At 54.5% G+C, this 60468-nt stretch overlaps 2 protein-coding genes and 1 pseudogene across 2 annotated transcripts in view; all 3 read right to left on the reverse strand.

Annotated features, from left to right (window-relative positions):
- The window catches only part of GHRHR (growth hormone releasing hormone receptor), a 14593-nt gene extending 13369 nt beyond the window's left edge, over positions 1–1224 (reverse strand). Inside the window, exon 1 of the mRNA XM_007175246.2 lies at positions 1168–1224. Coding sequence (XP_007175308.2) covers positions 1168–1224 — 57 coding nt within the window. The remainder of the gene's footprint in view (positions 1–1167) is intronic.
- Positions 1225–19919: 18695 nt separating this feature from the next.
- Positions 19920–33289, reverse strand: AQP1 (aquaporin 1 (Colton blood group)). Its single transcript, XM_007175247.3, has 4 exons — positions 32756–33289; positions 23028–23192; positions 22656–22736; positions 19920–21979 (listed from the first exon to the last, which is right to left on the reverse strand). The coding sequence occupies exons 1-4, from the start codon at positions 33143–33145 to the stop codon at positions 21800–21802; spliced, it is 816 nt and encodes a 271-aa protein (XP_007175309.2). The 5' UTR covers positions 33146–33289; the 3' UTR covers positions 19920–21799.
- A 20742-nt stretch (positions 33290–54031) lies between these two features.
- On the reverse strand, positions 54032–58792 carry LOC103001277 (oxysterol-binding protein-related protein 9-like; annotated as a pseudogene).
- Between the last annotated feature and the right edge of the window lie 1676 nt (positions 58793–60468).

A 60468-nucleotide genomic window follows, 5' to 3' on the forward strand; every position in this document is an offset into this window, starting at 1 on the left:
CTTGGTGCTGGCCCTGACCCTGCCCACCAGCAGCTGAATGACCCCCACGGGATCTCAGTCTCCCCTCCTAAAAAGAGAGCATTCACTGTGGGGTGCACACAGATGAGAGGGAGGAGGCGCCCCTCACTGAAGAGGGGAGGGCGCAGAAGTCTCCCATACTGCACCCCATGCCCAGCCTTTGACAAGTCAGATCTGACTTCATGCACAGCAGCCCTGGGGGGCAGATACTGTGTTCTTCTTTTACAAGACAGACAAGTGAGGCTCAGGAAGGGACTTGCACAGATCACACAGCTAGTTTCACGGCTCCAGGATTCAAGCCTAAAGGCCATGCACGAGGGGCAGGTGCAGCAAAGTGCCTGGGAGGCGCGGCACGGGCCCCCGCCCACATACACACACTCCCATACAAGCCAGTGGAGGAAGAGGGAGTCCTCAGTCCCTGCGGGCTCTCAGGAGTCCCTGGGAGCTGCAGCTTCCTCCCCGGGACCTGTGTCTCCCATCCTGGTCCCCACGTCACTGTCACTTGCATGCACTCCGGGAAAGCATGCTGGGGAACTGCGGCACATTCGGAGAGGGCCCCCTCCTGGCAGCCCGCTCTCCAGCATCCTAGGCCTCCGAGCAACAGCTTCTCAGGGCCCCAGGCCGTATCATGCGAGGAAGTGTCCCCCAAATGCCGGAGGGGAGCAGCTGCTCACTTACTACCCAGGGCCTCTCAGTCCCTGGCCAGCCGCTCTTCAAAGGAAGCAACCAAATGGAGTGGATCCAGGGGTCGTGGGTTTAGGGAGGGCTCTGGGGAGCTTGTCGGAGGAGGGGGTGTGGATAAGACTTGGGGTGTGAAGGGGAGGCAGAAGTACTGTCTTGGGACAGAGTCTTGTGGCCCCCAGAGGGTGCAGACAGGCCCTGGGGGGAGCAACGCGCAAGCAAATTCCGTTCAGCCCCAGGAAGGACGGTTTCATTGTCAGAGCTCCCCAGGGGTGAGCAGGGTGCCTGGGAAGGGAGGGGGAGGAGAGGAGGGGGCCGCGGAGGAGATGAGGAGTTCTCCAAGTCAAGCCACCCCTTGCTTGGTAGAGAGACTCCTGTGCTGGTGAAGGGTGGACCCCGGTATGGCCCTGTGGCTCCCAGATCTCGAGCCCAGTGGGAGGGGCAGGAGGGTCTGAGCTGGCTACTCACGATGGGTAAGGGGCGCAGCAAGCAGAGGAGGCAGGCACCCCACACCTTGCTGTCCATGGTAGGGGCGTGGCAGCGGCTCCTCGGTCAGCCTCGGTGAGCCCCGCTCTCCTGCCCACGGTCCCCTGCTCCTGCCGCCGCTGCCAGCACACCGTCTGCCTCCCCTTCCCAGGTGGCTGTTTGCATAGGCAGGAGCCAGCGAAGGGGACGGAACGGTTGAATATTCACCAGGATTACAGGACACCGTGCCCATCTCAGCCCCGGCCTTGGGGTGGGACTCCACGTTCCCAGGAGGAACGGGTTGGGCCCCTGCAACCCCCTTCCACTCTGTCTGTAAGTCGGCCTGTGTCTGTCCTAATACCAAGGTCACAGAGAAATGACAGCCACAGGACACCTCTTACCCCAGTAGGTCAGTATTCTTTATCGTTTTCTTCTCTGAGCCCAGCCCTCTGCGGGCCCACCCTGGAGAGATTCAGAGAAGAAGAAGAAGGCCTGGGCCCACCCTCAGGGAGTCCCCAGTTTTGCTGTGATCCCAGCCTCATCCACAGTGCTGGAGGGTGAACTCAGAGCCCTGGGGACCCAGCAGAGGTGGATAGGGTGTCAGTGGGCGCTGGAAAGTAGGAATGAGCTTAGAAAAGGGCTGCACAATCACGAAGCACCCATATGGGCTGGTCGAGAAGGTGACATATCAGCAGAACCTCATTTCTGTTCCCGGCAAGGATGCCAGCCTGGATGGCGAGGTGAAGTCTGCAGGTGTCCAGGCTCTGGACTTTACATGGGGGCCTTGTCAAGTCTCTCCAGAAGTCCTCATGGCAACAGAGAAAAACAGGAAACGTGCAAGAAGATTCATGGAGCTAAGCCATCCTGAATGGGGCAAAACCACTGTTATCAGGGGCAGAAACAAGAGGACCTACACAACAGCTCGGATTATTTTGCATATTCATTGCCTGGTTATTTTTATTATAGTTTTAGACTTTAAAATGAGGAATCCCAATTGGCTAGGCTACAGACAGTGTTCTAAATTGCCCTGGGTCCTCCACGGCACCGGGGGGATTGGAAAGCACATTTGATCTTCAAGGGCCCTGAATGTGCCAGTACCTGGCAGGTCCCAACATCTATGTGCAGGTCTGCATTCCCAGAGCTTGACGGGCCAGACGCTGTGACACAGACATGTTTACAGCCTAACTCGAATCATGAATGATGAAGCTCCTTGCCCCTGCCACGTCTGGATTGAGGAATCGTTTTACATCAGCAGGGCTTTATTTTTCCATTTGTGTTCATCACCAACAAAGAAAAATATTTTGAAAAGAAAACATGAAGCATCCCCAGCCCAGACGTTCCTGCCCTTGCACAAGCATTTTCATGTGCTTGGCCGTGACCTGGGGCAGGTCTCACACCACAACTAGCTCGCACATTTGCAGGACGAAGCAGAGCCCCTCTGTTGACAGGCTGAGTGAGGATGTAGTGCCGGAAGCAGAGCACTGAACAGGTGTATCTTTAAGGGAGAGCCAGAGCCTCTGTCCCCTAGCTGCAGAGAGACAACAGCCCAAGGACAAATACCGCAGTAATCACTGTTGGTAATTAGTGTCAATTAGTATTACTGAGGGTTAATAATTGATATTAATACTACTAGTAATTATTATCTAAATTAGTGATTCTTTTTTTTAAAGAATTTAATTTTTTTAACATCTTTATTGGTGTATAATCGCTTAACAATGTTGTGTTAGTTTCTGCTATATAACAAAGTGAATTATCTATACGTATACCTATATCCCCATATCCCCTCCCTCTTGCGTCTCCCTCCCACTCTCCCTATCCCACCCCTCTAGGTGGACACAAAGCACCAAGCTGATCTCCCTGTGCTATGCGGCTTCTTCCTACTAGCTATCTATTTTACATTTGGTAGTGTATATATGTCCATGCCACTCTCTCACTTCGTCCCAGCTTACCCTTCCCCCTCCCCATGTCCTCAAGTCCATTCTCTACATCTGTGTCTTTATTCCTGCCCTGCCCCTAGGTTCATCAGAACCATTATTTTTTAGATTCCTTATATATGCATTAGCATACTGTATTTGTTTTTCTCTTTCTGACTTACTTCACTCTGTATGATAGTCTCTAGGTCCATCCACCTCACTACAAATAACTCAATTTTGTTTCTTTTTATGGCTGAGTAATATTCCATTGTATATAAACTAGCGATTCTTAACAAGGAGCAATTCTGTGGCCTGGGGAATATTTGGCAATGCCTAGAGTCAGTTTTCAGTGTCATAGCCAGGGCCCAGGGATAGGGAGGAGGTGTGACACGGTGTTATTTTTACATAAGGGATAAAAATCATAAAAACTGGAAGTGCTCTTAAACATCCTACCACGCACAGGATGGCCCTCACAACCATCTAAAAAATGATCCAGGCTTCCCTGGTGGCGCAGTGATTAAGAATCCGCCTGCCAATACAGGGAACACGGGTTTGAGCCCTGGTCCGGGAAGATCCCACATGCCACGGAGCAACTAAGCCCGTGCACCACAACTGCTCAGCCTGCGCTCTAGAGCCCGCATGCCACAACTACTGAGCCTGTCTGATGCAACTACTGAAGCCCGCACGCCTAGAGCCCGTGCTCTGCAACAAAAGAAGCCACCGCAATGAGAAGCCCGCGCACGGCAAAGAAGAGTAGCCCCCACTCGCCGCAACTAGAGAAAGCCTGCGCGCAGCAATGAAGACCCAAAACGCAGCCAAAAATAAATAAAATTAAAAAGAAAAAAGAAAGAAAGAAAGAAAAAGATAATAATAATAAATGATCCACTCCAAAGGTCAATAGGATTAAGGTTGAGAGACCCTGATCTAATTGTTTGTGTTCCCCAAGGTTCCCCCAGGCCCATTGTGCCTTCTGAATGGGCCAGGGTCATTGAACTCCCATCTCTATCTCTGTATCTACTCAGGGTTCAAAATTTGACTCCACCACTTGCCAGCTGTGTGGCCTTGGGCAAGCTATTTAACCTTTCTGAACCTCAGTTTTTCCATCTGAAAAATGAGGATGATACCTTGCTTGTAGGGTTGATGGGATAAGCAGATAAGTAAAGGCATATAAAGTACCTCATACAGAGCCTAATTCATAGACGACAACATGTTACAAGATGGATCATCAGCAAAGAAAGTTAGAACAATCAATTCTTTGTACAGAAAAAATAAGATTAGCTCTCTAGCTCACATTTACAAAATATAAATTCTAGAAGGCTTAAAGTCCCAACTGTAAAACAACAAAATAATATTTTTTTCCAAAAATGGAAATTTGTTTTTATAACCCCAGAAGAAAGGAAACTTTCTTATATACAAAATTAAAACCATAAAGAAAAGATTAATAAGTTTGACCACATCAGTATTAAAGAAAAAGTATATTCAAGAAAGGACCCCATAAATAAAACTACAAGCAAACTACAGGCTGAAAGAAATATTTGCGACCAACAATGACAAAGATATAGCATCAAAAATGTATTTTAAAATACCACAAATTAATAATAAGGAGAAAAATAACCCAATAGAAAAGTGAGCAAAGGATATAAACAGGCAATTCAGAAAATAAGTAAAATAGGACCAATGAACAGATGAAGAAATGCTCAACATCACTAATACTCAAGAAAATGAAAATTAAAATAATAATGAGTTACTCTTTTTCACTTATCACATTGCCTAAAATTTTATGCCTGATAATATGATGTTTGGAATTATGTGGGGAAATGGTACTTTTATATTGTGCAGATGGGAGTGGACACTGGTATATCCGCTTTGAAAAGCAATATAATATAATCTTTTAAATCTATAAATGAACATACCCTATAAACCAGAAGTTCCACTTCTGGATATTTGTTCCAGAGGGCAGTATTATTTATAATGTGTAGTAAAACCCAGAAAACAACACAAATGTCCAATGATAATGGAATAGCTAAATAGAATGTGATATATTCATACAACAGAATACTGTAAAGCATTGAAAAGATAAACTAATTCTATTAGTATCAACATGGAGAGATTTCAAAAATATATACTTGAGGAACTTCTGTTTCCCTACAAGACAGAGTAACAGAGAATGATTTACTCTCCTTCTACCTTAACAGCAAGAAATTTAAACAAAACATACAAAATATTAGATTTTAATGGGTGAAGGAGAAAAGCACTCATGCTCATCTCCCCGGGTACAGAAAAATCATTTGACAAAATCTAATACCCTTTCAAGATAAAAACACTCAATATGCTAAAAACAGAAGGGAGCTTCCCTGGCATGATAAAGGCCACATATGAAAACCCACAGTGAACATCATACTCAATAATGAAAGACGGAAAGCTTTTTCCTTAAGGTTAGGAACAAGACAAGGTGTCTGCTTTTGTCACTTCTGGTCAACATAGTACTAGAAGTTCTAGCCAGAATACTTAGGCAAGAAAAAGAAATAAAGGGTACCTAAATTGGAAAGGAAAACATAAAATTATCTGTGTTCACAGATGACACAATTATATGTAGAAAAATCTTACATATTTGTATATATAAATTTTTTTTTTAATGTCTGGAAGCTCCCACATCAAAATCCTAAAAATGGAGAAAAGAGGAAAGGGACAGGTTATGGAATGTGAGGAATGGTCAGATGGAACCGTCGCTTTAACTCCGATATTCTGGTGTTTAAGAAAAATGTATTTGTGCACTACTTGGAAAATCAAAATTAAATGTAAAAGATCACAGTAGCTAGTGTTTAATTTTTCCTTGTCACCAGTGGGTATTGTAGATGTCAGGGTGGAGTATGTCTGCGCCACAAGCAGTTGGACGTCTTTAAACAAACCATCAAGGTCTTCCCTGAGAGCCCATCCAACCCACAGCAAAACTCCCAGGGAACCCAGCCACAGTGGCTTTTCAGTCCTGCCTCTGTCCGATGCCCCCTGGTGGTAATGCTGAGCAACTGCTGCCTCTTCCTGATCCCCGCCGGAAGGGCCAAGCTGGAAAGCGACCCCTGTCTCAGAGGGCTCCAGGCATGTCCATAACTGGGGCTGGGGTCTTGTAGCTGGTGGACAAGCCTCAGAGTGCAGCTATTTCTGGATATTTGGCCGGGATCTCCCTTGCCGGGGTGGGCTTCAGACAGAAGGTATTCAGAGCAAGGCCAGAGTGAGTGCTATACCTGGCTGAGTTTTAGCCCCTCTTCCGGTTCCCTGACTCTGTCCTTTCCTCAGGGGCAGGAACAGGCTAGCACAGGATCTGGGGTCCTGGGGCCTCAGAATGGATCCCTACAGACAGAAGCCCCATCCTTGGCCGTCTGAGGGGGCACCCCACTTAGCTGAGGCTCTGCAGGTGCTCTGGCTGCCAGAAGCCATACCATTCTCACATGTACTCATGACCCAGCTCTGCCTGAGGCCCGGGTCAGGGCTCAGTCTCTGTCCAGAGTCACAGGTCAGCCTGCCATCTATTTGGGGTCTGAGTTGGATTGGACCAGGTTTGGGGCTCAGACTGGGGTCAAGGTCAGGGCTCAGTTTGGGGTTGGGTCAGGGCTCAGTCTCCAGCCAGGGTCAGGATCAGGATGAGGACCAGGGCCGAGGATGCTTATATTCTCTGGGCTCTGAGGGTGAATCAGTTTCTAAGTTTTTTAGGTCAATCTCAGAGTCCCAAAGGGATTTTTCCCTGAGCAGAAATTATGGCCCCGCAGGAACACCTGCTAAATGGGGGCGGGGCAGGGCGGGACAAGGTGTGGACAGGGCGGGACAAGGTGTGGACAGGGCGGTGGGGTGCGGGAGGAGCACTGGCCTTCAGTGAGGCAACATGAGGACAATGTGACACTTTGTTTTCCTCTAACTGCAGAAGGCACTTTGATCTGTGCATGGATAACTCCTTTCTTATAAACTTTAAACTTCTCCAAGACTTTCCCCTCCTCCTGGAGCAGGCTATCTCCAGCCAGGCCTGACGAGAGGTGCTATGTGTGAGGGATAACTGTCCCTGGCACATGCCCAGCATGGATAATTATCCCTATGTTGCAGAAGGAGAAACTGAGGTGCCCGAGGTCACACAGGAAGTAAGTTCTCTGAGTTGGGACTGGGACCCAGGTCTCCAGGTTCCCAGCCTCGGGTGCTGTCTGTGGGCCAAGGTCCATGCTATCATTCACTGCCAGGTTCTGATTCAAAATTTCAATGGCTTATTTTGGTGTTAAAGAGGTTATTACACAGTAACTGAGGGTGCTGGGAGCAGAGTCCCCAGAGCTCTGTGGGATTCTCACCAAGGAAAGGTGCCCATGCAGGCCCCAGTGAGAGGAGAGAATGAGGTTGCACCCCACACACACTGTCCTTACTTTCTGGATGGGGCAAGGTGCCCCCTGCAGGCAGAGGAAGGACTCTGTAGCCGAGGAAGGATGGGCTCCTTCACCCACTCTCCTCACATGTAGCCGAGGAAGGATGGGCTCCTTCACCCACTCTCCTCACAGGTGGGGAGACAGAGGCCCAAAGAGGGCAGAAGACCTACCCAGGGTCACACAGATGGTCAGAAGCAAAGCTAGCGTGCTACCCGGCCAGCCACTCCTCCCAGAGCAATGGGAGAAGGGGAAGTGGCCCTGCATCCAGGGACCGGGCTGGGATGCCAGGGCTAAGGGCTGAGGAGGGCCAGCAGAGGGCTGCAGGGGTGGAGGTTGAAAGACTCCAAGGCTGTAGCAGCACCGGTAGTGGGATTTGTTCTGCGCAAGACCCTCCCTGGCTACAGTGTGGCCAGCGGTCAGGAGAGGGCAAGAGCAGCTGGGAGAAACCAAGCGTGACAAATTCTCCACCATAAATGAATTCCTGCCACAGGTGACGGATGGATGAATCTCAGAAACTGAAGATGGAGGGAACACCCCAGAAAACTATCTACAATATGCTACCATTTCCATAAAGCTCAAAAAGAGGAGCATTAAACAATAGATTGATTAGGCACATATGTGTGCGTGATAAAAAAAAAAATAAAACCTTTTTTTAAGCAAAGGAATGATAAACACAAAATTCAAGATAGTAGATACCTCTAAGGGGTCTTCAGGGAGCAGGAGACACATAGGTGGATGCAAATTACTGGAAATGTTCTACTTTGGGGGATGAGTGATGGACTCATGGGTGTTTACTATATTATTAAACTTAATATTTTAGCTCTACAATAATTACTACTTATATCAAGTTTACTATGTGCCAGGATCTTTAATGAGCACATTATATACATGAGCTCATTTAATCCTCTGTGAGGTGGATCCCCATTTTACAGATGAGGAAACTGAGGCCCAGTGATTGTTTGGAGATCACATAGCTGATATGAGACCCTGGATTCTAATCCAGGCAGTCTGATTCCAGAGGCCATGGTCTAAACGACTCTACTGGGCTACATATATTATTGTATAAGTATGTTATTTTTTAATGTAATTTTAAAAAGTTAAAATGTACAGGGAGAGATAAGAAAGGCCACCACTGTGTTCCACCTGAGGAACAGATGTCCCCCACCTGCCCTCCCCTGCCCCGGGTAAAATCCCTCCCTCCTCTTCACCTCTTCTCCCTTCCACCTCCTCTCTCCCTACCTAACTGCCCACACCCATCTTCCCTGGGCATCGAGTTCTCATTTGCACAGCAGGGTGGCTGGTGCAGTCAAGGCAGCTGGGTTCAGCCTGGAAGATTCGTGGAGAAAGTAGCCCTGGTCCCCCCTTTGAGGACCTGGGGGCTGGGCAAGAGCTCCCTGCCCCTGGGGTGGGCGAGGTGGCCCGTGAAGGAGGGGCCGGCTGTCCCCTGACGCCTTCTCCTGGCTTCTCCCTGCAGCTTGATCCTCAACCCCCCACCCCAGCCAGCCCCCTTATTTATAAGCCATATGTCCCTGGGTCCCTGCCTGTCCCTACTGTTTGTCCAAAGCTTCAGCTGTTTCCCCTGATAACTCGACGACCAGAGGTCTTGGGGAACTAGGAGGGGCCCCGGGGCAAGCAGAGTTCAGGGATGCTCTGCTGTGCCCCTCCTCCTGCTCAGAAAACCTTCAGGGGCTCCCTATGGATGTTGCAGGACCTGATGCATAGAACATGCTCAAAAACTGGTAGTTGTCCCCATTTAAATTTTTAATTTCTGTTGTTGTCTCCCAGGAGCAGTTCCAGACTGCTTGGTCAAGTTCCTCAAAGTCGGGAGGGGAAGTGACTTGCCTTCACTCACACAGCAAGGCAGTCTGAGGTTCTCTCCTCTTCACCACACTGCCTTTCTACTCCACCAGTATGAAGAAATGGAGAGAACTTGGGCCCAGACCATGGCTCTGAATCCTGGCTCTGCCTTTTCTAGCTGTGCAACTTTGAATTGGTTGCCTAACCTCTCTGATTTATACTTTCTTCATCTTTAAAATGTAAGCATTGCCTGTTTTGTTCAATACTCAGTACCCAGAACAATGCTTGACACATAATAGGAGCTCCAGAAATATTTCTCCATTGAATGAACAAGTGAATCCCTAACTCTCAGCTCATTTATGAGTATCAAGCAAAGCGATATATATGAGAATCCCGCACAGTGCAAAGGCACAGCAGGACATTGCAAATGGGCTTCCCCTTGCCCCTTCACTGACCACTCTGAGGGCTCCAGGCTCCCTTCTGATCCCAGGCCAGGATCCCCCATCTCCAAAGCCCAGATCCATCCTGAAATTCCCAGGCACCAAGAGCCTGGAGCCTAAGGAGTCGGCTCAGAGCGCCCGGGCCAGCCTCCTCCCCAGCGGCTCCTCTGGCCTGTGCTCCCCTCTTCTCTGCCTACCCTGTGGTCCCTTCACTTGGTGCCTGGAGAAACAGCGCCTCTGGCTTCCTGTTGAGGTCTAGCCTGCAAGGCCTGCATCCCCTGGACACCCCTTTCCTTTCTTCTCTTTTGTTCAGCAAACATGCCCTCACCCCATGACCAGTGGAGGTGCACAGGTGGGCAAGCTGAGAGGGCTGAAATCAGAACGGGGAGCCAGGTGAGTCTGGCAGCCATGCCTGGGCACCCACTCTGTGCTCAGAGTAGTTCTGGGGGCTGAAAAGGCCTTTGCAGAGATGGATGAGGGCTGCCCCGCAGGGATAGGGAAAGGCAAAGACGAGAAATGATCTCAGTGAAAGACAGCCAGGGATGAGGGCCAGAGCAAGCTCGGGCAGCAGGAAGAGCTCTAGTCCTAGCAGGGACAGAGCCCCCAGGTGAATGAGTGAAGGGCCCTTCTCTCTGGCCTCAGATTTCCCAGCTCTTTCATGGTGGCAGGGATGTAGGTGTGGAGGATTTGGGCAACTCTTGATCACCCCCAGACCTTCTCAGCTTCCTGGCATCATCATAGCCGATCCCCGCAGTCTCCACATGCAGACACGGCTGTCCCAGGATACCCAGGCAAACAGGTAGCTTCTACTCCCAGCCTGACCTGCTAAGGAGCCCTACCCACCCCCTTCCCGACTCCCTCCTCAATCCATTAAGGCCCAGAACTTGCCTTGTAGGGCCCACAAGGTATTAGCGGCCAAAAAGAGGAGTGTAGGGGCCATGTGAGTGTGCAAGAAAGGCTTTGGAAATAGTCCCCCTGGGCGTGCTCAGGCCTGGGAAGGGGCCTCTCTGGCTTCCCCAAGAGTTTCGCTGAGGTACAGGGTGGCGTTTCCACCCTGGGAAGCCCCAGAGTATGTGGAATGAGGGCCAGCCTCTAGGTTCTGCCCAGGCGCCCTCCTCCCTTGGCAGGGGCCTTGGCCTGGGTCTCCAGCACCAGCAGCCGGGGCAGAGAGGGCTGGGAATGATGGTGTGTGGGCCCAGCCTCCATGAGAGCCCAGAGTGACCCACCTTCCTCCCAGCGCCGTGTTATGGGGAAACTAAGTTGGGGGATGGGTGCTCCAGGTCCCCCAGCCCAGCAGAGGCACAGACGACGGGGGAGGACAGGTGTAGCACAGTCCTGCGCCTTTCGGAGCTGGACGGACCCAATCCTGGCCATGGGGGATGTCGGGTCTCCCAAAGCATCCTGGAGCTTCCAAGGGCGGGCCCAAGGCCTCCATCCCTCTGTGCATTCCCCAAAGCAAGCGCAGAGCCCAGTGGGCCTTAGGAAGAACTGCAGAGGTATGAGCTGGGGTGTGAATGCCAAGACCCCCGGGCCCACACAGGGGGAGAGGCCTCCAGGCATGAGGTTTTGAAAGGACTTTGAGCAAAATCCTAGATCTGAGAGGGGCTTTTTGGACTCTCAAATTCAAACCTCATCGTACAGCTGGGGAAACCGAGGCCCAGAGAGGAGAAGGAACGCATCCAAGGTTCCATGGTAAGAGGGTAGCAGAGGTAGGCCTAGTACTCTGGGCCCCGGACTCCTAGCCCACTTCCAACGGCTGCAGCCGACTCTGGCGGCCGGGAGCCCTGGTGTGCCGAGCACATCCTGACGGCCCTGGATCGGCCTGTTTCCAAGGCTCTGGATGAGATCTGGCTCAGCGTGGGCTCCCCCCAGCCTGCGCCACCTTTACCCACAGCTCCGGGAGCTTGGCACGCACACCAGCCCCAGCTGGTTCCAGCACAATGAAAGGCCAGTCAATGATTCATGGAGGCTCCTTTCCTGGAGGCCTTCACTGGGTACACCAGGCACCTGCCATTGGCCCCTGTACAAGCTCCCCCGGACCGAGCAGGATGGGGATTAATCAGTGATGGGCCCAGAGGAAGAGTCATTGCAGGGAGGAAGGTCCTCCCCACCCACCAGCCGGACTGTACGCAGCCCAGCCCTGACCCCCAGGCCTCTCTCTCTCTCTCTCTCTCTCTCTCTCTCTCACCCTCTTCCCTTGCACCTGCCCTCAGGCGAGTTTCCGATAAACTAAGGTTTTCAACATGGGAATCTGAAAGCTGAGGGGCCCTCAGAGACAATGCCCAGGCCAACAGTGACAGTATGTGCTCTGCAGAAAACCAGTTCTCCAAAACGGTCATCGAATTGCTTCCATAAGAGAGGTCTATGGACAAATTAGTTTGGTGAACGCTGGCTTAAACAAGTGAGTTTCTTATTGCGAGACTTGTCAGAGCCTCTACTGTGAGTCTCCCAGAGGGTGATGTGGTTTTCAAAAATGGCTCAGCACCTGGGAAAACCAGTCAAGAGCCGGGGCTCTCACTCCGCGAGGACCACGTAGGGCAGGTGGTCCACCTACGCCAGTTCACTCAGGCTCTGTCTGGGCACGGGGGTGGCACCTGCCAGTAAAATCCCCATGGCTGCTGAGCTTCGTTTCAAATCTAACTCTCCAGGATTTTCCCTGCAGCCTGAGGCGGCTTCACGGGGAGAAAGAGGGAAATGGGCAGGCAGCTGGGAGCTCTCAGAATTTTCTGGGCCCCATGGAGGCATTCCTGGGCTTGGTGTCTCTATAGGCCCCACATTCCTGGAGGCAGATGCAGTGGCTCCTCCCAGGCCAGGAGGTCAGTGCCGGCAGCGGAAATTCTTGGAGTTCGTCTCGGATGGAAGGTGCCACCGGCTCATCAGTCACAATCCGGGCGCATCAGTGAATCCCGGAACTTTACAAACACTTTAACAGAGTCATTCTCTCCCTAGAGCCCAGGAATCCTCTCACAGGGTGTGGAGCAGAGACAGAGCAGAGAGGCAGAGAGAGGGGGTAAAGGGAAGCAGGGGACAAAGGGATACAGGGATACGGAGGACCAGGAAATTCCCGTGTCCCTGTCTTTGCTGGTGAGACCCAGAAATATGGATGAACACACAGAACGCTAGAACAGGAGGTCACGAATGCTTGTTGCAGAGTTGTTGGTATATGCTTGCCAGCTGGTACATGCCAGACGGCCTGTGGACATTGACGGCTGTGCGCCCTGTGACTTTGGGAGAGATTGCCTCCGAAACCAGCCTCGGTCAACGATTTGACCAAGACATGAAACTAGCTCCATCCTTCCTGAACATGGAACTCAGCTCCCAGTGCCTGATTCACAAGGAATCAGGAGAAAGCATGTACGTGAAAACAGAGGTTGCCAGCATTTTTATCAAGTGGATTATTTATTATGTATTTCTCACTGAAAAAAAAAAATTCTCACTGGCCAAAAAAACAAAAACACCACCAACTTATGTGTAATCTACCCAAGCAAGAAGACCTGATTTGGCGAGGGAAAGGAGGGAGCCTGGTCTCTATCAGACTCCGAGGAACTTGCTTTTCCCAGGGGGCAGATCGACATGGGCTGCCTGGAACTCAGCAGATGCCTGTCTGCTCTGTGGTCTGGGTCACGTGTCTTCACTGCGTTCAAAAACCCAAGTTTGATTTAAAGAAGGTTTCCTTGGAGTTCAAACAAATAACCAAAAATTTGTGAGTTGTTCACATCATCCAGTGGCAAGCAGGAGACTTCACGATCCAGAAGATGCTGTAGGAGGGTCCACGGTCACCTCTGACATCACTGATTCCTACTTTATGGGCTTGATATCACTCTCCCCACACCCACAACAATATATTGACACCTAGCATGACATGGGCACCAACCACAGATGCCAACGTCTGCGTGATTATAACTAATTTTATTAGTTTTTTGGGTTTAGGTTGTTTGGGTTTTCTATTTGAGCTCCTTAAAGGCATAGGTTTTTTATATCTATTTAAGTTGCATTATGAAAAATATAAGCTAAGTTAAAAAAAAATGAAGCTCAGGTTAAGTAATGTGTCAAGGATATATTAGTCACTTTTCAGAATGTTCAAGAGTGCTATCAATGGTGGGCTCCCATCCTTGAGAACATTTTCATCTTTTATTAATTCCTTGGGTTTGCTTCTTTTGGATTGGACTCATTGAATTCACTGAGTCTCTCTCTCTCTCTCTTCCTCCCTCCCTCTCTTTCATTTTTCTCCCCAAAGACAATATTTTTCTCCCTCCAAATTGTAGTTCCATTGGCTTCCGTAGTAGCTTGTTGAAAGTGTATGCTAGGTCCCCCTTCATAAGCACAGCCAGACCAGCCTTCCCAGGCTCATATTCTCCATGGAGGGTAGGCTGGCTTCAGACAAACTGAGCATAGCACCTAGTGGGGACATCTCTTAAGAAACATACCCTGGGCAGAGGACATTTCTTCAGCCTTTGACTATGTGGTAGGGATTGGTCCTGGGTGAGGCTGCAAGAGCTGGCAGAGCACTGGGTCTGTGTACCTACACAAAGCTGTGCCGTGGCTCTCCCATGAGTGAGAATCACCGGTAGGTTCTTAGGACAGATCAGAGGAAGACTCCAAATATAGTATTGCAGGAATAAGTTCTCCCCCGACACACACATACACATACAGAGTTTCTAATTTGGACCTTACTGGATAGACACGTCATATATATATATATATATATATATATATATATATATATATATATATATATATATATACATACATACATACATAGAGAGAGAGAGAGAGAGAATGCATTCTTTCCCACCTAGAGGTGATATGCAAAATATATGTCTTGCGTGGCAAGGGTACCAATCCACCAGAACTATCCCACAACTGTTGAGGTGGACAGGGTCCTGGAGGTCCCCTGTTGATGACATGTTAACCCTTTAAGTGCTGGATTGTGGAGAGGTCCAGGGGAGGCTAGAGACTAGAGAAGGACCAGGGTAGCCCAAGACCAGACAGCTATGGGCGAGGGGTGGGGGGAGGTACTTGAAGAGCTCAGAATAAATGGAGGTATTTTAATATTAACATATACACAGTACTATATATGAAATAGATAACCAACAAGGGCCTACTGTAGAGCACAGAGAACTATACTCAGTATTTTGTATTAACCTGTAAGGGAAAAGAATCTGAAAAAGAATATATATATGTATATATACTGAATATATAAACTGAATCACTTTGCTGTGCACCTGAAACTAACACAACATTGTAAATCAACTATACTTCAATAAAAAAATAAAAATTAGAAAAAGTCAATGGGGAAGAAATTCAAAGGAAATAAATATTTCTATATTCATTAAACTTAAGTTCATTTTTAATGTATTTAGTAACATGTTTGACTTATACTCAACTTGGTGCCATTTACTATTTAATTTAAATATAATTTGTTACTTAAAATATTTTAAAAACAAAACAAACAAACAAAGAATTGGTGAGGCCGTACTACCCCACACGGCCAAGATCAGTTCTGCCCTCGCGCCATTCCCCATCAATACACTGGAAAGAACAGAAAAATAAGCACAACCCTATATACTGAGAATATGATTTATTAGAATGAAGTAGAGTCATCTAAGCAGGACAAGCTTGTTAAAATTTCTGGGCTCCTTTCACCAGTGGCCTCTCTGCCCACCAGGGCCCGAGGTATTGGTAGGAACTGTCTCTTGAGTGCCGGGGATGATGGCCCTGCTGGCGAGGACCTCACCTGCCTTCCCCACCTCCAGAATTTCCCCTTGAGGGGCACCAAGGACAGTAAACATCATCACCTGTGTGTCCCAGCCCCCAAAAACGGCCCCTCCCTGGCCCCCAGCTCACAGCAAATTCCACTCATCATCCTCATTGTATTCTAAACCTAAAGAAAACAAGGCATCGTGCCCAGCAGCTCATCCATAAAACATTAATCACTATCTCCTTCCTTGAGAGGCTCCTGACCAGTGAAGGTGTGACCTCCAGGAGTGATGGAAAAATCCTAATCAGTCAGCACGTGGCCAGGCCGTGCCGCGGGTGGGGGCCCCTGGCACCAGTCCCTCCAGTGCTTTTCCAGACCAGCTCCTGGCTTTGGTTCCAAGGACACTGAGGACCAGCCTGGGAACCCCCGAAGGAAGTGAGCCCGCCTTGCTTCTACCAAATCCCCAAAAGGCACCATGTCCCTGAGGCCAAGTGGCAAATGGCTGCCCTAAGCCACCCACACCCTTTCATTTGGGTCTTCTTGGAGCCTACATGAGCTTTTGAGATGGACAAGGATGCTGGGGTCAGGGCCAGATTTATGGGTCGCTAGCCCCATTGAGGCCTCGTGGCATCTATGTCTCACCAGTTGACTCACCCCAGTCCCGGATAGCTTCAAAGATCAATTCTCTCATAGAACTCTCGAGGGCCTGGAAAGAGGAATCCCCTTGATCCTGCAGGAAAAGGATATATCGAAAGGGAAATATAGGTCTATAAGGATCTTACATTCCTGGATGTTTAGAAACCCAGGACTGATTGACTGGAGGCAGGAGGTCATATACAATCATATACTCATATCAACTGTTAATAATAGTTTTTCTTATATTACAATATTTATACTGATTATTTTCTTGTATTGTGACATTTGCTTGAACCTTCAGAATGTTTAAAAAATAATGACGGGGCTTCCCTGGTGGCACAGCGGTTAAGAACCTGCCTGCCAATGCAGGGGACACGGGTTCGATCCCTGGTCCAGGAAGATCCCACATGCCACGGAGCAACTAAGCCCGTGCACCACAACTGCTGAACCTGCGCTCTAGAGCCCGCGAGCCACAACTACTGAGCCCACGCACCTAGAGCCCATGCTCCGCAGCAAGAGAAGCCACCACAATGAGAAGCCTGTGCACCACAACAAAGAGTAGCCCCCACTCACCGCAACTAGAGAAAGCCCGCGCACAGCAATGAAGACCCAATGAATCCAAAAATAAATAAATAAAATTAATTAATTAATTAATTATTAAAGGCCCGTAAATCTGGCCTTGTCCATCTCTTAATTTTAATTAATTAATTAATTATTTTTAAAAAGCGTTTAATGGAGAGATAAGTATTCTAGGATTCAGTAACTGCTGAATTACATCCTGCTTCCTTCTGGGCCAAGCACAGAGAGCACAGCCTTCCAGGCCAGCTGAGCCACTTCCATGTGCAGGTCTCCATTGGACCATGGGGGAATCCAGTGGAGGAAGTGGCGTGGTAGCTGGTCAGCATGGACCCAGATGGAGGAGGGTGATAGATGACCCTCCCATCAAAGCACCTCATGTGTGTAGTTGCTTGAATGCTTGGCAGCTGGGGAACCAAGGTTGAGTCATGGAATCTTCCAGGAAATATACTCTCTCCATTAAATTTTGATGAACAAAACAGACAAGCATTCTGGTTGCTCCAGAAGCTCTACTTCAGTTCAGTTATTCTCCTAAAACCTCTCCTCTGTGCTGGGCTGGACAGAACATGAGCAGAGCAGAGCAGAGCTGGAGATGACCCTTGGGAGATAGGATACCTGAAGCCCTGAACCCATGGTCTGGAAGATGAGAGGGAGTCTGGGACAGCCTGGTCCTACAGATTTTGCCCTCAGGCCTGAATGGTGCATTATTAGCCCTCAGGGTATAGCATTGTCCTACCCCTTCTCATATACTCTGGTGGGAGAGGACAACCTCTGGATGAGCAAGTTTATCAGACATATTCCTCCCAAATAGAGAGAGGGACAGTCAGGCCTGGAGGGCATTGGGTGAGGCCAGTGCCAGGGAGCAGTCTTGGACCAGGTGGTGCCAATATGTCTCAAGCAGAAACAATGGCCAGTTGGCCCCAGAATGAATGGCACTTCTCCTGGTGCTAGATAGAGTTCCCTTCAGCCAGGTATTCTCTTCCCTTCCTTTTTCCTCTCAACACCCTCCAGGCAGAGGAAGCCTAGCTGGCCCAGAGCTAAACTCGGTGGGAGTCTTGACAAAATGGGCCTGCACCACATAGTGGAAAGAGCCCGGTCTTTGAAGCCAGACAGAGAAAGTTCAAAATCTCAGTTTTGGGGCTTCCCTGGTGGCGCAGTGGTTGAGAATCTGCCTGCCAATGCAGGGGACACGGGTTCGAGCCCTGGTCTGGGAAGATCCCACATGCCGCGGAGCAACTAGGCCCGTGAGCCACAACTACTGAGCCTGCGCGTCTGGAGCCTGTGCTCCGCAACAAGAGAGGCCGCGACAGTGAGAGGCCCGCGCACCGCGATGAAGAGTGGTCCCCGCTCGCCGCAACTAGAGAAAGCCCTCGCACAGAAACGAAGACCCAACACACCCAAAAAATAAATAAATAAATAAATAAATAAATTTATTAAAAAAAAAAAAAATCTCAGTTTTGCCACCAGCGTATTGTGTGGCTTTGGGCAAATCATTTCATCTTCAGGGGCCTCGGTGTCCTCTACAATAGAGGTTGTCATCTCTACCTTCCAAGGGTGTTATAAAGATTAGAAAGGTTGTATGTGAAGTCCCAGGGAAGTTCCTCGACCTCTTCTTCAGGCTGTGTATCTTGGCACTAGGATTCTAGAAGTTAAAACGAAACAATCGCTAAGAAAGGCTCTGCCCTGGAATGGCCAAGGGATACCAAAGGAAGAGCAAGGGTTGAGGTGGGGGTGGCCAGGGCGCCTTATGGGTTCTGAGAGGGCTTCACGCCAGGGAGGATGGGACAAGGTAAGGAGACAAGCCAAGAAGGGCTGTGGGAGAAAGCCTTGGCACACCTGCACAGGTGGGCTGCCGCAGGCTAGACTGGACCCTGTTTCCATAGCTTGGCCAGCACCCTCCCATTCATAGCAGCCTGTCCTCAGCCTGGGAGATGCAGAGGCAGTTTGCATGGACTGAGGGCCCAGGTGCCACTCGCAGTGGCCCAGTTCACGCTGGAATAAGAAAGCCTGCTCCGACAGCACTGAACCTCCACAGGCCAAGCCGCCCTTGTATCACCATCAGCAAACCCCCCACCAGAGGGAGGCAGGAACTGTGCATCTCTTAGGAGCAGAGTTGTGATGCCAGGACCTTCCCAGTCACCCCTGACCTGCTCAGCCCACACTCATGGCAACACCTGTCCTTGTGGCCCAGTGAGATATCCAGGTTGATGGTTCTCGGAACCTCCCAGACTCTGGGCCTCCTGTTATTGGGCACTAGGTTTCCCAGTATAGTTGTCTCTGTTTTGAGAAACTAGCCCAAGGTGTGTGTGCATGTCAGGGGGAGTGTCAGGGGCCTGGGTCCAAATGTCAGCTTGGCAAAGATTTGTCCTATTACTGGGGCATGTGCCTGAGTATCCACTCCCCTCTGTCAAGTGAGGGTGTCCATGCCTGCTGAGCCTCCAGCACTGGGGGTGGCCATGGGTGGGAAGGGGTTTTGTAAGCTGAACAGGCCTAGATGGAACCTTTCAGCCCACACTGGCCTTGGGCTACATGGGGGACAGGTGGCAAGGCAGGAACAGACAGAGGGGTCCTTTCCAGGCTTCCTGTCATCCTGGGGGCAGAGGTCAGCCCACTCTGACCTTTCTTCCCTTCTGCCCTGGGGAGACCCCTTAGGAGTCTGACAAAAGCCACAGATCCTCCATGGGAAAATGCACAACCTCACTGAATGTGGCTCATGATTTCAGAGAGAAGGAGCCCTTAGCCCCCCAAGGCCTCAAGGGACTAAGTGGCTTTTCCCCTCTTAGCTACTGCAGGTCATCCTTCCCCAGCCAGCTAAGCCTCCCCTGCGCCTGGCACTAACCTCACTCTGGTGGGCAAGTCTCTCTCCATACCCACCCCTGGGGCTGAGCTCCCCGGGCAAGCCTGTGGGCCCCAGTGCCTAGCCCAGGTGTAGGTGGGTCACAAGTGTGAGGAGGGTCAGAGGGAGGGTCACCTGGGAAGTCCCTGGTGCTCCCTGGGCTCTGTTCTTAGGGGTCAGAGGGGAGCCATGGGCTGTCACACTTCATTCCTGCTTTCCCCCATCCATTTCACAGGTCAGAATCAAAAATTAGGGGCAAGACCCTGTGTCTCTCAGATGGAGTTCTGGGTGGGGCTGTGTCTGCTCCCTGAGACCAGGGATCCTGGAGGCAGGAGGGCAGGCAGTGGTTCCCCCCCAGACTGGGTCCCTAGGAGTGGGCCCAGGCTCTCAGACCCAGAGATCCCTTGTGGGAACATGGTGGCCAAAGAAAGAAAACTTCATTCCAGAGAGCTTGGATGACTTATATTACTGTTTATTTTCTTAACATATAATGAAATTCCAAATCCAAAGAGATATATATGCAGAGCAGACAGATGCAGGGTTCTGGTGTGCAGCAGCCAGAACAGGACAGGATGGGTCTGTGCCCTTCTCCCCTCCAGCACAACCCTCACCCCTCCTGGCCCCTGGCCATTGCCCAGGCAGAAATGCAGAAGCTGGGACTGAGAGGGACCAGTCTCACAGTCCAGGGAGCAGCCAGAGACATGGTCCTGGCTGCTAGGCCTGGCCAAATCATTATCTAGCTGTGGGTCCTTGGGCCTCAGTTTATCTATTAAATGGGCTAGAGGTTTTTGCTAGGAAATGGAGAAGGGAGTGTGTGGATATCATGATGGGTCATGACCCTTAAGGGCCTCCTGGTTGTCCTGCTGCTTCTAGATACCTGTGTATTGTGTCTCTCAGTTTTTGTCACCATCATGGCCACAGGCACATAGGGAGACCTGCTCTGACCCTGGTGGAATTGAATAGACTGTGTAGATAGCTGCCCCCAAACAGACTGTGCTCTGAATTGTCCTTGGGCTGCAGCCATAGCTACTTCCTCAGGTCAAGACCAACTCTCCCCTCCAGATAAAAGAGGAAGGAAGACTATGACCTGGGCAGCCTGTACAGGTCACCCAGCTGCCCCCAATGCCTCCAAACAGGAGCTCAGGAATAAGGGGGGAATCTGCTCTTCCTCCTCCCTTGGGATCAGCTGGGGGTTTAGAAGCACCCCTAAGTGTCCAACAAGGGCATCTGCCGCCGAGGGCTGATCCAAATCACGGTCATGTGTCCTCAGGCTTGATAACCTTCAGATGACCAAGTGCCCTTTAATAAACGCACCTGCATAATGGTGACCTGTGTCTGCACTGGCAGGAGATAGTGAAGAACCAAATAATGAAGGAGGTGATGCAGTGATAGGTGGAAAAGATCAACTACAACTCAGTGAAGGAATATGGGCATTCCTCCCTCGCCCTCTAAATGACCTTCATTCTACAAGAGCAGCCTCTGTCCAGTGGAACCACTATCAGACCTGCTCCCCCCAGGAACAGGAACTTCCAATGGCTGGATGGTCTGCTGCTCTTTGCTTTGAAACATGTATGCCTATGTACACGTGTTCACATAGCTGTGTAGGTACAACTATATACTTGGCAAGTGGAAGAAGCAGCACTGGTCCAGACTACATCTTCCAGAACCTGCAGTGTGTCTACACTTATAGAATCCTAGAGAGGGGCCTCAGGCCCATATAGCTTTCCCTGTCCCTGCAACTTTACAGACGGGATCACTGGGGCCCCAAGATTGAGACCTTCGCAAGGTCATGCAGCACATCTAGGGGGGCCCTGGAAGTGAGCCAGGTGGCAAGGACGAGGCTTGTCTGCCACCTGCCCCTACCACTGCACCTGCTGGGATCTTTTCCCCATCAGAGCATCCCTGGGGGCAAGTGCACTTTACAGGAAAGAGGGCCATGCCCAAAGGCACAAAGCAGTCACAGTGGAGCCCCAGGCACCTGCAGCAGGTGAGTTGTGAGCAACTTTGGGATGAGGGGGGACTATCTGGCACACCTCCCGTCACACTCTGAGGGGACAACTTAGCAAGGTGGGTCCCTCTCTTTCACCTCCTCTGTGACTTCAAGGGAGTGGGTAATTGGAAAATCTTGGTCCCCAGGAAGTCCTGAGGCCACGAAACAGAGAAAGAGAAAGAAGGTGATAGAAACAGCCCCAAATCAGGCTTGACTATGCAGGTCCTGCGGATCTTTGGGGAGTGACTGAGCCAGCTTGTCAGAGTGTCTACAATACGGATTTCATCCCTCCCCTCCCTCCACCCGCCCCTGCCTCCCCCGACATGGATGCCTGGGCCAGGCCCCCTTATTTGGGCTTCATCTCCACCCTGGAATTGATGTCGTCGGCATCCAAGTCGTACTCCTCCACCTGACCGCTGGTCCACACCTTCACGCGGTCTGTGAGGTCGCTGCTCCGCGGGGCCAGGATGAAGTCGTAGATGAGCACGGCCAGGGCTCCTCCGATGAACGGCCCCACCCAGAAAATCTAGGAACAGAGCAGACGTGCTCAGAGGGCGTCTGATGGGACCTGCTTACCCTGAGGCCCCTGCTGCACCACGCCACCGCCTGGCTTCCCTCCCACCCGTGCCTGAACCCCAGCATCCCCATTCCTGTGCCCCCCATGACTGGCCCAAGGCAGGACTCTGGTAGTGGGCGTCCCCCTGCCTCGGCGCCTGGCGTGGTCAGACCAGCCCCTTCTTGAGGGTGGCCACTGCCCCACCCTCCCCAGCTTTGAAAAGGCCCCAGAGACAGTCTGGTTTGATCAAAAGCGGCCTGGAAAAGAAACAGCAACAGTGGGAACAGCTAAATCCCTCGGGCACTGACTCCGTGTTGTGCTCAGCTTACAGGTGCCAAGACCTTTGAACTGGGCGGGAAGCAGGCACTCCCACACCCGCACCTCCCAGCTCGGGGAAACACAGGCACCAAGAGGCACTGGGTCGACATGGGGCAGGTCTGAGCTGGGACGGGAGGCTGGCCTACGTCACCCGAGGCGTGAGCCCACCGGCCCTTTCATCTCAGGTCTCAGCTGCCCTATTTCCTCCACCCTGGCCATCTCCCAGAGCCTCTGTGATGGGACGTAATGTCACAGTATGGGGGCGGGTCTTCCATAAGGCACCAAAACCTCCCGCCCACCTCCACGGGGCAGCCCTGCGACCCCTTACCCAGTGGTCCTGGAAGTTGCGCGTGATCACCGCAGAGCCGAAGGACCGGGCGGGGTTAATACTGCAGCCTGTGTAGTCGATCTGTGAGGGGGAAGGGGCAGGGGCAACAGGGGAGGAGACACAGAAACAGAGACAGAGGGAGAGGGAGAGAGAGGGTGACACGGAGAGAGAGGACCAGAGAGGAAACAGACAAGTGACAGACCCAGAAAGATGGTCAGGAGGTCCCTGCGCTTTCCTCTCCCAGGTAGGCGGTCCCCCCACCCCACGACATGAGCCCTGTTGGGGTCCCACCCACTGTCCTGACAGGACACCACAACAGCCTGGCTCTGCCCTCCCCACCTCCACCGCCACTGGGGAAGGTCCCCCACTCACGGCCAACAGGTGCCCCAGGGCCACAGAGAGGCCGATGGCGAGCGGGGCCGAGCCCCCGAGGTCCCGGCGCCTCCGGTCCGTGGTGGCCAGCACGCACAGCACCAGCTGCAGGGTGCCGATGATCTCGATGCCCAGGCCCTGGCCCGAGTTCACACCAGGGGCCAGCTGTAAGGGAGAGGGGCAGTAAGAACTGCGTCCCAGGTCCCCCAGGCCCGGGCACCCAGGGCCAGACCCTCAGTGCCTTCAGAGCCCATCGCATCAGCCCCTGGCAAGGCCACACTCAAGCACATACAGCCATTAGTGGACCTTGTCCCCTCCCACACCTGTTGAGGAAGCGCCAGCTTGGCCTAAACACTGTGGCACTCTCTCTGGAGGCCGGAGAGGCCTGGGGTTGCTGGGGGGCGGGGCTTCTGCATCCAGCTACATCCAGGCCGGGGTACCCTGGGGGTACCAAGGCCATAGGCGACAGGTGAGCCCTAGACATGGGAGGAGATGGTTAGGGACATTCAGGGACAATTAAAGAAGAGAAGAAAATGGGTGGCAGGGCCCAGCTGGAGACATTGCTTCTTACTCCAAAAGGCTTGAACATTTCCCCCCATCCTCTGCTGCATCTAAAATTCCCAAAGATGGGGAGGGCCTTCCTCAGTTAGCTGGCCACAGCTCCCTGTGTCCTTCTTACCCTTGAGCCTACGTCCCTTGCATCCCCACCCTCTGTCTCCTTCCCCACCTCTGTCTGTCTCTCCCCTGGTCCAGTGTCTGTCTCCCATTTCCTCTGAGCCCTGCCCTCCCTATCTGCCCCCTCCCTGTCCCTCCTGGCCCAGAGCCCCTCCCTCTCTCTGGCCACGCGGGCCGCACCACCACCGTCTGGCTCCCACTTGCTCCTGGGCCACTTTTAGAAACATGACTCATGGAAAAAGAAGGGAATGGGAGCTGCTGTGAGGTCACCGGAGCCCTCCCTCTGCAGCTGCACCAGGGAGACCCCTCCCCAGGGAGCCCCTGCACCTTTCCGCACATGAGGGTCCCAGGGGCCAGATATGCCCACACAGGGGAGCTGGGCCATGTCAGCACAGGCCCCCTCACAAAGATGCCTGGATGTGGCCAGGAGGCTGCCTTCTCCCAGGCTGGTGTGTCCAAATAAGACTGAACTTGAAGTCTCATCCGGAGGGTAGGGGAGTGGGGCTGTCCCCAAGGCCACAGGGCATTTTGCAGAGTCCTAGGTGGAGGGCACTCCACCACCATCCAGAGGTTTTCTCAGCCCCACCCTGAGGCCATCCTACAAGAACAATTCTCTTCCCGCCTTTGTCTGCAGCCCTGGGTCACAGGGAAAGTGACTCACATCCCCTCCCCTGTGTTGCAGCCCCAGCTCTGGGCCTTTCCTGGCCGACCCCAGGGCTGCAGCCCCTCAGCTCAGCCAGCCGTCTGGGCAATACCCAGTTTTCTTTACACCCCAATGTGGGGCTGTGGAGGCAGAAACCCTGAGTTCAGGTCCTTGCTCTCCTATTTGCTGGCACCATGACTATGGTCTCCGCCCTCTCTGGCCCTCAGTTTCCCCATCTGTAAAATAGATCTAAATTTCCCTTCCCATTCTCCAGAGAGGCCAGAGGTTCTAAGGCTGTGGGGACAGTCTTGGGGCATTTGGGAAGGGCTGCAGAGGCAGGAGGGATCAGGATAGTGGTTGTGGCTTTGTTCGGGCTCTTTCTCATCTCATCCCCAGGAATGGGGTGGGGGGACAGGCAGAAGGGGAGAGGCTCTGCTGCCCAAGAGTGTGGAGATGGGAGTGAGGCCTCCCTGGAGCCGGGACAGGCTCCTTGGAGGCGAGGCTGGTGAGGACGGGCAGCTTGTACCAATGCCCATCACACTCACACCTGCTGTTACCCTCCGCGTCTGAGCGCTCAGGAAGTCCAGGGCTCCTCCTCACGCTCTCTCCTTTGCTCTCCAGGCTCCGCATAATTGCTAGCTGGCAGGAGTCCTGAAACCAGCCCCTCCACACTGATTAATGGAGCCATTGCTCTAAGTGGCTCCTGCTTCATACTCCCCATCCCCACCACACTCTCCTCACACATGTGGTCTGGGCAAGCTCATCTCCACCCCCCCCTCCAATTCTTAAGCAGGTCTGAGCATCCCAGCCCCTGCTCTGCCCAAGGACACCACTTTTCATGCAAAGTGAGCAGAGCAGGGGGCCTGGTGCTATGACCTGTCCACAGGAAGTGACACCTGCCCTGGGAACCCTAGGATGTACCCTTTCCTAGCTGCCCAGAGCCCTTAGGACCTGACTGCCCAGAACCACATGGGTTAGTAACCTTCCTCTCCCCAAACCCGTTACCACTACCACCAGCAGCAGGAAGATTCCCCTGATTGTTTCCATGTCTATGACCTTCTCTCTTTCAACTGCCAAAGCACTTGTGTTACCTACATCTGAAAAAAAAACCTGATAACTCAAAATCGGAAGGGATAGTTAAAAGTCTGTTGAAACTTGATGTCCAGAAAAGAGCAAGTAAAAATTCAGACCCTATGTTCCTGTTTACAGCCTATTAAATTTGACACAATTGCTTAAATAGGGCTAATTCCAGCTGTGGTTACCTGTTATTGAAAAAAAAAATGTTTGCACATCCCCAGGTAGTTTTGCCCAGCCCAGGTCTTATATTTCACTGAGGAAGGCCCCCCCAAAATAAAAAAAAGTAACAATCAATTTTCTGAACACAAGTATAAAAAACAGAAAAATCCACACATTTAGTTAAAGCATCAGAAAGATGCACGCTCTCCATTTTTGTATCAAACCCATTGAAGCCCACGCTCAAGGCCCAATTCGGACTCCACTAGCACCAAGAAGTTTTCTTGGGTCCTTGGCTAGAATTAACTTCTGCTGCCACTCTGCCGAGCCCTCACTGAACGGCCTGCATATCTTGCAGAGAAGTAACCTTTCTGCCTCCTGTGTGGGTGCCTCAGACCCCCTGGCCTGGGAGCTCGGTGGGGACAGAATGGGGACACCTTCTCATCTCCCTGCCCAGACCTCAAAGGGGACGCTCGCTGTGTGGTGACAGAAGTAGCAGACGATGCTAATTTTCTAGCACTTCCGCCCTCTCTAGAGGCAGCCAGGGAAGCCCTCTGGAGCTTGGCAGGGCTGGTTCATTTGCTTTCTAACTGGGAGACCACAGGCCAGTCATTGGTCTCTGTGGGCCTTGCAGGGCAGCCTGCCCAAGGCTCTGTGAGATGACAGACAAGGAGGCCAAGGCCCAGGAAGGAGAGAGCAAAGTCAGAATCCTTGCTCCGGGGGTCTGTGCCACCCACACGCACAGGCCAAGGTGCGGGCTACCCACAGGTTGGGCTAAGGGTCCTGACGATTCCCAGCTTGGCCTGAGGAGCTGTCAGAAGATGCTCTGTAGCTGCCAGGGTGTCCCAGGCACCAGGGTGGCACAAGGCTGACCTCTGCAGGAATGGGCCTGGAACCCTCCCCACTGCCCATGGGCAGGATGACCAAAGTAGCTTCTAAGGGCCAGGGCCCCAGCTTGGCCTGGGCACCATGGCGTCCCACCCTTGGGGAACAGCAGGTCCCAGAGCCAGGCCCGGCTGTGGCTCTGGGCATCCACTCTCAAAGAACAGGGGAGGGAAGACATTGAGGCCTGCCCCACACACCCACTGCCTCTAGCACTCAGCACTCCCAGTGAGGGGGGGCCTCGGTGAGCCCCCCAACGTCACCCCTCCGTGACTGTTCCGGCATGCACGTGCCTCTGAGGATCCACGGCTTTGTGTGCCTCTGTGTGTCTTTGTAGATTGGTATCTGTGGGTGACCACATGTGTCCAGGTGTGACTCTTTCCTTTCCTTTTTCATTAGACATTAAGAGGTTTATTAGACAATAAGTAAACAAAAAGTCTATCCAAGAGTTACAAAAGTTCTCAACCTGTATGCACTAAACAATACAACCTAAGAATATATGACACAAAAATTGACAGAATTACAAGAAGAAAATGATCAGTCCACTACCAGAGTGAAAGGGTTTAACAACCCTCTCTCAGAAACTGATGGAATGAAGAGTCAAAAAATATGAATAGCATGAACAGGGAAGATTTGAACCACACACTTAAGTTCGATTTAAGGAAAATGCATAAGCCCTGCACCTCCATATTTGAGAAGATACCCTCTTTTTCAGCCCATGTGGGACATTCAGACAAAACTAATCATGTGTCGGCCAGATGCATCTCAACTGTCTCTGGAAATCCTTATCACGCAGGGCGCCATCTCTTACGGAGGTGGGCTTCGCGGCGGCTGGGACAGGGCTCTCTGTGTGGCCCTAGATGTTCATCTTGTGTGTCTGATGCATTTCTGAGTGTGTCACCCTGTCCCTGTGTGTTGCACTCCCACACACAAGTGCCACTACTGGCTGGGGACGGAGGAGAAGGGAAGGAAGCCCCCTTGAGTAAGAGAGAGAGGCAGGTCTCAAAGAGCTCTTTATTTGCTCCCAGAAGCCATTTCACCTTCCTGACAAGAAACAATACACAAAGCAACGGCTTCCTCCTTCCCTTCCTCACTTCAGGGCAGCCCTGCCCTCCTGCCCGGGAAAGGAAGAGGTTCCCCTGAGGACCCCCCTCCCCGTGCCCTCCTAGGGTCCCAGGGCCCGAGTGGAACCACCCAGGCTTGAGAGTGTGCTTCATGCCCATGTATGTGTGCCCGTGTGCCATGTACCATTGCGTGTGTGAGTGCACGTGTGTGTACTGGTGCAGCGTAAATGTGTGCAATTTGGAGCAGCAGAGATAATCAAGGGCTGGAGGCAGGAGGCTGGGGGGTCCTGCCTGCCATCATCTGCTGTGCAGCCTAGGCACGTCTCCATGCCTCTGTGGGCCACGGTTTCCTTACCGGTAAAATAGAGGCCTCAGCCCAGATTCTAGCCCCAGACCTTGTCCAGGATTCCTCCCCGCCTGACGTGGGACCCCGGCCCCCAAGACCTGTGGTCACCCTCCGGGCCAGGATCCTGAGTGCAGGATTCTCACGTGGCCATCTGAACCGCTGGTCTCCATATGGCATGGAGCCTGTTATAGGACCTCCCACCCACCTGTAACCGCCCGATGCCCTCCACAGACACATGCCCCAGAGCAGCCGGCAGCCTGACAGACCCTACTTGCACAGTCCTGATGACAGGGAACTTATTGACTTGGAGGCTGCCCTTCCCCAATTTTTTAAAAAAAAGCATCTTTCTTTACACTGAGCAGACACCTGCCTCTGGTTGTCCCGATGGTGGGATTTCAGGCACTGAAAGGAAGTGCTCATAGGAATGGGCATTTCCCAGCCTTTTCTACCCTCTTCTGAGTTGAGGTTTTCCAGCCTCAGGGTGCGCTTGCCCGTTGGACTGCAGCTCCTTGCTTGTGTAAAGACAGCCCCTCACTTACCCCCTGGGCACCACCGTGGGTAAGGAGCCCCTCTGGACCCCAGAGAGAGGCTCTGGCTGAGGGGACCCTGGGCCAGGACAACGTTTCCTTGCCCTTATCTGCAGGTATGTGGGCTCAGCCCACGCCCATTCAGGAGACCCCAGACCCATCGGTGCTTCCAGAGGGCAAGGACCATGGCCCCCCAGGGGGGCTCTGCCAGCAAGAACCAAGGGCTCCCTGTGTCCCCAGGAAAGCTTGCCCAAACCAGTCTTCAAGGCGAGGCAGGGGGCATGTTTGACCTGCCTGGGGAAAGCCCTGGTGGGTAAGGCTAAAGGCACCCCTGCTGGGCGGGGCCCCAGAGAAAGCGCAGACCACTACTTGGGCCTGAGATCAGGTTGGGGGGAGACAGCGTGGGATTGGCCTGCAGTGAGCTAAAGGCTCCAGGTGTGAGGGGAGGCTGTGACCTGGGGACGGGGGACTCAAGGCAAGTCCCCTTAGATCGAGGGAACCCGGCGGGCCATGTCCCCTCTCAGAGCGTAGCTCCTTCACATGAGGATTCCCACAGCGAGCCCTGGCTAGGGCCAGGCGTCAGGGTGGGCAACGTGGGGCGGGCAGGGCTGCTCCGAGGGCTCTCATGGGGGAAAGAGCCTAAGAATTCTCCGTGGTAAGGGAAGTCTCCACCGCAAAGCTCCTGCCCCGCTCTGTGCCCTCCCCCTCATCTGGTTCTGGCTGGAAGCAGTAATTATATGTCCCATCAGTGGCATCACCACCCAGCCCCCAGCCCCCTCCCTGGGCAGGGCCGTCGGAAAACTGGCTTCCCTTTCCCCCAGCCCACCCCCAGCTCTGGGGGAGGCCGAGGGCCCTCAACTCTGGAAGAACCGGTGGCATGGGGAAGGGGGTGTTAGGGAGACAGGGGTGCTCTCATTCTGTGGCTGGGGAAACTGAGGCCCAGGAAACTGGGGAAGTGGGAAGTTTGGGGCTAAAGGCAGGCCCTGGATGCACCATGTAGAAACAGTCCCCAGGCAGTCAGGCCCAGAATCAATGGGGCTGAGAAAAGACCCCCAAATAAGGGAAGTGTGCGCTCTGCCTGAGCCCCCGAAGGGGCTGAAATCAGAGGCTCTGGATGGCCTGGCATCCAGTCCCCTCTTGGACGCAGGTAGACACTGGCCTGAACCCTGAGCCCTCACCTCTCTCCAGAGCTCCAGCCTCCCACCATGACCCCCCGTCAGCCACACCCCACAACTCTCAGGACATGACCTCCTCTACCTAGAAGCCCCTTCCCCCCACCCCGGAGTCTTCACATTCAGGCTCTCATGGCACCTCCTCCCTGAAGCCCTCCTGGCCCTCACCACAGCTCAAAGTCAGAAGTTCCCAGGTGCCCTGATACCTCTTATCGCACCGGCCTCCTGCCCCCTATCACGGACAGATGTGCACCAGGCTTATCTTGCACAGGACCAGGGCTTCCCAGGGCAGGGATTGGGCTGACTCAGCCCTGCATTCAGTCTGCAGCAGTGACAGTCACGTTTATAGGGCGAGCAAGCCAGAGAGGGGAAGAAGGAAAAGAGCAGGCGAATGGTCCAGATTCCAAGGTTCAGGAGCATCTTCGACTTCCCAGAGCCCAGCCATACCTTGCGATCTCCCCTCTCCACAGATGGGAGCTGGGGCCACACAGACAAGGTTGCTTGCATGAAATCACACAGGGTATTAGTAGCTGAGCTAGGGCAGGGCAGACCTGGCACTGACCCCTGCCTCTGAGCCTCTCACTCTAGGAACAAAATCAGGGTTTGGCTCTGAGAACCAGCCGGGATGCACCAGGCTGGATAGAGGTCCCTGGTCCCTCTGGGGCATATCCTGAGCCTTGACTCAGTGAGGAGAAAGTTGTCCCCAGCATGTCCCCGGGGGATACCCCCTGACTCATTCCAACCACTTCCTGCCACTTCCTTCCCTATTTTCCTTGGAAATCTCCATGCCAACAATGGGTTTGGGCTGGGGTGGGGCTCGGGACTCAAGGGGCTGTGGGAGCCTCCCCCAGAGCCTGGAGGAAAGAGTGTGTCACCTGTGTAAGCTGGTCTCTGCCCCCCTCTTGAGGTATTGAGGCCAACTGCCTGGTCTCTTCAGAGCCCAGGTTCAGTGTTCTGGACCCTTTTCCTGTTCTTCAGCCCAGGACTTGTGCTTCTGGACCCCAAACTTCCATGGTGTGGCCAGGGCAGTCCCTGGGCCCCTACCACAGCCCTCAGTGCCCTTATGTTCAGCATGGCCCCTCTTGGGCTCCTGTTAGGCAGACCTTCCTGGGAAGAGTGATAAACTCAAGTCCACAAAGTAAGCTTGTTAGTAGTATGGGTGTGGCCAAGAGATATCAAGAGACCTAGGTCCCCTCTTGGAGGCTCAGCGTTCTCAACTCCAAGAAAACTCAACAAGTTAGCAGTAGCCAGGCCTTGAACCCAACTTGCCTGCTTCCCCGCCCAGGGCTGGGCCCCTTTTTCTCCCCCTTCTGCGACCCATCCAGCTCAGGTATTGGGGTGACTTTGGAAAATGGAGCCTTGCGAGGGAAAGGGACACTAAGGCGGGGTGTGGCCAGATCAAGATGGCACAGAGGTAGGTGCTTGCCCTCCTCGAGGCTGCCTGGGATAGCCACGTGAGAGAGCAAAGTCGGCCAGCAGACGCCTGTCCTGCCTGTCCCTTGAGAGGGAAGGTCAAGAGGGGGCCAGAAGGCCCAGGGAGACTCAACTCCTCCCCTAGGAGGACCCATTCCCAATCCCCATCGTGCCCAGCTGAGCCCCAATGTGATCCTGACCCTACCCAGTGCGCACTCCCCGAAGTCACCTGGCTCTGCCCCCACTGGAGAGACAGGCCTGGAGGGCCTTACATCCACCGTGACCACATCTTCCCCGACTAAAGTCTAAACTCCAGGCCGCAGGGCTAACCTTCAGTCCTAGGCTGGGTGAGGTGTCACTGTGACAGAAGAAGTGCTAATCCCTCCTTGGCAGGGTCACGCCAGCTGCCTCTGCACAGACCTCGCCAAGCCTCCCCCTGCTGCAGCACCGGGATCTGAACTTTGGCTGGGAAGCAAGAGGGCAGTTGCTTCTCTAATCACCCACGGCTCTCTCTGCAGAGCCCCTGGCCGGCTCCCTTACTCTCCCACACCGGCCTGCCCGGCCCAGGCCCCGCCAGTCTCGACCTGACTTGCTTCCTCCTCTCTGCTCTTTTGCCTCTCTCCCTCCCTGTGGAAACACCCCCTCGGGTGCTCTGAGACCTCCTCCAAGCCTTACTCAGCCTCTCAGGCCAAATTTCCCCCTGCTGTGGCCCAAGCCAGGTCTGAGTTTGCACTTGGCTGAGGGTCTGGAAAAGCCCAGGTCCGCGAGAGCAGGCAGCTGCCGCCAACGGCCAATTAGCTGTGCTAAGCGGCCCGGGAGGAATTCTTTTCCGCAGCTCCTACCCAGTCCCCCACATCTGCTTCTCATGAGTGCCCCCAGGCCAGGCCCCATTCAAGCCGCGAGTGGTGGGCGCACGCAGGGACACACGCATCCCCGGGGACGCTCACACAGCAGCACTCACGTGCTCACAGACACACTTCCAGAAGTAGTGGAGCCAGCTGCCACAGACTTGGAGACCCATGCCTGCACCCACGTGCACACACCGTTCACAGACACAAACACACGCGCCACACCTCTCTGTGTCTGGTGACAGAGAGTGGACCCAGATAGGAGGCAAGGTGTCGCCCGCTCCGGCCCCCCCCCCCACTGCCCCGCTTGCTGTAATCCAGGAAAGCCACCTGCAGGCTGTCCAGAAAGTGTTTTCACCCCCCATCTTTGTCTCATTCCCGGGGCCAGAAGAGCAAGAGGAGCTTTTTCGTTGAAGGCAGTGTGTTTGGGGGACCTGTGTGGCTGCCTGGAAGATTGAGTGACCCCCCTCCAGGGGAGTCCTGCTCACACAGGACTGTGTGACCAGCTGCAGAACATGCCGGGCAGGTGGTGCAGGGAGGCTGGGGACAGCGCGCAGGGTGTCCCCAGGGTCCAGGCTGCACAGGGAGAGAGCTGCTGCACAGGCAGGGCTGGGGAGTGGCGGGACAAGAAACCACAGCCCAGGGGCGAGGAACTTCTGGCCCAACTGTTAGCTTATTCTCCACAACAGAGGCCCGCAGGGGACATGGGCAAGACCATTATGCTGGGTCTCAGTTCCCCACAGTGCCTGGCAGGAAACAGGCTCTGGACGGCAGGCGTAGCTGACTTCCAGCCCCAACTCTGCATGACCTCCAGCAACCTCTTGTCCTCTCTGTTCCTCAGTGTCCCCATCTGCACAATGGGCGGAGGATGAGACCAGCGCCGCCTCAGCACTGAGCCCCCAGAGCCTGGGGCCACCCCACTCACCGCGTTTAGGCCGAGCGAGTTGTTGGGCAGGGAGGAGGTAACGCCCGAGAGGATGGCAGTGGCGACGATGGCCCCCACGCACTGGGCCATGATGTACATGACAGCCCGGAGGACACTTATCTGGCAGCTGAGCAGGAGCCCCAGCGTGACAGCCGGGTTGAGGTGGGCTCCGCTGATGTGGCCCACGCTCTGGGCCAGCGTGGCAATGCTCAGCCCAAAGGCCAGTGACACCTTCACATTATCCTGGACGGCACCTGTCGTCTGGTTGCTCTTTATCGGGTACTGGAAGCCCAGGGCAGAACCGATGCTGATGAAGATGAAGAGGGTCATGGCCAGGAACTCGGCCACCACTGCCCTCCAAAAGAGCTTCTTCTTGAACTCGCTGGCCATGCTGGCAGGGGGCTTGGCTGGAGACCGCTGCCTGGTGCTCGCCTCCCTCCGAGAGCTGAGCCACAGCCCGGGCTGGGCCTATTTATAGGACCCTGGGGGGAGGAGAAGGGGGGAGCACAAAGGGAGGAAGGCCTCTCCTTGCTCGTGGCCCGCCCCACACCGCATGGGCCTCCTCTCAGCGATGGATGCAGACACAGCTCTGCTGTCAGCCTGCCAACTTCTTTTCCCTTCCTCCTCTCTCCCCTCCCTCCCTCTTTTCCTCCGCCCTCAGCCCTGCCCAGCCGGAGGAGGCAGGCAGGAGGCAGCCACTGCTCTAATAGGCTTTGAGAAATTCCTCCAAGTTGGCCCCGCTCAGAGGGCCAGAGAAATCCAGGTGTCCCCGCCCTGTGTGCAAAGCTCAGGGGGTGCCCGAGGACAAAGCCAGGCGCTCCAGATGGATGGGGCGGGGTGAGTGCCTGGGTTCAGCAGGTAGACATTGCCCTCCTGGAGGCGGGCACCATGACAGTGCTAGCCTGGCATCCCCATCCCGCCTCAGAGTGACATTAGTCTGGAGTCCACAGGTCCAGGGGTCCCCAGGGGCAGTCTGGGCCTCCCACACCTGGCCCAGACCTGGCCACTGGATGTCACTGTAGGAATGGCCCAGAGCCCCCAGCCCCACCGGCCAGGCCTCAGGTGATGGGGACACGGAGGCATCAGAGGGTGCAGAGAGCTTGTCCGTGGACCACCCTCCACTCTGTGTGGTCAAGGGCAGGCCTGAGATCAGTAAGAATTTGAGAGGCCCCCATGCTGGGAGCCCTCCAGCTTCTGAAGCAATTTGAGCAAATGATTTCGGGGCAGGTGTGGGAAGATGAGGGCAGGTGAGGACTTTCCTCTCAAAGACTGTCAAGCTGGCAGAACACGGGGGAGACAGAAGGAATGGCAGCCTAACTTGGAGACTGGAAAGCCTGGGAGGGAGAGATGGGGGAGAAAAGGAGGGAGCACGAAAGGGAGAGGCAGAGAGACACGGACAGAAAAGGAAGAAGAAAAGGAGACAGAGAGAGAGACAGGAAGAGAGACAGAGAGAGAAGGAAGGACAGAGAGAAGTAGAATCAGCAAAAGTGGAAGTGAAAGGGATAGATCCCCAGACAGAGACAGGGAGACGGGTCAGGGCTGAGGAAGAGAGACAGAGAGCGCAGAGGGTGAAGAGACAAACTGGAAGGAGGGGACACAGGACTGGACCCAGAGGCAAGAATCCAGAAGAGAAAGATGAGCGAGCAGAGGGGAGGTGGGGGGCGGGGGATCAGACAACACCCTGAGCAGGGGGAGGGGAAGGGGCTGCTCTGCAGGCCCCGCCCTGCAGTCCTACCTGTGCCCCGTGCATCCCCATGCCAGAGGCCCAGCGGCAGCCAATGAACTCAGCAAGAAACTGGACTCCTGGGCCAGGAGCCCGGTCAGGAGACCCAGGCCACCAGCCTGCTGCACATTATTCTGTAAGAAGAGGAGCCAGGTGGGGTCCTGGGCGAGGTTGGGCCCAGGAGGGAGGGGCCTCCCCGGCACTCTCCTCCCTCCCCTGCCTGCCTTACCATAGCCCTGCACCAGAATGCTGGCTTCTCCCCATTTTAAAGGTGGGAAGATGAGGCCCAGTGAGGGGAAGGACTTCTCTGAGCTCTGTGTGTGTCCAGGGACCATCTGCAGAAGATGACGCTAGACCCCACTGACCTCCGTCCTGCCTGGGTGCAGTGCACCAGGGCTGCCCTCCCCCTGGCGATGACCCCCCAGAGATCAGCCCGGTGTTTGCCGGGAGCAGGAGGCCCACCGGGTTAGGGGTGGGGGAGATGTGTGCACCTGAGTGTCTGTAAGTACACGACAGGGTGGATGTGAGGCAGGGAGCTAGCACGGTGGCTAGCGGGCCCTGCCTGCCCAGAGAGCCCGGTGCCCAGAGGTAATCGGTGCCTTATTTAACCATCCAAGGGAGGGAGCCGGCCCCACTAGGACACTTCCTGGAGCCTCTTCCACATCCTTCACTCTGGGCAGGCCTGGCTCAGCTCTCCATGCCCCAGGAGGCTCCTCACGCCCTGACCCTGGCCCCATGGCCTGGTGGCCACCATGCCCCGTGATGAAGGGTTCTCTGGTCAGTTCCGAGCCTCCGACCAGAGCTTCCGCCACGTGGCTGGGATTCCCTCGCTCTGAGGCTTTGGCGGATGGCCTTGCTTCCCCTCAGACCCGGCTCTGAGGGCAAGGCTGGGGCGCACCTCAGAGCAGGGTCTTCCGGAGCAGGACCATTCCCTTCAGGCCACGGGCTCCCTGTCCACCGAGGAGCACACACCCTCTGCTTGGTGCAGGACTAGTTCTGACGGTGGTAGGTGCTGGGACCCAGCCAGGAGCGCCTGAGGAAGGCAGCAGGGGGAGAGCTGGCCCCGGAGGGGCCACTAGACTCAGGCCGGTGTCGAGATGCAGCACCCCAGAGACAAGAATCGGAGCCTGCGTGGGCCTGTGTATGCTCCAGGCTCTGTGAGAGTGTCCACGGGCCAGGTCAGGACCCAGGCAGCAGAGGACACATCACGTGCTACTGTGCATGCGGGTGACAGTCACCTGGGAAGTACTAATTCATCCGACAAATAATTACTTAGCCCGTGTCACGGCCAAACACTGTTCTGGGCACTGGGGGAGGCAGCTACGAACGAAGCGGCCCAGCTCCTTGAGCTCCTGAAGTGCTCCTTCTAGCACATGAGCCTGCAGGCTCTGTGGGAGTGGCTGGGGTCACGCGTGTGTGAGCGTGTACTTGCTGGATGGCCATGTCTGTCTGGAGTGGGGCAGGAGACGGGGGACACAGGGGTTTTGACAAAGCACTTTTGCCCAGGCAAATCAGGCACCCGCTAATCGCAGGATGATACGAGGGTCCTCAGGGCAACACCCCCCGAAACCCCTGCATTTCCTGCCCCCTCTCGCAGGTCAGCATGGCATCTGCCTTAAATGCCACCATTATAGCTACATTCCTTTGGATGAAGGCACTGCCGTCACCAGGAGGCGCCATCAGAACGCAGGCATCTCCAGAATAATGCCCGCCTCGTTCACCCGCCATCTCCCATAATGGAAAAGGGCCTCTGTGGCCATTTCAATGGGGAAAGGGGAGCCCCAGACCCAAAAAGGCCCCAAACCCCTCCACCTCCTCCCTGGTCTGCCACAAATCTGGGCCAACCAGGGAAAGAAGGAAGGAAACAGCCTTTGTCTGAGGGTCCATCCTCACCACAGCCCTGGGAGGCTTGGAGGCTAAGCGCTTTGCCAAGGAACGGCAGAGCTGGGGAACTCAGGAACCCCAGTCTGGTTCTCTGCCCGCCTATCAGGAAGGGCCCTGATGGACCCGGGTACCAGATGGAAACCCCAGCTCTGCTGGGCCAGGAACAAAGACAAGGGCAGGGGAAGCTGGCCCCGGAGGCACTAGGATGAGTGAGGGGTGGGGGTGAGAGGACCATCTTCACCGTTCCCACGTAATCAGGGTGGGAGGGGGCGAGGGGGTTGGTGGGGAAGGGAGCATCGGAGCAGCTAGGAGAGGCCAGAGCCGCCCCTGTGGTCCCGCCAGCCGGGGAGCTCGGGGCCTGTGAAGGACACCACACCCACCCAGCTCCCCTTCCGGTGCGACCTGACTCAGCAGGCTCTGCGGCCCTCCCACGGGCAGCGGCGTGGGCCCAGCCTCCAGAGCCCACAGGCTTGAGCCAGGCTAAAGAAGGGAGGCTACCCCCTCCCCAACTCCTGAGGCGGGGCTGGAGACCACTGGGCCTGGGCACTGTCTGGCCCTGCCAGAGCAACGGTCTCAGCGAACGCTTTGCCAGACGAGCCATATTCCTGCCGTGTCTACAAGACCCGCATTCCAGTCAGAGCCGGCTGTTCCAGGGCCACTTGGTTCCGGTCCCCACCCGGATCCAGCGGGAGAGGCCCAGCTTCGTCCTGAGCTGGACGCACAGAGCCTCACATGCTGGCCAAGGATCCGGTCCTCGGGCTGTGTGGGGAGAGGACGCCCATGGGTGTGGCCGCAGCTGTCACTCTCTTGGCCAGAAGCTTCTGTGCAGCACGGGGCAGAGGGACGGAGGGGACAGACCCTCCCTTCTGGGCCGCCAGGGATTTCCCACCCACAGTCTGAGTTGTGGGGAACAATGACTTCATTCCCCCCAGGAGGCCCACCGGGAAGATGGAGCTTGAGGTAGGAGGAGACGCCGACAGCTGACTGGCCATGACCACCAGCAGCTTGGATGAATTACCCCAAATTCCTCCCTCAGACTTCTCTGAATCATGGCCGAGAGCACTGGTGGAGGGTGGGAATACGGGCCAAAGTCCCTGCGGGTCTTGGAGAGGGTGGCGAAGAACCAATGAACACCCCCTCCTGGAGAAACCCTCTGGTCCTCCCAGCTCTGCCCCTCAACAGGGCACTGGCTACCATCCCACCCTGACCTTGATCTAGGCTGCCTGGGTGGGGCCTGTCTGCCCCCGCTGCCCAGGAGGCCTGCGCCTGATGCGAGGATTTAGCACCAGGGTGAAGTCACTGTTCCTGGGAGGTGTGGCCACTCCCCACAGAGGGGGAGCAGAGGCGGGACCCAGGCCCAGAGCACAGAGACCAAAACAGAGACTCCAACTCCTTGGCCGTGTCCTCAAGGCTCTCCACTCACCACCCTGGGGCACACTTGTCACCACCCCTTCCCAGCCCCAGACAAGGGCCCGGGCTCCCGTGCCACCAGGCTCACTGCCCCCAGATGTTTGCACGCGCGCTCTTCCTTCTCCTTCCCCGCTGCACCAGCCTCCTCTGACCCCTCCTCCACAGTAGCACCCACAGCTACAGCAGTGAGCTCACCCCAGCCTGGGCTGTCCCCTCCTGACCCCAGGGGGCGAGGCTGGGCCCGAGGGCCTGGGTCTTCTCCTTCCCCATCCACCGTGCCCCCAGCAGAGCTGAGTGCAGGGCTGGGCGCAGGCGGGATGATCTTGGAACCATCTGCTGTCTGACTGTCCGACTCCCCCTGGAGACAAGGTACCCACCTCTTAAATCATGTGAATTCCTCCCTGTCTGACAGCTAACTCCTGGCCATTTAGGCGTCACACGATCCCCCTTAAATCAAAACCGGATTTAGCGGGCCACCAGTGATTCACCAGAGGCGGAACAATTTAGTAATTTTCTAAACTACTGCCTCCCATTCATTTCTCCTCACACTGCCCTCCCCCACCACCCCCCGCCTGCCCTGAGCAATAACACCAAGGCTTGGTGGGGCGGCCGGCAGGGTGGGACAGTGTCAACCCTATTTCTGGCAAGCGGGATTTTCTATCTTGATGTTTTAGCAACTCCCCAGCAATAGCCTCCACTTGATGCCACAGAGGAGGAGCCTGAGAGGCAGGTGGGGAAGCTGCCCCCGGCCTGGCTGGGAGAGTCAGGCTGGGCTCCTAGGCCTGAAGGAGGGCACCTTGAGGACACAGGGCAGCCCCTGCCCCACCCCCAGCTCTGCTGGGACTGGAGGAGGCCCTCTAAGAAGGAGTGAGGTCACGTTTTCCCCAGCCCTGCCCTGCGGGAGAGGAGGGAGGCATCTCTCATTTCCAGAAAATGCTAGTGGTGGCATTTGTCCCAAGCTGCTCACCACACCCTTGAGGGGAGATAGGCAGGACAGGGGGTTCCACCTGGAGCCGGCCTCGGCGCACTGGGTACCAGGGTTTGGAGCCTTTCCTCACCCTGGCCACACACAGGGCGCTCCCCTCTCCCCTGGCCTAGCTGTCACTGCAGCTTCCACTCGACTCTCCGAGACCCCTACCCCCTCCTGCCCTGGGCCCTCAAAAGTCTCCTGTCTTTGCCTTGTTAGATCATAAAGCAGCAAGACTTGGGAGAAGGGGTCAGAGAGCATGGGATCTGATGCCCTCATTTTGCACGTGGGGAAACGGAAGCTTATAGAGGTGAGGTGACGTGCCCGAGGTTCTTTGGTGGGTCAGGGTGCAGCCAGGACTGGAGTCCAGGTGTTCTCGTTCCTGCCCAGGCCTGGTCTGTCAGCCTCGCCCAGCCTCTTCCTCCTCTTCCTCTGCTGGACAAGAGACCACCTACTCCTCGGGCTCCAGTGAGGACTCAGAAAAGTGCCCGGGCAGCTGGAAGGTATTTTGCGGTGGGCAGGGGGGACCTTCTATGCTCCCCTGCCCCTGTCCCATCCCAGCCCTCACCTGTGGCCACCGTCCCCAGAGGGAGTGTCCAGGTGGGCACTGCAAGTCCCGCAGGCAGGGACTCTAGGCTCCCTGCCCTCCTGCTCCAGCCCTCTCCTGCATGCCCCCGTGTCATCTGGCCACGGGGCCTCCCTGCCCTCCTGCGGGTCCCACTGCCTCTGCTAGTCTTCACTACATCTCCCAGGGCTCTGCCTCTTCCTGAGAACCAACCCAGCTGCCAGACCCTGCTCTGGCTGGCCACCCCGTGCTCTCATCCCCAGTGCCGGGTGCCATCGCCTCCTGTGGTCCCCACCGCTGGGACAGCTGGGCACATCTCAGGGCCAGAGGCTGGCAGGCTCCTCGGCGTTTCCTGCGAGCACACCGCAGCTGGGTTCCCGCAGCGGGAGCAGGTCCGGCCCGGTGCCACCTTGTGCTCCCTCTGGGCCCTGCAGTGGGACTGCTCGGGTGCTGCAGGTTCCAGGGCTTTAGGGGAATTCCTCTTTCACTGTGTTTGCACTGTTCTCACTCACCTCATCACCAGGATTAATATATTTTTCTTTATATTCCCCTAGTCGTAAAGTTTCATTTTTAATATTTTTTTATGGAGGAAGGGGCCCACAAAAACAAAAGAATCTAGGGCCCACAAACATCATAATGCGGCCTGGAGCACCACCATGGCCATCACCACTGCTACCACGGCCAAGGGCGGTAGTCAGGGCGGGCTGAGATGCGCATGCTCCAGCTGTGCTCAGACTGACCCCTCCGACCAGTAAGGCGTATTCCTGGGCTGAGCTGCGTCTCCAGCTCTGTCTTCCTTCATCATGGGTCCTTCATCCCTCTTGCCTGCCCTGCCACGTCACACCTGGCCCGGGTGCCTCCACACAGGCCAGGTTGTCCCTTCCTTCTCTCCTGACAGTGAATGGACTTGCATGCATGTGTGCACACACACACACAACACGTGCTCACACACATGTACACACATATACATGGACACCACATGGGCACACATGCATATATATGCAATGCACACACACTGGTTTGCATACACAAAACGTGTTGCACTCATGCAAACACGTGTGCATGCCTAAATATATACACCTGCAAGTGCACACACATCCTCACATATACACATGCATGCAAATACACAGGGTAAAGATATGCATCATGGCCACAAACCCCTGCACCTCCGAAACCCTCTGCCATGTACACCGTGGCCTCTGCTGCCTGTACCCTGAGCCCTGGGACGTCTGCACGGTCTCTCTGGCACCTCTGAGCACTCAGAGCTGCAGCCACCCATGCTGTTCATAATCCAGGGGCCTCCCTCAGCTCCTTAACATGAAGCTGAATTTAAATGGTGGAGGGAGGGGGAGCCGTGGGCAAGAGGAACGCAGCGGTGGCCATTTCTGCAACGCCATGGCTTTGTGAGTCCTCTCTTGGGAATACTATATCTAGCCTGTCTTCATATCCAGATGAGACCACCCACCCTGGGTGGGGAATGGGGACTGGGTCTGACCCAGCTCTCTTGCAGCCAGGTAGGGAGTAGGCTCAATGTGCAGGGCAGCTCGGGAAAGCTTTCAAAGGTGAATGGAACCAGCTGTCTGCCAGCCTACCAGCCGGTGTCAGGAGGGGGATGCTGGGCCCTCACAGGGCAAGAATGGGCAAGGCCAACTGTGGGACCCCCCCCCCCCGCACCCCGCTTTCACTCTTTGGCTTCCTAGGATGTTGTGATGCTGTGGGCTGGGCCGGTGGGGGTGAGTCTAGGAGGGTGGGAGGAAGTAGGCAGCGCTACCCTTCTCCCCATCCACCGGAGACCCCTCCCTCTGTGGTCCAGTCTGGAGATTCTATTCATGTGAAGCCAACATTCCTGGAGCCCACAGGGCCAGCAAGATCATCTCACACAGGCAGATCGCTGTCTTGCCTAATGAGAAAATGATGACATGGCCCCCTGCCCTTGGCCCCTGTGCCCAGCCAGGCCCTAACTCCCCAGCCCCCAGCACCGGCAGCCTCATCCCAGCACACATGCCTCCTGCTTTGTGCTATTGTTTTACAGGTATGCCTGTCAGTCCTAGGAAGTCATCTCACAGGGTGCCCGCGCGGCCCGCTCCAGGGCCCTCCCATCACGAGGACTGGGCACCTCCGAACTCCTGAGGATTAGACCATTAGGATAGGAGGGCCTTCGGTCATTAACACCTTATTGCACAAAGGCAAACTGAGGCCCCGGGCTGAAGGGGCTTTCCCAATGTCATACACGGTGAACTAGTCTCAGCCTAGCCCTTGGCCCCACTGTCAGAGTGGCAGCCAGGCGGGCACACCGTGGACTGGCAGGGACTCACTGCTTGAGCAAGGCGGGACTCATTCCCCCGCCACCCCCTCTCCGGGCTGACATCACTGGGACCTCTGAAGAGCCAGGGCCAGAGGCGTTTGGGGCTGCAGTACCTTAAACTCAGGAACCCAGTCCCCTCATGTCAATCCTGCCTCTGTCCAAGCCAGGCCCAGGCCTGAAAGAGGCTAAATATAGTTTAGGCTGCCTAAAATTGCATATCATCAGACCCAGAAAGCTCCTTAATATCATTTCTGCCAGAGAGCTATGATCCCCTCTGTGGCTACTTTTCCCCCTGGGAACCACTTATCGGCTCATTGTGGGGTGGCTCTTATGGTTAGAGAGTGGCTCCTTATATGTCACCTCCCAGCAACGCTGCCACCTTCCCCAGTGCTGCCCTTCGGGGCCACAGACCAAGTGTGTCCCCCAACACCGACCAGCGACAGCTTTTTGGAGAAGTGGGGACATAAGGACTATTTTTCAGGGGCTGTCACTTCTCAGAGGGGCCATCCCCAGGTCTCTGTTGCCCTCTGTGCTCCTGCTTCATCTTGGTCGTAGTGGGGGCCCAAACCCAGCAAGATCACATCAGGACAATTCCATTACCCCAGGAGTGGCCAGGAGCAGCTGCAGCCAAGAGCCCAACACTGTGAAAAGATGACCTTGGTCCATGAGGGAGCAGACAGTTATGGAAGGTCCCCTGTCCTGGGGCACAGGCCCTCCACCTGCCTCATCCTCTAGATGACAACCCAAGAGGGCCCCCATCCCACACCCCTCAGTGACCTGACCCTGCCAGAGAGCACAACTGAGGACCAAAATCACAGCCAGGGCTGGTATGTCAGGCTTGGGCAGGGCTGCAATGAAGATAAATTTCTTTGGTAGAGAAATCAGGGTAGGAAAGGAGAGAATCATTACTGGTCTTATTTCACATACCTTTCATATCTGTTCCCAGAGCACTTGAGGATTCCATCAGTGCTTCTCAGACTTTAATGTGAACATGAATCCCCTGGGGATCTCGTTAAAATGCAGATTCTGATTCAGTAGGTCTGGGTGGGGCCCAAGATTCTGCATTTCTAACAAGCTCCCACGTGATGCCAATGCTGCTGGTCTCAGGACTCTGAGCAGCAAGGGGCTGAATTACCGAAATAAACAAGCAAACAAAATAAACTCCTGATCACAACCTAGTTAAAATAAAAACACGAGAAGGAAGGAAACTTCTCATGATATGGACGAGAGATTGCAATTGAATATCACTTCCCGTCTGAGCTTCCTGGAAGCCATGGCAAGAAAGGAAAGAAGTGTTTACCAACTCTTACTCTATGACAACAGAGACAGCTGTCTGTCATCAGGAGAAAGTCCTTCCCCTGATTCTGGCTGCCCAGGGAACTGATCGAGCAGATCTTACCATCAGGAGATTTGACAAACAGGCTGTGTTTTAGGGGCACAGTGGGCCTTTCTGTGAGAAGGACTGAGCCTGGGCACCTCCATGGGGTGCATCCCTGATGGACATTCACAGTTTAGATAACACAGTGCCCCTTGTGCCAAGCCTGGGTCAGCGCCATGGTCAATGGCCCATAGGAGACCATTCTTCCACCACCTACTGGCTCAGACACTAGCTGGCTCAAGGGCCCCTGACAACAGAGGGAAACCTGGAGTTCTGATGCTTCACCACGCAGCCCTGAGTGTTCAGGGGAGGGCAGTAAGGCCCAGGCCTGAGCCTCAGGAAGGGGTGAGGCAGATATGTGGGCAGCGGAAGAGCCCCACCTCTTCCCAATAATCAGGAAAGGCTTCCTGGAGGAGGGGACATGGCAGACAAATTTGTTTATGTAAAGGAAGAGAAGTGGTCTGGGGAGAGGAAAGTCCAAGCAGAAGGGGGGATGGGATGGGGTGGGCTTCCAGCCACGGCAGAGGTGGAGAGGTTCCCCACTGCCCCTCTCTCCACTGCTGGCTCAGACCCTCAGAGAGGGGCTGATGGAGGTGGGATGGCGTAGCCGCCCCCGCCCATGTCCGGGACATCCTGCGTGAGTCTATCTTCTCCTCACAGCCTGAATCTCTGCTTCCGTCCGGGTTGGTGCGGAGGGAGAGGCCTGGGCCCTGCCTGCTCAGGGAGCTCCCATGCTGCAGGTGGAGGGGTTCTGCCCTCAGAGAGTTCCAGACCAGCACGGACGGGAGCTGGGGCTGAGCGAGGAGCTCGGACAGCTAGGCCTCTGAACATGACTGTGGGTACAGCCACAGACAGGACCCAGGGGGAGAGAGGCTTGGTCAGCCTTGTTCCAGGAGGCCTTGGGAAGTCACTGCCCCCTCCCAAGGCCCTTCACCTGTAAACGGGGATGTTCCTATGAAAGGCCAACCTGAGTTGTCATCTCGGCCTGAAGGGGGGTCAGGTAGAGCACAGTGGGGTCACCTGGGGACTGGGTCCCCAGTGTTCCTCGCCTGCTCTTCCCAGGGTGACACAGGACACACCCTCTCTTCCCAGCCTCCTTTGTGATGAAAGGGACGTGTAGGACCCTGATGACTTTCCAGAAAAGGAAATGGAAAATCTTTAGATAAATAGAGCCAGAGTGTGTCTGAGTTAGCAGGGAAGAAAGACAAAAGTGCTTGGCGTTTTCTGTGATTGCCAAAGCCGTCATGGGTTGGGGGGCAAGAGGAAGTGGGGTTTGCCGGAGACGCTGGAGCTGGACGGCTGCTCCCGCCTTGGCCAGCCAGGCTTCCTTCTGGTCTGGGCCAAAACGGGGGCTCTGACCCATCCTTCTCTCCAGTTTGCTGCAGGGGAGAAGTCTGAAGCCTGAATTGAAGGAAAGGCTGGGCTCCCACACAATCGCTTGCGGGTGTAGAAACCAGGACACTTGCATATGTTTCCAGAGCCTCCAGAGTCTCAGGCCTGGGCTGGCGACTGGGGAGGAAGTAAGGGAAGATAGGAGAGGAGGGGTTCCAGGAAGCCCCACCCTCTCTTCCTCCCTGTTTAACCTTCCAGGAGGCAGGAGAGCAAATAGGAAGGCTTGGCACCTGCCATCAGTCTGCCTGGGGCCCTGGCCGAGTGCCTTGGTGCCCTGAAACTCAGTTTTCTCACCTGGAAGCGGGAGGTTTGAGGGAGATGCCCATCAGGTGCTGCCCACGGTGCCTGCCGCTGGAGCCCTGTACTCAGGAGTGGTCACTGCTGAGCGTGTGGGCCCAGCTGCCTAGGGCCACGTCATCCAGCTGCCTCCTTTCACAAACAGGGGGCCAAAGCCTAGAGTGGGGAGGGAGGGCCTTACGGGGGCACCCAGAGAGGAAGACATTTCTCCATCTAACTCAGGAGCAGCTATGGGGCCTGGTAAGAGCTGGGGAAAGGACAGGAGGGACAGCCACTTGGGGGTGGGTCTGGAAAGGTAGGGGGAGACAGACTGACCTCCAGCAGTCAGTGGACAGGCTAAGGTCCAGTTGGCCTCGCTGCATCTCAGCTTCCGCATGGTCACCCTTCTTGATTCTCAGTGACCCCACCCCAATTCCTGTGGCCTCCCATCCAGCTCCCAGTAAAAGAGCCAGCATCTCCTGGGCCCAGACTGGGTGCTAGGCCCTGTTCCAAGCATTGTACACTTACTCCTCACACCAACCTTCAGAGGCACGGGGTATGATTATTCCCATTTTACAGGTAGGGAATCTGAGGTTCAGACAAGTTTTAATTTTGTCTGCTTGTTTTGTAACTTAGGTGACACAACTGAGACGTTGGAGCTAAGATCTAAACCCAAATAGTCAAGCTGTCCAGGCCCCTTTCTCACAGTGCACACCTCATGGTGGGTGCAGCAAGGATCCCCCAAACCTGGAGAGAGAACAGTAGGTGCAAAGACTTGGGCCTTCTGACCTACAGGTCCAGGAGAGCCAGGGCCCCGACAGCAGCAGATGTGGAGGAAGCATGAACATGGGACCAGGGACTGGGAGCTGTCTTTGCCTTCCTGTCTGAGAAATTCCTGGTCCTCAAGAGATGAGCAGTTTCCAGAATGCCCACCAACATCCCAGATGGCCAGAGCTGGGGTTTTCAGACTCTGAGAACACAAATGGGGCCCCGAGGCTCCCCCATGACAGAGGCCCTCCCCAAGGCCACCGAGGGGCTGAGAACCATCCTGCCAGACTGGCTGTCTTCCATGTGCACTTGGAGGTGGCCAGGCCCAAGGGAGCCAGCTGGTCCCAAGGTCACCAACAGCTTTAAAAACAATGGGCAGTGGGTCTAGCCGTGGCTGGGGCCAGAACAAAGGCTCGGGCACTTCCTCGCATTGAGGCCCCCTCCTTCACGGTCTGCCAAGGCGGGAGACTGAGGAAGCCTTCATCAGGAGGTAGGGATGTTTTGCAAAGACTGTTCCCTGGAGAGCTGCAGCCGCCAGTGCCGGCGGGGGAGCACACAGAGGGAATGGTTACTCAAGGCCGAGATCTGCCTGCCAGGAAGCAGGGGAGAGAGGGGCCTTGACTCCAGGCCCATGGGGTCCCACCTTGCTCCCCAGGCTGAATCACTAAAATGCAGCAGGGTATCGCCCACCTACTCCACCTCTCCGTGGCCCTAGCTCGGAAGTTGGCATCTTTTCTCTGAGCCGCCCTCCACACTGTTGCAGTCTGAGTCTTCTAAAACAGCCCTGCTCTCTGAAACCCCCCATGGCTCCCCAGGGCTCACAGAGGCAGCTCAAGCTCCTTTGCTTGACATGCAAAGCCCTTCAGGATCCAGCCCTAATATCCTCCATCTTCCTGCCACCCCAGACTCCCCAGGCCGCTTCCCCTGGCAGCTCTGTCCCCGCCCATCCCCCCTGGAGTGCCTCTGCCCCTCCTGCTTCCCTACCTTCCTTCAGGGTCAGGCTTCAATCCTCCCTCTCCAAGAAGCCTGCCTAACTGCTCCCATCCATACAAGTTCCCTCCTCTGAGCCCTATGCCCCCAGTAAAATCCAAGAAAGGATCTGAGCCCAGGAGTTTGGAGAACAGGGTGCCAGGAGATCAATCAATAATGGAACAATCCTTCCTTAGACTAAGGTTCCCACACACAGCGCAGTCTGTTGACACAGTTGTCCTCATGTAATTATTAGTAGCACCCCCTCAGTTTCGGCCCCTGTGCTAGGGCAGGGGACGGGTGAGGCAGACGGGGCAGGGCCCAGTGTCCCCAGTGCCCTGAGAGTGCCCACCCTGGGTGCCCCAGCAGGGCACAAGGAGATGGGGGAGGGGAGGTGGGCGCTTATCCCCCAGGGCTCCACTCCACAGGGAGGTGGGACTTTGCTGAGCCTCGCAGATGTCAGCAGGCCTTAAAACAGAACTTGCCAGATAAGCACCCAGGATCACCCTTATCAGAGGCCACAGGAAAGGCGCCAGGTTTAATCTCAAAACCACACCCAACTCAACGGTTTAGAGACCTCAGGCAGCACCTCCCCAGCCAGACACCCAGTGACTGGGGCTTTATGCCCGGAGGTGGGGCAGGGGGTGAAGGGAGGGGGCAGATGTAGGCCTGAAGGGGCTTCTTCAAAGAGAGGAATGAACCTTGAGTTTCATCCCCCCATGATGGGACTGGTACCAGTTGGTGGCAGGGATGAGGGAGAGACGGAAGACCAGGTGGCCCCTGCCACACACACACACACACACACACACACACACACACACACACAGTAAAGGGGGAAACCGGTAGCTGTGTGACCGACACCCACTCACTGGGAGCTGGGCTAGTGAGAGAGGAGCTGATCAAGGGCACTCAGCCAGGTAATCTAGGAGGGCTTCCTAGAGGAGGGCCCTTAGAGACAGACTTTGTGGGATCGGTAGTATTTGACAGATGGACACGGGGAGCTGGAGGGCAGGGACCCAGGTGCAGCGAAGAGCACCTGTGAAGGCCTCAGGCAGTGAGGAGCTCACCAGGGAAGCAGCTGCTATGGTCTGGGGTGGGGAGTGCATGGAGCTGGAGAAGGCAGAGGCGGAGATGGAATTAGAGGCAGATTAGAATCATCCCCCCACCCCACGGCCTCCCCATCAGATGTATTCCCTTCCCCCCAAAGACCATGCTGGTGGTCTGGTCTCCAAGAGACCCCCGTGAAGGAGAAACGTCCTAGGAGGGCTCTTAACTACAGACTGCTATCTGGTCAGTTTCCCCATCTGTAAAGAGAGGGCTTTCAGTGACTTCCTGAGGAACAGGATGTGGGAATGTGGGCCGGACAGTGGGATGAAGCACCACACACTGAAATGGCATGGAAGGAGGGGCGGGAAGGCAGACCGAGCACCCAGCCAGGGGGGCACTGCTCCCTGTGTCGTGCAGAGCGGGTCTGCCGGAGCAGCATCCCCAGCAACGTGTGGGCGCTGGCGGTGTACGCCCCAAACCCAGGGCAGCCTGCCTGCCACCCGCCCCCCCACCGCCAGCCCACCCCTCGTCCTGCATTAAGCAATCCCCATTATCACAAATGCCTGGCATTTTTGCCTGGTAATTCCAGCTCCCACAGCCCGGTGAGGATTAGGGCATGATTAGGGAGTGAGGAGGACTCTGGTGGGTGGAGAGAAATACCTGCAAAAGGACTTGGCAGCCTCCTTGCCTCCTGCAAGTGTCAGGATCCCGAAAGGAATCAGTGGTCAGTAAGGATGGTCCATGGGGCCTCTGGTAGCAAAGGTCATCAGCATGCGTCGCCTCCATGCCCTCCTTGCCTCTCCACTAGTACCGTCCTCCCTGGGAGCATCACAGTAGCCCCTCGACGTGCCCCCTGACTCTGCCTGCCGCACACCCACTCCCCCGCCAAGGAGAAAGGTCTGAAGGAAAGCTCTGAGCAGTCCTTGTCTCCGGAGAAAATGTCCCAGCCTCAGGGCCCACCGTCTAAGTCCTTCACCTGCTCTGCCTCCCGTCCTAATCCTCCCACTCTCGGGTCGCCCCTGATGAGACAAAAAGACATCCTGGACTTTGATGGTCTCTTGGCTCTCACCGTTCCTTTCGGCTGGAATGAACTTCCATCCAATTCTCCACTTGTCCAAACCCTTCAAGGTCCAGGTTAGATGCTGCACCGAGGAGCCTCTTCTAGCCCACGCTGGAAATATTAAGAGCGAACGCTTACCAAGTCCTTGTGATGTGCAGGCCCTATTCCCCGTGCTCACACTCATTACGGACTTATTGGGGGTGGGGTGGGGATTTCATTTTGCCAATGAGGAAACTGAGGTCCAGAGAGCTTATGTCAAGTGCTCATGGCTACACAGGCAGGAAGTGGTGAGTCGGGACTAAACTCAGGCCCTCTGGTCCCGATGCAGCTTCTTCCCTTGTGTCTATATAGCACTCCTCTTGCTTGTCCCTTCAGTACCTCTTCATTAAGGGGAAGACTTCTGAGTTTCCAAACTGTCACCCCACAAAATCGCAAGCTCCAGGGCAGAGCTTCCAAGACTTGCCCCTCACCGCTCCCGGCCCTCCCAGAAGCCTGGGCCCACTGCTGCCCCCTCTTCCACCAGCAGTGCCTCCGATGGGTTAGGCCCCAGCCCCCACGCCCTGACTTCCCTTCCGGCTCAGACACAGAGACCCTGGGGAGCAGTCAGGCGGAGTCTGGACGCAACATTACCTTAGGATTTCCCCAAATGCCCCTCCGAGCCCTGTCGCAGCTCTGGCCCCCAGAGAATTCTCACAGCTCTACTGGAAACTCTTCTTCTTACCTGTGCTGCAACCATGTGGAACTTACAGAGAAGGGTGGAAATGGTCCTGCCAAGGTTGGCGCACCCATCACGCCTTCTAGCCATGCGAGGTGAGGAAGCACTGGGCTGGCAGTGGAAGAGGCCAGCAGCTGGTGAGGGCTTCCTTGGAGAGAGGAATTGGTGTGCTGGGATCCCCTTCCCCACTGCCTCCTAGTGGAGCATCTCCTCTCCTTAAGCCAAGTGAGGGAGGCGTCAAGAAAACTCCTCGAAAGCCTGTCATGGTGCCCTGCAGTGTGGGACGGTCCCTGACTCCCACCTGGGGACAATGACATGTCACTGCCCCCAATGGGTGGCTGGGCAGACAGGCGGCCTGAGGTGGGAAGGTCTGACTTCCAGAATTGGGGAGGCAAAGACGTGTCGGTGCTTTGCTTGGTTCAAATGTGGATCCTGCGGAAGGAAGACTCTCATCTTTTTAAAAGGGGAAGGAGGGAGGTTGACTCCACCGGAAGCTGGATGGGGGCAGGTGCTGGGAGCCTCCATTAGCACCAGCTTGAGGACGAGTCACCTGACTCAGGAGAGACCCCTGTGGGTGGGAGGTCCCCCACAAGAACAGGGGGAGGAGGAGCTTTCCAGTGACCAGAGTGGAGTTAGGTGTTGCCATCAGCCTGGTCTCACTGTTCGCACTGCTGGAAGAGCAGTGGAATTGGCCTACTCTTTCATCCAGAGACAAAGAAACGAACAATCGAGAGAAGGAGAATCCAAGGGGAAATACAGACGTCCCTCGGTCTCCAAGGGGGATTGGTTCCAGGATGCACCAAGGATACCAAATTCTGAGGATGCTCAAATCCCATAGTGGGGCCCTCAGTATCCGCTGATGCAGAACCCACGGATACAGGGAGCCAACTGCAATAAGAAAGAACAAAGCTGCTTCCTGCTCACATCTCACTGAGGTCTCTGCTTGTTCAATAAACCGGCTCCCCCGTGCATGAGGAGGCCAGAGAGAGAGAGCAGTCAAGCCCAGGTTCAGTCTTTGAGAGGCCACTCGACCCTAGGATATGGTTCTTAACCTTCTGGGGGAAAAGAGACGGGTGTTGTTCCAAGATCAAGGCCATGAGGTAGGCTATAGACTCTCTCCCCAGAAAATTACACAAATGTACATGTACACAAAGATTTTAATTTAATTTGGCGGGGCGGTGGGTGGGGGGCGGCTATGGACCCTCTGAAGCCTACCCACAGTCTCCTTAGAAAACCCAGCAGCCCAGAAGGAGAGCACCATGTGTGAGGAAGCAGGCCTGCATTTCATTCTGGTAGGTTTGGCAGTGGTACCGTGGGCTCATTCTGACTTGTGGACCTGGGAGAGGGCGGTGCTGGGCTTTGCTCATCTTCCTTTCCAGATAATCCCAGGCAAGGGACGTCATGATGCACATGTACCCATGTCTTGGCTTCTAGAAAAGTGCTTTTGTAATTTGTTGGAACTGGTCTTCCCAAGCAACGCTGGGAATATTTTGATTTCTCCAGTTCCGCCCATGGCACCCTGGTCAGGAGGTTAAGTGTTTTATTGAAAAGACACACTTTTCCTTCCCAGGCTGATAAACAAGGCCACTGCAGGGAAACCGACTTCCTCCACCCGGTCGCTCAGCTGGAGAGGCCTGATCCTGGCCAAGGAAAACAAATGCATAAACATTTCAGGGACATATAGGAAGCATTTCTGCTGGACGCCTGCTGTGAATGGCCACTGGAGTTTACACAGCAAACTCCACAGGGGCCGTTGCACAGCCTGGACGAAGCTCTCCCTGCCAGCTCCTCCCTGCCGCTCCCCAAAGACCCCCAGTCCGGCCACCGCTCTTCTTACCCAGCTCACGAGAGCACAAAACAGCCTCTTTAGTTGTCACCGCCAAATGCCAGTTTTGCCTCCTGCATGCCTGGCCCTTAAAGAGGAGGGGGTCTCCCTCGGGGGGAGCACGGCCCCCGAGCTGCTTGTGTCCTGAGCCCAAGGGGGCGCACGGAGGCTGAGGGCTGGTTGGAACGAAGGAGGCTCCGAGTACAATTTTCCCTTCACAAGCGATTATGGAGTTTTCCCCCTTCCCACCTATCCTACCCTCAGTCTGGAATGCGAGGGTCTCCACAGCCTCTGCCCACCGGAGCAGTTCGGCCACTTCTCTCCGCACACGCCCCGCTGCAGCCACACGGGGGACCACACTCAGTCCCTCTTCTCATCCTCACCTCGGTGTCCTCCCTGGCCAAGAGGTCCCTCCCTGAAAGGTTCTTTTCCCCATATCTGCTTGGCCAGGTGTAGCCTACCCTCCAGGTCCACATGACCGTCCTCATGGGGCCTCGCAGAGATCCAGGTCGGCCCCGAGATGGGCTCCCAGGGAGCCTGAGTTTCTCCTGGTCGGCACAGCTTTCGGAGCCTGGTGCCTTAGACCTGGGGCTGATCCACAGAAGCCAGGCCAAACCAGAAGCCCAGCCAGGGACACCAGTGGGCCAGAGGGCATGGTTCGCCTGCAGAGACCCTCGTTAGGTGACGACTTAGCCCACAGGTCTCCGGGGCTCTGGGGCCCCTCCACCCATCACCATCCCCACCCCAGCCATGAGCCGGCCAGACCTCATGCTTCCTTTGCGGCAACAGAACAAATGAGGTTCGGCCCTTAGCATGGGTTTGACTCCTGTTTTATAGAAAGCCAACCATCAGAAATAACGAGTGCCCAGGGTCCCGGGCCGACCATATCAGAGGCTTGGCAAGGGGCCGGCCCCGCAGGGAGCAAGGGAGGGATGCAGAGAAAAGGCAGCAGAGACCCCACCAGCCTCCTTCCGGGCCTTGGCAGTCACCGCTCAGCTGGGAGGGGCTGCACAGCGGCACTTTGGGTCCACAGCACAGTCCTGGGCAGGCCCTTCATGGAAGGGGCGGGGAGGTTCTGGATGCTTCTGCAGCAGTGCTGGCCCAGGTGCTGGCCCAGACTTGTCCCTGAGGCCCAGGGCTCAGCCGTCACCCCCAGCGATGTGTGCTGGAGCCATGGGGCTCACCCACATGGAGGGTCACAGGATGGGGTCTGAGCCGTTCCAGTTCACCGATGCCCCCTTCCACCTAAGAGCAGAGGAACAGAGAAAGAGTTACAGCTGCAGGGGCCACACAGGAGCCAGCTCCTGTCCTCACTCACCGGAATTCCTCTCTCCAGGCCTTCGAGGATTTCAAGTTCCAACGTGCCCACCTCACCCCTCCACACTCACAGACAAGCCTACACACCAGGCCCCTACAAAACAAACGCACCTAAACCCCTCAAATGAGGTGCGTGATCTACACGCATCTGAATCCAGCCACTTTCCAGGGGTGCCTGATGGTGGCACTTTAAAGGCACATGGGGTGCTTCCCTGGTGGCTTAGTGGTTGAGAACCCGCCTGCCAATGCAGGGGACACGGGTTCGAGCCCTGGTCCGGGAAGATCCCACATGCTGCGGAGCAACTAAGCCTGTGCGCCACAACTACTGAGCCTGCGCTCTAGAGCCCGTGAGCCACGACTACTGAGCCCACGTGCCACAACTACTGAACTCCGCGCACCTAGAGCCCGTGCTCCACAACAAGAGAAGCCACCACAATGAGAAGCCTGTGCACCGCAAAGAAGTAGTAGTCCCACCGCAACAAAGAGAAAGCCCACGCGCAGCAACGAAGACTCAACACAGGCAATAATAAAAACAAATAAATAAATTTTAAAAATAAAAATAAAGGCACATGGGAAGACCTAAATATGGAGACATCCTGGAGGGTTCAAGGCATGGAAGGCGGTCCAGTTGCTGGAGCCCAGAAGGGTAGGCATAGGGCATAGGGAGAAGCGGGAGCGGCACCACATGGGACCCAGGAGGCCTTGCAAGGATTCTGGGCTTTGCTCTAAGAACCGCTAGTGAAGGGCTGTGAGTCGTTCAGTAAAGCACTGATTTGCCTTTTTTTTTTTTTTTTTTTTAAATTTTATAGCTACTTTATTTATTTATTTCTTTATTTTTGGCTGTGTTGGGTCTTCAGTTCGTGCGAGGGCTTTCTCTAGTTACGGCAAGTGGGGGCCACTCTTCATCGCGGTGCAGGGACCGCTCTTCATCGCGGTGCGTGGGCCTCTCACTATCACGGCCCCTCCCGTTGCGGGGCACAGGCTCCAGACGCGCAGGCTCAGTAGTTGTGGCTCACGGGCCCAGCTGCTCCGTGGCATGTGGGATCTTCCCAGACCAGGGCTCGAACCCGTGTCCCCTGCATTAGCAGGCAGATTCTCAACCACTGCGCCACCAGGGAAGCCTGATTTGCCTTTTTAAAAAATTACTTTATGAAGCCTTAAGAAGCACTGAGTATAATTAAACAGGAGTCCAGGGTTAGACACAATTTAATAATAGTTCAATTCCAAAATTAAAGTTATTACAAGTGCTGAGACCAGCACTTGATTTTAATCCATGGAACTAGTTTTCTAAAACAACTCAGAGGAATCATTTATAGCAGATGGAATATTTCTGAAAAATCTGGCATTAGGCGTATCATACATAGACGTACATCCTAAGATTATACAAACTAGGAAACAGATGTTGCACGCCTCAACAGCAGTACTGGAGCACGGAGTTTGAGACTGGGGTTTAGAAACGCTTCCCAGGGTGTGGGGTTTGGGGAGGGAGCAGACATTTTCAAAACCTGAAGTTTTTCTTCAGGACTGAAGTCAAAATTGTAACTGCCACAGAGGAGGAAAACAGGGATGCTTTTACTTTACTTGTACATCTGCGTTGGAAAGTCCAGTACAGGCAGACCTCATTTTATTGGGCTTTGCTTTTCGCTCTTCACAGATACTGTGTTTTTTTCACAAATTGAAGGTTTATGGCAACCCTGTGTCAAGCAAGTGTATCGGTGCCATTTTTCCAACAGCATTTGTTCTCTCTATGTCTCTGTGTCACATCTGAGTAATTCTCGAAGCAGTTCAAACTTTTCCATTATTATTAAATTTGTTATGGTGAGCTGTGATCAGTGATCTTTGATGTTATTATCGCAGACAGATTACAACTCACTGAAGGCTCAGACGACAGCATTTTTAGTAATAAAGTATTTTCTAATTAAGGTGTGTACATTGCTTTTTAGACATAATGCTATTGCATGCTTGATAGACTACAGGATAGTGTAAACATAACTCTCATATGCATTGGGAAACCAAAAATTTGTATGACTCGCTTTACTGCACTGGTCTGGAATGAACCCACAACATCTCTGAGGTCTGCCTGTATCCCTGAGATTGGACCTGCTGCAAGAAGGGAGTGAACAGGTTCTCCCAAAGTAAGGCTGTTGCATTTCCCAATCTAATGCTTAGAAGCATCACGAAGTTTCAGTAGTGGTTCGCCATAAAGCCAACGTTCTCCATCTTCATGAATAACCTAGACCCCCACTGAATTTCTCTCTATTCCTTCCTCAGGCTTCTGCTCTTTGTCTTTCTTCTCGCTTGTGCCTTGCTTCAATGGCCGCATCAATGTCTCTGATTTTTAGGTCGAGAGAGACGGCCTTGCAGAGGCAGTGGGATTCATACTCTGTTCTGTTCTTTCAACCTACTTTCCTCCTGATTACGGGCAACTTCTTGGTCTCTGTAAAGACTGTATGACCCCCTGTTGAGTATTTTGCATATTTTACACCATTCCATTTCCCTTCAAGTGAGCAAAAAGATCTGTCATTTGGAGAAGAAAAAATCTTAGTGGTAATTCTGTGCAGGAGTAGCATGGGAGACTATATTTGCATATAGCTCGTTTTGGAACAATTGATATGTGCGTTCTCTTCCTAGCTCCACCCACGGCGCTGTAAGGACAAGCCTTCCATAACCACTGGGGAATGTGAGAATATAACAGTTGTCATAGTCTAGACACAAGGCACAGCCCTGCCCTATGTTGTGCACGCCAATCAACATCCCAAGAAATTTTCATCTGGTCCATATATGAATGCTGGAGTGCATCTTCTTGTTGAAACAACTCAGCAAAAAAGGCTGAGATGGGTGGATGATGGAAAAGTTGCTCAGCCCTGAATGTTATACTGTTTCAAGAAACTAGTCCCTCTAAAACTAGCTCTCTGTTCTCTTCCGTGTCATTTGGTAGTGCCTCATGAGGCTGCAAGGTCTCACCCAAAATGCAGTTGTATGGCTTTTCGGCAACTGATCCTTTGCTTCCTGCGTGAAAGTCTGAGAGCTACCATTTGACCACCTGAACCATTTGGTCCCTGGGATCCTTCTGGTCACAGATACTCAGAGGCAGGTCTGGATGTGCAAAAAGTTCGCATATATTTCTAGAAGGGGGCTTCTCTCAAGAGTAATTGTTGGAAGAACTACCTTAGTAAGATCCATTCCAAGCCTAACCTGTGATAAGAAATGTGTGATAACCTCTCGTCCTCATCCATGGACCCTGCCTCTGCTTCATCATCAGTCATATCGTGTGCATCCACATGGTCAGTATCACTTGTTCTGTTGGATGTGGAAGAATTAAGTGATTGTTTGGAACCCGGGTGCTTTAGACTGTTTCCTGTGTGTCAGCACTGAGGCAGATCTAGAGGAATCTATTAGACGCTTTGGGGTTGAGCCACTTTGATGGAACCCATCAGCATCATAGCATTCATCACTGCTCGAAGGAGAGATACTGGGATGGTAGGCATCTGGAGACAACCTGGCAACCCCGGGAGAAGTCAGGCTGCTCCTTGGTGGTGAGTGCCCATTGCCTGCACTTTTGGTGCTGGACCCTGATGATGCCTCAGGGTAGCCAGTATAGGTTCAGCTGGTGGGGAAGACACGTGCAGCTCTGACTTGCACAACTGAGCAGGTTCGGGAGGTAAGGCGAGCTGGGAAGGCACTGAGATAACCACAGGTTCCAAGGGAGTAGGTGGACCTACAGCATCTACTGGGTTAACAGCACTTTAGCAACCTGTAGCAACATAAGGCGAAGCCTTAGTGATTGTACTGTGCAACCTGAGGTTTTCAGTTTTCTTGCTCTGTTCCTCATTGTTGCAGTTTTGAAACACATCATTAAAAAGCTTTTACAGTAAGTCCCCTACATACGAACCTTCAAGTTGCGAACTTTCAAAGATGCAAACGTGCGTTCCATCAACGTCAGGCGTGAGTGAAACTGCAGCTTGCCCTCCGTCTCCTATTGCTGACGATCCTTCAGCGCTACCATCTCCCACCTCCTCTCCCTCCTCCAGTCAGTAACTCGTCTTGCCTGTTCACTCGATGCCAGCCTCTGTGTGCCAGCTGTTGTACTGCACTACTGTAGTTTTCAAGGTACTGTACTATAAGATTAAAAATGTTTTCTTGGGCTTCCCTGGTGGCGCAGTGGTTGAGAATCTGCCTGCCAATGCAGGGGACACGGGTTCGAGCCCTGGTCTGGGAAGATTCCACATGCCGAGGAGCAACTGGGCCCGTGAGCCACAACTACTGAGCCTGCGCGTCTGGAGCCTGCGCTCCGCAACAGGAGAGGCCGCGACAGTGAGAGGCCCATGCACCGCGATGAAGAGTGGCCCCGCTTGCCGCAACTAGAGAAAGCCCTTGCGCAGAAACAAAGACCCAACACAGCTAAAAATAAATAAATAATAAAAATAATAAAAATAAAGGAATTCCTTTTTTAAAAAAAGGTTTTTTTATTTTTGTATTTGTTGTTTTTTATGTATTATTTGTGTGAAAAGTATTATAAACCTATTACAGTACAGTACTATTTAGTCGACTGTGTTAGTTGGGTACCTAGGCTAACTTCGTTGGACTTAACGAACACACTCTTGGAACGGAACTCGTTCGTATGTAGGGGACTTACCGTCCTGTTAAGATTTGTAGAGGAGTATCAGCCTCTGTAAGTTTCCTATCAAAATCTTAGACACTAGGGACACATCCTGAATCCAGACATCCAGGGGTGGAAGATGGAAGGGAGGGGAGTAACATTCCCGCCCACAGCCTGGCTCCAGACAGGCACCAGGGACGCAGGTTTGCAAAGGCCAAACTACTGCCCAGACCAGTTTGGATTCTTGCCCCCAGTCATGGAGAGAAGGATGGGGAAGAGTCAGAAATAGACCAGACTTCCTGTATCCCTATAAGATCCATCCTCAGCCTGGCCCACAAGGCCCTTCCCTTATTGCTCTCTGTCCCTCGCAGCCTTACCCTCCCCATACTGACAGGTAGACAGAAGTTCCTCCTGTGAGCTCCCAATGTGACAAAATAGGGTTTGGCTTCAGTACAGGGGTGAGTCATACTCACCTGCTGCTAGACGCCCAGGTCACACCAACAGTCACCGAGTCCTAAGGTCAGGCTGGGAGGTTTATGCTACCTGTGAGGCTTTTCACAGAGGTAACTAACCTACCCAATCCTGGACTACAGGTGCTGAGGCAGGGAGAGTATTGGAAACACAGAAAGAAGCAGTTCACAACTACAACAGGAAATCAAAGCAGAGACGTTCTGAAAGGGCTGAAATGCTGGGATACTGTGCTTATTTAGGGGATGAATGGTTCCCCCGAAGGAACGGTTCTGAACGTCTATGGATCAGTTACAAGGATGAAAAAGAAGAACTCTGCATATGCAATTAGGGGCTGATAGAGAAAGGGGAGGGATGGAATGGACCGGTTTCTGAGTGCAGAGGTGCCGTCAAGGCTCACTCAGCTATGCTGATGTAGAGGAGGCTGAGGGTGTGAGAGTTTAGAGCAGCGTTCCTCAACCTGGGCACAGCGGACATTTTGGTCTGGATAATTCTGTTGGGGTCGGGGGGAGGAGGGCTGTCTTGTGCATTGTGGGACATCTGGCACCCTCCCGCAAACGAGCGACAACCAAAAATGTCCCCAGACTTTGCCAAGTATCCCCCGGGGTGCAAAATTGCCCCCAGTTGAGGACCACTGGCTTCGGGGTTGAGCTCAGTGAAGATGCCGTGGTCCCCAGAGCTGAGGTCAGCTCAGCATCATGGGCAGGCCCATCTCTTGCCCACGACTGAATCCCTTTCTTCCCCAGCAGCCATCACTGCATCAGAGCAGCAGTTACCTTGACTTCACAGATTTTCAACATGATGCCTTGCTGTATCAGCAAGGAGAAGAGGGCAGGCCTGGTTTTAAAGCCACCAGAGCTGACCAGTAGAAATACACCCAAGAACTCCTCTTACTCACTTTGGATTTCCAGACAAGTATCCTGTGTGCAAGTGTCCTGTCCTACGCGCCAGCTGCTGGCAGTCAGGGCAACTACAGAATGAGCCCCAAGGCTGTCTCTCACCTGCAAACCTGGCCGGTGCTGCGCCCTCCACCTGGAAGGACCATCCTCCCTCTCCACCCCTCCTCCTTCAGGGTCAGATCCAGGAGCCCTCCTTCCGGAAGTATCCTCCCTCAGCACTGCTGTCAGGCTCTCCCCGGCCATGCTGTCATGGGGTCCCCCTCTCCTGCTAGACTGTGAGCCCCTAAAGGGCAGAGCTGGTCTCACTTGCCTCCATCCCCTCAATGACCTCTAGCTCCGTGTTGGGCTCCCAGGGATGCCGCTGAGTGAACACAGCCCCTGCACACGCCCTGCCCCTCCTCAAGCCCTGGCACCAGAGGGAAAACCTGAGTCTTCATCACACTTCACTCTCCCTCCCCTTTGACCCCGGTGGTCACCGAGCCCTGTCCATGGCCCACCCCCACTCTCTCGTCCCTTCCCCTCTGCCTCCTCCCATTCTTCCTCCTCCCCCCACTTGCCTGTGCGCCCCCTGAGGTCTCCAAAGGAGAGGGAATGCTTCTACATCTCCTCTCGACCTCATAACAGCTCAGGGAAGGCACTGTTTTGCCCGATCGACAGATGGGGAAACTGAGGTCCAGACAGAGCCAGCCCTTCTAGAGGTCATGCCACGTGACGGCAGCAGAGCCAGGACTCAGCTGGGGTCCCCAGACTCCTGCTGGGTGCTCCGCTCCGCATAGCGGCGTTGCACGTGCCATGAACAAGGAGCACCAGGGGCAGCTGTGCGTGTGGGGTGCAGGGAGGGAACTCACAAGAGGGGGTTGGGCAGTGGGAGCACCAGGAGCCCTCTCTCAGTGGGTGAGGGGCACTGTGAAGAGGGCATCTAGGCAAGAAGGGTGTCAGCAGAGGCGTGAAGGCTGGGGCCGACTCCTCAGGCGGGCGGGTGAGCAGGTGAGGGAGGTAGGCGCTCGGCTCCAGCCCCTCAAAGGCACCGTTCCCAGCTGAAATTACATTTTCCATTTTTTGCCTGAGCCTCCAAACAGAAACATCTGTCGCCCAGGCCCAGGCCCCGGCCCCGGTTATGAGTTCTTTCCTCTTTTCTCTGGCCTGTTGACAACCGTTTCATTTTCTCCCATTCTAGCGAGGCTGGAAGCTTGAGAGAGGTCAGTGTGTGTGTCTTCTTTGGAAATGACCATAAATGAGTCTTTTTTTTTTGCTGAGATGGTTAGAGAACAGAGGAGGGAGGAGGCTGGGGGACAGACACAAGCAAAGGTAACAGGAGCTTCTCTGAGGTCGAGGTGTGCGTCACACCAGAGAGTGGAGACAGCACGGGACCCGGGGATGGTTCAAATTAGGATGCTCTTCTCCAAAGGCAAAACTGGCAGTCTGGTCTTGTGTAATGTCACCATGGCAACAAAAGCAGGTGGCGGGAAGTCACACTGCCTGCTCAGTGACCTTCCACTGGGCTGGGACAGCACCGGCCTAAGCTCCAGGCCCTGAACTGCTCTTGACTCGAGGTGTGTCCTGGCGCCAGACCTCCACTCTGGCGACCCCATCTGGAGAAGGAAGGGCCATATCGGGCGGTGTCCAAGGGCCTTTCTGTGGATCCCAAGCAGGTTGCCAGGTGGCCAGGGATGTGGCGTGCTCCATGTGGGTTAGCGTGAATGTCAGAGGTTCTTATGGGGCAACAGAGCTGGTTTTGAGGGCAGGCGGCGCATCTCTCCCTGGATTAGAACAGAGTTGATTCTGAACTTGACTTCTATTCGACTGTGAACTCTGAGAGCAAGAAGCGAGTCTTATCCAGCTGTTTCTTCCATGGAGTCCTGTCCAGGGGTTCCGTGAGGTTGAAGTGATGAGAGGGAAAGCCCCCCAGCCCGCAGGTTGGCCTACGCTGCCATGAGCGCTCGGCTGCCTTTCAGCGGGTGCTCGGACTCTGACTGGCCTTGGAAATGACCTGAGCTCGGGCCAGACGCCCTTCCTGTCAAGGCAGCAGGACTTATCCCCCAAAAGGCAGGGCCCCAGCTTTATCGGGTCTCACTGACCTTGAAGGCTACTTTCCCAAGTTTCTCCCTTTGAGCTGTTTGAGAATCTGGGATGAAAACAATATGC

The sequence above is a fragment of the Balaenoptera acutorostrata genome, chromosome 7, assembly GCF_949987535.1.
Source record: "Balaenoptera acutorostrata chromosome 7, mBalAcu1.1, whole genome shotgun sequence".
Lineage (NCBI taxonomy): Eukaryota > Metazoa > Chordata > Mammalia > Artiodactyla > Balaenopteridae > Balaenoptera > Balaenoptera acutorostrata.

Coding starts and splice junctions, on each gene's coding strand:
- AQP1 (XM_007175247.3), bottom strand. CDS start 33,145: ATGGCCAGCGAGTTCAAGAAGAAGCTCTTTTGGAGGGCAGTGGTGGCC. Junction 23,193..32,755: donor ACTCGCTCGGCCTAAACGCG/GTGAGTGGGGTG, acceptor TCTCCCTTACAG/CTGGCCCCTGGTGTGAACTC. Junction 21,980..22,655: donor GCAACTTCCAGGACCACTGG/GTAAGGGGTCGC, acceptor CTCTGTTCCTAG/ATTTTCTGGGTGGGGCCGTT.